The sequence below is a fragment of the Panthera tigris genome, chromosome B1, assembly GCF_018350195.1.
Source record: "Panthera tigris isolate Pti1 chromosome B1, P.tigris_Pti1_mat1.1, whole genome shotgun sequence".
NCBI classification, from domain to species: Eukaryota; Metazoa; Chordata; class Mammalia; order Carnivora; family Felidae; genus Panthera; species Panthera tigris.
The window spans coordinates 123479741-123551829 of NC_056663.1; the positions used below are offsets into that span (position 1 = coordinate 123479741).

The 72089-nt window shown below is 35.4% G+C and overlaps 1 pseudogene; it reads left to right on the forward strand.

Moving 5' to 3' along the window:
- Positions 1–9577: 9577 nt before the first annotated feature.
- LOC102956662 lies at positions 9578–12015 on the forward strand (annotated as a pseudogene).
- The last annotated feature ends 60074 nt before the right edge of the window (positions 12016–72089 follow it).

Here is a 72089-nt window from a genome sequence, read left to right on the forward strand (position 1 = left end):
GAAAGCCCACATTACCTGATTTCAAGATTTAGAACAAAGTTACAGCAATCAAAGCTGCAGTGATCAAGTTATTGGTTAAAGTATAGAATCATAATCAATGGAATAAAACAAATAGTCCAGAAGGAAACCCAAAAAATGACTGATTTCTGACAAAGGTGCAAAGGCAATTCAATGGAAAAATAATAGTCTTTTTGATAAATGGTAGTAAACAATTAGACAACTGTGTGCCAAAAAAAAAAAAAAAAAGAGGACATCAACATATACCTTACATCTTTTATGAAAGTTGAGTCAAAATGAATGTAGAACTAAATGTAAAGTGTAAAACTATTAAAGTTTAGAAGAAATCATAGGTGAAAATATTTATGATCTTGGGTTAGTCAAAGTTAGTCTCTCAGGAGATTAGTCTCAGAGTTAGTCTTGCAGGAAACTGAGAACATATCACAAAAGAAAAATTGACAAATTAGACTTCATCAAATTAAGACCTTTTGTTTCATGAAAGAATTGAGAGAAAAAAGAGATCAACCACAGAGCTGGAGAAAATATCTACAAAACACGTTTCTGACAAAGGACTTACATCTGGAACACATAAAGATTTCCAAAAATCAAACGATAAAACTTGATGGGGCAACTTGATGGCTCAGTTGGTTAAGCATCCAACTTTGGTTTTGGCTCAGGTCATGATCTCATGATTCATGATACTGAGCCCCACACTGGGCTCTGTGCAGTCAGCAGACTGGAATTCTTGGAATTCTCTCTCTTCCTTTCTCTCTCTGCTTCTCCCCTGCTCACTCTCTCTTTCTCTCTCTGAAAAGAAACACACACACACACACACACACACACACACACACACAAACAAACAAAAAAGGCAGAAAAAGAGTTGAAGACAAAAACAGAAACAAAGAACAAGGGCAAGAAATAGAATACAGTAACAAATAGAGCAGGTATTAACACAACTATATAAATAGTCGCTTTGAATATCAATAGTCTAAATGCACCAATTAAAAGACAGAGACTGAGAGACTGAGTAAATAAAAATAAACAAAACAAAACAAAAGAAAAACATGACCCAACTATTTGCTGTCATAAGAAAAAACACATTGTAAAACACACACACACACACACACACACACACACACACACACACACACATATATATATATATATAGTGCCTGGGTGGCTCAGTTTTAAGCATCCAACTCTTGATTTCAGCTCAGGTCATGATCTCTTGGTTTGTTAGATAGAACTCCATGTCAGGCTCTGTGCTGGCAGCATACAGCCTGCTTGGTATTTTCTCTGTCCCTCTCTCTCTGCCTCCCCCTTCCTTCTCTCTCTAAATAAATAAATAAATAAACTTAAAAAATACATACATATTAAAAGTATATTATATATATTGAATATATTGAGTATATATTATATATATACATACATACTGCATATATTAAAAGTAAATGCATGGAGAAAATTATACCATGCTAACACAAATCAAACAGAAAACAGGAGAAGCTATGTTCATTTTATACAGAGCAGACTACAAAGGAAGAGAAGTTATCAGGATAAGGAAAGATAATACATAAAGATAAAAAGGTCAATTCTCCAAAAAGACAATTCTTAAAGCATCAAACTACAAAAGGCAAAAACAGAACTGCAAGGAGAAATAGATGAATATAGTATTATAGTTGGAGACTTCAAAGCCCTTTTTTGGAAATGAATAGATCCAGCAGGAAGAAATTAGTAAGGACATAATTGAACTCAACTATATTATCAATAAACTGGGTATAATTAGCACCTGTATGCTACTTCATCCAAAAATAGCAGAATATACATTTTCTCAAGCTCACAGAGAACATTCATCAAGATTCCACATTCTGGGCTATAAAACACACCTTTACAAATTTAGAAGAATAGAAATCATACAATGTCTGCTCTCAGACAAATGGAATAAAGGTAGAAATTGATAATAGAAAGATGACTAGAAAATCCTAAAATACACAGAGATTAAACAACTCACTTCTGACTTACACATGGGTCAAGGAAGAAATCTCAAGAGAAAAATATTTTGAACTAAATAAAAATGAAAACGGTTATCGAAATTTGTGGGGTGCTGTGAAAGCTGTGCTTATAGAGTAATTTACAACATTGAATGCATATGTTAGAAAAGAAGATATAAAATCAATTAACTAAATTTTCACTAGGAAACTAGAAAAAGAAGAGCAAATTAAATCTAAAGTAAGCAGAACAAAAGAAATAATAAGCATACAGCAGCAATCAATAACATTGAAAACAGGAATGTTTTTTGTAAAAAGAGCAAATCACTAAAACCAAGAGCTGGTGCTTCAAAAAGCTCAATAAAATTGATAAGCTTCAGCTAGGTGAAGAAAAAGAGAGAAAAGTTACAAATTACTAATATTATAAATGAAAGAGGGGACATCTATCACTACAGATCTCATGGAAATTAAAAGGATAATAAAAGAATAATATGAACATCTCTATGCCTACAAATTTGAGAACCTAGATGAAATAGGTCAATTCCTTGAAAGATACAACTTGCCAAAACTCATACAAAAAGAAATAGATGATCTAAGCAGACCTATATCTATTAAAGAAATTGATCATTAATAACCTTCCAACCAGAAAGCATCAGACCCCGATAGACTCACTGATGAATTCTATCAAACTTTTAGGGAAGAGTTTATACCAATTCTCTATAATCTCTTTCAAAGTATAGAAGCAGAGGGGATACTTGTTATCTCACTATATGAGGCCAAAACCAGACAAAAACATTACAAGAAAAGAAAACCGTAGACCAGTATCTCTCATGAACATATAGGTGCAGAAATCCTCAACATTAACAAATATAATACAAAAAAGTATAATAAGAATTGTACACTATGACCAAATGGATTTTATACCAGATATGCTAGGGGGTTTCAACATTCAAAAATCACACACACAAAAAAATCAATTCATGTGATCTATCACATCAACAGATTTAAAATTTTCATATGATCATTTCAATAGATGCAGAAAGAGCATTTGACAAAATCCAACACCAATTAAGAGCTCAGTAAACTAGGAATAAAGGGGAAAATTCTCAATTTGATAAAGGAACATTCTTAATGTAATACAGCCTAGCTACAATCTACAGAAAACATCATTCTTAATGGTGAGAACTTCAAAATTTTCCCACTACAATCAGGTATAAGGCAAGGATGCCTTCCCGAATCACTCCTTTTGGATATTGTACAAGAAGTGCTTGCTAATTCAATATGGCAAGAAAAGGAAATAAAAGATAACACAGGTTGGGAAAGAAAATATAGACCTGACTTTATTCATGGGACTGGGTGCTAGATTCTAGGAAGATGTGGATTCAAAGCCCTATCTCGAAACAATCTCCATGTGACCTTGAGCAAGATTCTCAAGTCTGTTTTACCAGTTATAAAATGGAGTTATACAGTCCTCAGAAAGTTTTCTTGAGGACTACACCAAGTTCTTGCACTTGCAGACATTTAGCAGAGTGCAGGCATATGAAGCTTATCAATGTTAGGTGAAAGTGAATCTGAGAGTGTTTAAGAATGATATAGCTCCATTGAGGGTGATACAGTCAGTAAGGGAGAGGATATCCTTGTAAATTTAATCTACTTTTCCTCATGGCACAGACTTTCTTTTTTAAATTAAAACAATAAAACTTATCTTTCCTAACAAACCCATTTGCCTTTCCATTCTGTGATTTACTCTGGTCTTCGACCACAAACACCGTACAAGATTAAATGAGAAACAGTGGATAAAATAATGTGGTTCAAATACATTAAAGGAGAGTAATTCTACTAGTATAATAACTTTTTATTAATAGTATTTTCATGTTACTGAGCTTAATTATGCATCACTATATTTTTCTACACCCTACAAAATAACATTGGAAAAAATTTTAAATAATATTTTCAACTGTTTTTTCTGTAATATTGGAATATTCAAATAACTGTCTTTATCTTTCACCCAATGGTAAAAGGTGAGTTTGCAAGTAGATAATTGGAAAGTACAGTAGTTTATATGCATTAGGTAAGGGAATTAATCTTTTATTTGTGAACCAGCCATAAAATTGCAAGTTTGGAATGTGTGTGTGTGTGTGTGTGTGTGTGTGTGTGTGTGTGTGTGTTTGTTTTAAGTAGGCTTTATGTCCAGTGCAGAGTCAAAAATAGGGCATGAATGCACAGCCCTAAGATCAAGACCTGAGCTGAGATCAAAAGTCAGATGCTTAACTTATTGAGCCACCCAGGCAGCCCAGAATGTTGTAATCTTGGTAATAACAGTAGTACTCTTATTTGCATTCACATATTTTTGCAGCTAGGCACTTCTACATTGATTGAGCATTGTGGGTGACGACATTTTTGGAATACTTTGGTCGTAATGAATCTTCTATCAAAGTTTAATATTCAAATGATACTCTGGTGACTTTCTAGATACTAACCTAAACAAGTAACAAGATCTAAAAGAATAGCCAAGCTTTGTTAGTAAAAATGCTCTCCGGCATACATTTGTCTTTCTCTTCCTAAAATGAATATGCATTTTAAATCTATTTCCTGGGGAAAAAAAAAACTTTTGTATTAATTTCATGCATAATTCAGCAAGGTCAATTCTGACATTTTAAAAACCTTACAGTAGGTGCTAAAATAAGTTTTTAGGAAATGATATTACAAGATTTAGGAAAAATATAGTAATCATTTACTAGTAAGCATTCTGCATGTTCCACATTTTTACTTGAGCACAAGACATATACAAATGAACTGATAATTGTGTATTCTGCAATTTCTTTATTTGCTATTCCCATTCACATAGACTAATATGTATAGATGTTTTTCACTCTCTAGAAATACTGAAATAGTAAATATGAGAGGAAAAAAACCCTCTGTTTTTACTTATAGTCCTTCTGTACTACTCATCTGATTTAATAAAGAAGAGAGAGAGAGGGAAAGGGAGTGGAGAGGAAGAAACGTTGAGAGGAGCTGGGGAAGGAGAAAAAATAAAAGAAAGAACTACAATGTTAAAGTAAAACTTTAACATTCAACTCTGAGTTTTGATTTAACGTACTAGTCTTGATTGAAACTCAAATGCCCATCACAAATATGAATGTCTTTTGTTCCCAACAATTTACAGCATTTTATGGCCTATTTCATTGCATCATAAATGTCATAATGACCAAATGTTCCATGAAATGTCATAAAATGACATGAATTACAGCTATCATCCAGGTCTACGTCTGGAAAACTGAGTTTCTGGCTCATGCTCAGCTAACGGGCTTTTTGTGTTTGAAATCTCTGTGTACTGTGACACTGAGTTAATTAATTTTACTTTATCGTCCAAATGTACTATGGTTCTCTCTCAAAAAGTAATTCATTTGTCTGGAGAGTACATACGTAACTGAATTAAGTATCTCCCAATTATAATGCTGTTATTTCTTTAAATATCAGCTATTTAAAGATTCTTAAAATCTCATCTTAACAAAGCTCTCTGGCATGATAATGCTTTACAACTAACTTTTCATTTTCAGTATTAGGACATGTGCTGCTCTGGGATTTACTAAGGTGCGTGAGACTTTATCATACTGCTCAAATTCAGTAATGACTGCCATGTTCTTTGGCCACCCCATTCTCCCATTAATCCTGTGCATGCCAGAATCTAATCTCATAGTTTCCTAAAGTGAGTAAGAAAAAAGGGAAAAAGTCATAATACTGCTATTCACACCACTGGACTGCCTATACTTGGATTACTAACCCTGTTTTCACAAACTGATTTCACTACTCTGCTATGATTCAGCTGGAAGATTTAGCTTGGTAGCTAAAAACAGTTTTTAAATGTTAATTTCCAATTTACATCAGCATTTTCTAGCATTTTGCTTCTCATTTTTTTTTCTTAATTCAAAGAAATGCTACAACTCACAGACAGGATTTTAATGCATCTATTTATTCAAGCATTGATTGAGACCCTTCTGAATCTGGGCACTGTGACTTGGAAGAAGTAAACATGGCAATTGCTGTTTCAGTTTTTATGACATTTATCAAGATCTCAGAAAACAAATATGTAATCCTAAATCCAGTTCTAAGTGTCCAACTTTGGTAAGCGAGGGCATTTGCTACAGAATGCCATTACTACAGAGAAATAACAATTGAAATATTTAAACCAGCATTTTCAATTCTGCAAGCTATTCCTATTCCTTTTTATTTCCTAGTGAATTTTCCCTATACTTTGCCACTGAATAAATTTCAAGCAACCTAATTTAATCAGATCCTTCTCAGTAGGAGTGCATCTTTGTGCACTGTAACAGTGAACACTTTGTTACTCTCAATTTTCCATTCTCACTCAGTATATTCTTTCTGATAGAGGAGAGCAAGGAGTAACTGAATGTCCTGAGTAATGTACATCTTGGGTCTCTGCACTCAACCTAATTTTCTCTCTCACTCTTACCTTCCTCACCAAAACATTTGTCTCCTATCTTTCAACACCCAGTTAATTACTCACAACCTGGTTTACTGCCAATCCCTAGCCTGACATACAATAATCATCCAATAAATGAGATAACCCCCAAACTAAGCTACAAAAAGTTAAAAAATATTTATAGAAAGAAGGTTCATTCCATTTGGCATGACACTTTACCTATAGAAACTGTTGTGTTCTCCTAAAATATTTACTTCTATGTAGAAAAGGCTGAAATGAATTTCTTAATTTTTGTTAGAATTAGACAAAAGAGCCATAAAATAATGGGTTTTGTCACACTGGAGGCTTATGTAGTTGGACAATGAATTTTAAGACAAATATAGGTGCTTAACTTATTATAATGCCCCAAGAGAAAATCCTAAAGCCCAACTCAGCAACAATAGTCAGAGTTTATATAAGGCAATTTATATATTCCAAGGGGGTAATTACCACAATGCTTGGGGCACTTTATAATGTGGAAAAATACAGTGAGAAAGGTTGTCAGCTTAATGCTTCAATAGTACTAAGCATAGATGTGAATAATTTCCTTGACTTCAATCTTTATAAAATGGATCTTAATCACCAAAGAAAAGACTGGAAGAAAAATGTCTGTTTAAGGGTTTTGTAAAGTTCTGAAACTTCCCATCTGTGTCCATTTACCTAGAATCTGCTGGTCATGCCAATGCAATTTATAATTTTTTCCTCAAGGATTTTTTTAATGTTTAGCATTTCATGAAAAATTCTTCCATTTAAGTAAACCTAAACTTTGAACTCCTTGTGGTTTTATAATTAGTAATTCCAATTGTCAGAACTTCTGATTCAAGAAAAAAAATCTATAAAAGAAATATTTAAGTGCTTGAAGAAAAATATTTGACAATAATAAATGAGATATTTGGCCTCATACAAACAAGCCAATGAGGAACATTTACATTATAGAGAGAACAATATATTACTTAAAATGTGCACAATCATGTTTTCTATATAATCTGTTAGGTCCTAGTATATCTTTTACATACTGTTTAATGTGGTCTTTAATGTCATAGTTTTACATTCACATTTTTTATAATTTTTAAAAAGAAATTCATATACATTTACAGAATGTTTTAGTTCATGAATACCATTATGCTAGGGATATTTAAGGAAATAAAGATAAAGAAGACATAGTCTATTTCACAAAAGAGCTTAAGTGGTCTACAAGGAGGGAGAGCTCAGCACGTTTAATATAGAGATGAAAAATTCAGAGAGGAATATGGTAGGAGCTGTTCTGAATGTTAAGTACACTTTTATTTTCAAGTATGCTGAGGCTTTCAACTGTTAATAATAGAAGAAAAAAAAAAACATTAAGGGTTCATCTCCAAAACCTGGATAACAAATACCTGTGCATTCATTATAGTCCTACTCTTTCTCAGCCCCTTTATTTTGAAAGAGCAGAACACAGGTAGAGATTTTCAGACCTTTGAAAACACCTTTTTGTGTATGCAAAATTTGGTTGTCTTCTCTATTTTAATGTTCCTTTTAAAGTCTATCATTTCTTCAAAGGCAAAATTAACATTTTAATGTTTATTGTGTGGCTGTACCCTGTGATATTCAAGATTCATGAAAACTGAATGAAAGTAAAATTGGACTTCAATGAGTTCAAGGAATATCATCCAGATAATATTACTGTTAGATGAAAAAAATTTTCCTTATGCTCATTTATCTTAAAGTAGAGGGATTATTTATTGTTTGGGAGAAAGCTTACAGTTTGGAGAATTGTGTAAAGAAAGCTCTTCCTTTCATTATTTATGCCTGGCTAGATCCAAAGAATTCTCCAACTGCACCACTTTGTTAATGTCTGAACATTAATTCACAGAATATCTGTTATGTGGCAAAGCTGACACTAAGTATTGGATGTTCAGAGGTACAGGACCTGGTCTCTACACTGAAAGAACTTACAGATGAGGCTGGGGGGAAACACAAGGAAAAAGATAATTAAATGTAACATGGAAACTGTAAATTTTACCAACCTTTCAAGGAAGCTACAGTTCTCATTTTAAATTTTCTAGATCTTCCAACAAATTCTACCAGTTGAGCAAAACCCTGATAGCAAACAACAGAAAGAATGCAAAAAAAGAACATTTTCACATTTAAGCAAAGATGTGAGAGACTCAAAGTATTAGTAAGTACAACCTATCACTGTATTAAAGACTCATGAAGGAGTCTAATGACTTCAAAACTTAGTTGAGATAAGGAAATCTATTAATGTAATTTACTACAAAAACAAGTTAAAGAAGAAATAAAATAGTATCATGATATTGGTAGCTATACCAAATCATGTTATGAAGTTTAATACCTATTAACTAAAAAAAAATCTGTAAACAATACGATAATGAGCACCTCTCAGAAAACCATTACAAAACATATCTTCTGTACATACATTAAGAGTTTTTTATTACAGCCAGGAACAATACATGTGTGGTTACTCATATCTCCTCTTCAGTGTTGTACTATATCTGCCTAAACATAAATAAACATGGTTGATAAATTAACCCCTCCCCAAACTATTATTTAAATCTCTTTAATAATCCATTATGTGTTCTTAATACTTGGATTCATCTTCAGCTCCTTTATGGAGAAGACTAGATTGGATTTCCTATCACTTTCCCCCAAAAGAATCCTCAAATATGGGATTTGCAATACAAAAGAATTAATACGTTAATTGCTTATAATTTGAAATGCATTTTCCCACAGAAAACTATGTTTCTGTACTAGTATACAAAACCTATTCATGTTAGAGAATGAACTTAATGAGAAAACAAAATCAAACTGCATTCTGTATAAGTGAAATACAGAATACTGAAATACTGAAATAAAATGCTGTTGTGGTACAAGCCATAAATATAAAATATACAAATAACACATATAATGAAAACATTTCAATTTTCCTTAGAGCTTGTATTTGAAGCAAGTAAGGTGAGTTTCTAGGCCCTCACATGGACATTAAAAATCAACAGCACGTCTTTTGTTTTGTTTTGTTTTTCATGTATGATTTCACTTCAAAAGTGAATTTTTTTAATTATTGAAACATTATTTTAATTATTTGAAAAGAAGTTTACCGTTATCAATTATGATGCCGGTATTCCATGGGCTTACAACAGATTTATCCAAAACCAAGCAAATGATTGGATTTATGGAACTGAGAAAAAGAGGACAGACAACAGAGACTATTCTTGAATGAGATTGTTTCTTACAATACTGAAGGAAGGAGGACCCTGATGGAAAACATTTGTAGCACTGCCTTGAGGGAGAGGAAGGATGATGAGTCAGTTGGTTCTTTAGCCAGGCACGAGGTTGTGTCTGCATATGTCACCGGGGTTATTACCCAAAGCAGGTGTGAAAAGTCAGGATAAGCGTGCAGATATGCAGTCATTTGAAACTACAGAGCATTAACCAGAAGGACATTTGCAAAGTTTTGACAACTGCATAACTAAACGGACTAATATTTCTAACAATTTTGCTAAAATTAAAATGTATTTGGCATGCTGCTGCCAAAATTTAGTGGTCTGTTAAGCAGCCTTAGGCTAACGAGCCAGACAATGGTGATTTGCTATTTTGGAGTAAAAGCTAACTTAAATACAATGAATTTCATCTTTCCTTTTAATTGAGTTGTGCAGGACTACCCTTATTAAAAAAAAATTATAATCTGTTCAACGTGCCATTTTTAGAGGATCTATTATTGGTATTAGACAAAATACACATAGTTCTTTCTGTCTTGGAATGACATTACACAAACAAGCAAGAATAAATCCATAGTTGAAATCTGTGCAAAATGCAATGAAGGAAACAAATAGGATGCAGTAACACACACTAACAGGGAGAACAACTTTTAGGGGAGGTGGTTATAGAAGGTCTTGTTCAAATGGCATTTAAGCTGCTGTCTGAAAGGTGTCTAGGAGTTATCCATGTGCAGAACGAGGTGACGTACATTTCAGGCAAAATTAATAGTGCATTAATAACAACAATAGTAATAATAACAACAGCAACAATAACAATAATCCATTTAGATGAAGGAAGAGCTAATGAAAAAGTACCAGGTTGGCTGGAAAGTATTTAAGAAATCGGTGTAGTGACAGGCATTGAAGTTGAAGCCAAATCATGAAGCTTTTACATTATTATGTATATAATGAGGAGGGCAACGCTGTGATAATATTATAGCCATGGCCCAGCCACTCCCACCTAGGCCTTGTCTCCTGAGTCAGTGGCATTGCGCTTGGAAAGAAATGTCAGAAAAGGAGTGAAGTGACCAATTCTTTTGTGTCCCCCAGCTTTGAGGCCTAGTTGGCATTTGCAGAAAGGAAAATACAGCAAGAAAATTGTGATATTTTTGAAAGGCAGAGTGGGAGAAGGGAAACAAGGTCTTAGATTTTCTATGATTTTTTAATTTTTTAAGCATTTTAATTTTTTTCATGTTTATTTATTTTTGAGACAGAGGGAGGGAGAGTGAGAACATGAGGGGCAGAGAGACAGGGGGACGTGGAATCCGAAGCAGGGTCTGTGCTGACAGCAATGAGCCCAATGTGAGGTTCAAACTCACAACCCATGAGATCATGACTGGAGCCACCCAGGAGCCCACAGATTTTCTTTAATTTTTTTTTTTTTTTAAATCTGCAGTTTGACATTGGTGACAAAGCATACCAATCCAATAGTGATCTTTCTATTAAAAAGAGAAGTTGATTTTTTTGTGTGTCCTTTTGATTCCAGCCTTTTCTCCCCATGACAAGGCATAAATCATGGACGCCAGAAAATAAGGTAGTTCTCAGGAATCCTGAAAAGGCTGAGAAGCTTACATTCTTCCTCCGGAGGAAAGGGCAGGGGTTTTCAGCCCTCTCTGGAAACAAAAGTGAAAACATGAGTTACACGAGCCATGGAAAGGAGACAATCTGAATCTGAATCTTTGGAGCTGCCCCAAGCAGCATCCCCCCAAATCTACCGTGAAAACACAGCACAGGGACCTTCGTGCCTTGCATGCCTTCCGTAACATCTTCAAGGACAGCAATGCCTTTGCCCAGGAAATGCTGCAAGAGATTCTCCAGAGGTTGTCTCTGAACACCACAGTGATCCCCCCGCCGCGAGCAGAACATGCTGGGAAATGGGAACTAGGACGTGAACGTCATTATGGCGGCAGTTCAAGCCAAAGCCTATGATGCTGTCTGGTGGGACGAGCGCAGTGACGTCAGTGCCATTGCTCTCGCTAAAATCAGGGGATTCATTGTGCATCTGCCCTCCAGCAGGTGCTTCTCACTGAAGTTGCCTCTCAACAGGCAGCACTGGATCTGTGTTTGAGAGGTGTTTGAGAGGTGAGAGATGCCTATTATAACCTCAAGTCCAAACTGAAGATGCCCAAGTGGACTGGAGGCAAGGACTGGGACATTTCTAAAATATCACTTGTGAAGAAAGAACTGTGAACTCCTGCTGGTGGTGCCAGAGGAGGTGGGGGCCCATTAGAGTTGGAGGAGGGCTGATGTGGAACGCAGTTCTACCCAACCTGCCCTCACCTCAGCCCCCTAAATCCCCTGTAATGTGCCCTGTTCTATACAGTGGGTCTGCCCTTGCCATTTTCCCAAACACAGAAAATGTGGAAGGAAAAACACAAGAGCTTACAGGTGAGGCAGTCATATGCCAGGGAACTAGGATTACAGAATTTGTCATTATAAATAACGGAAACGAAACAAAGGGAATCTATGAACAAATGGAACAGAAAAAGTTAGTGTCTTGACTAGCTTCAGACACAAACAAATCCAGGTTTTAGTGTGTGTGATTTTACTTTTCATACAGAGTAATACGTATGGCCAACAGCACCTTCAAGGTTATATTCTTCCAGCCAAGTGACCACAACGACACTGATTCCTGCTCAGTAATTCCCATAATAAAAGTCTCCCCTTAAATGCACACCATCTAGCAATTGAACCAATTGCTATGGTCTGGGAAACAGAATACTTGTCCAGGTGTGGCTCACATGCCCAACCCTCAAATAGACATGGGGTCAAGCTTTTCTGAATCACACTGGCTCAACATGACTGAGGCTGCAGAAGTTATTCACTAAGAGAAAATCAGGATGATATGGGAAGAAGTAGAATGTATGCTAGGTGGGCTACAGATATGGAAGTGGGGATTCCAGAGACAATCGGGATACTGAGAATGGGAGAAGGACCAGAGGAATTTGAAGAATGAGAGATGGATCCTTCTGGGATTTCTGAATATAAGTCTGAAAGTAAGATAAAATTACATATTCCTGATCTCCACCCAAGGTCTACTGAATCTGAACCAGAAATGCTAGGGGTGTATCCTGTCAATGTGTGTTTAAAGATAAAGTGATTTTTTTTTCCAGCATCATAAAGTTTGAGAACCACTGGGTTAAAATTACAGCCATGAGAAGGCCTCAGTCTCTCAGTAATTCAGTGTGTAGAATTTCCCTGAGCTGTGAATTTGTATGATTTTTTTTATGTTGCTTATTATCTGGAAGAAAAAAAAAAGAGGACAAAGCAGACCTACTACATAATACTGAAAGGTTTTTAAATATTGGTACTTCTATTAGTGCTTTTGTATGTAGAGAAAAAGCAACCAAAATCTATTTAATATCAGAAATACATCTTGGATATTTTGTTTGCACCTCCAACCTCTCAGAAGATTTTCCCCACAGAGTAGCTTCCAGCAGATGAATTGAGTTTTTGAAATAGGGGTAAAAATTTAAAAATGAATACCCATGAGTGTCTTTGAACATGAATAAATTGCAAGATTTTGCTTTAACTCTGAATTTCTTACTCTGCTTACACTGGAGTTAAGTGTTTAGTGCTCCCTCAGTGTCAAGTGTGTTGCAAATCCTAGATGTTTTATTGCAAAAACAGCTCATCACTGGTTACTGCGAAATCTGTTGAGATTTAGCCACCAGGTGTCAGTAAGACTTGCAAAACAATAGGTTTTTGCAAAGTTCAGGGATTTTGTGCATTCAGTCTCTAGGAACAAATTAATACAGTCTTTGGTTATATCTTTTTTTTTTCTTTCCAGGGAAAGAGATGCAATCCATGACAGACCCACCGAACACAGCCAGAGTTTAAATCTTTTATTCCCCTCCGATATGTCAAGGTCTTGCTTCACACTTTCCGAATATGGGCTGGGCTTTAAATTTCCAAGAACTGAGTACTTCAAGACCCAAAGTGAGTGAGGTAGTTTAGCCCAACCAGAAGGAAAAGGATACATCTGAGGAAGGTGATAAGTAGACAAGGTACCTTGCCAGTTTGTTACTGTAAACTCCATGAAATATCAATTAACAAGGAAGCTGTGAAAAAGGTGAGTACTCTTAGACTATTTATAATATTGACAAAAGCAATATGCTAGGACAGTTGTGAAACTTAAATAAAATGAAGTCTTTTTAAAACTATTCATCCAAACTTTTGTATTAGCATTGTCACTTATTTTGTTATAGTTGCTATTATTATTGTCTTTGGCATTATTTTTCCTTTTCTGTTATTGCTTATAAAACTTAAATATAGGGGCTCCTGGATGGCTCAGTCAGTTAAGTGTCCGACTTAAGCTCAGATCATGATCTCTCAGTCCGTGGGTTCGAGCCCTGCATGGGGCTCTGTGCTGTCAGTTCAGATCCTAGAGCCTGCTTTGGATTCTGTGTCTCCCTCTCTCTCTTGCCCTCCTCCATTCATGCTCTATCTGTCTCTCTCTCTCTCTCTCTCTCTCTCAAAAAATGAATAAAAGTTAAAAAAACTTAAATGCAAATTCATTTGTCCCTTGTGCCAAGCAACCTGAACACCTGACTTTATTTTTCCTATTTCATATAGACCTTGAATTAAAATTGAAATGAAAATGTTCACAGTATATCATATCAGTGATACCATTCCCAAGATGTATTCTATTTCCTATTGTTCTGGGTAGAGATGAGATTTTTGTGAAATGTATTTGCTGTCAGCTTCTTGAGAATTACTCTAATAGTCACTGTGTTCTGGTAAATCCTTTGGTTTAATTCCAATTTCACTCTGTTTCCTCAGAGGCAGACATTTCAAGCACTTGGTGTAGCCAGCCTATCTAGTTAAAGTCTGAGCAAGGTCACATAGTCTGTTGACTCATATGGCAATTCCTGTGTAGAACACAAAATTCTACATCATCTTTGAATCAAATCCAATAGAGCAAGATCCCAGCTGTCCTAGTATCTGTTGAAAGCATGAGACTGACCTAGTTTAAATTATTTCACCGAGTTATTTTAGAGAGTCTTTTAAGACTGCAAGAATAATACAAATTTATTTTAGAAAATTTGACAGATGAAAATACTGAAATGAAAAAGAAAAGCAACTATTAATATTTTGATTTTCAAGTCTCAAGATTTTGTTTTGTTATCTTGTTTCACTGTCTATAGTATTTAAAAAAGCAGGAGAATAAACTGCTAATTTTGTACCAGAAATTACCTATTTCTGAATGAATGGAAAGACGTTATAGAGTGTCTTTTCTCCAGATAATAAATGGTAAGCTACAATGGCCAGATTGTATTGTTCCTATGCCTTGGCAGGGTGAAGCCCCTGACAGCTACTGGCAGACATAAAGCACTAACATACATCTTTCTTCCTCCTTCAAATACAACACATTTCTAGAAATTGAAGTAGGAAAGAATTATTGCATAAAAAGAGGTTATGTGGCTAGGAGAAGGATTTAAACAGCTTTGAATGCTCTATAAACTAGGTTTGGTATTATAAGGGTGTGACTTATTTCTCTCTGCTTACAAAAAGTCTGGGTCTGTAGGGAGTGAGTGATTACAATACTGCTGAGCATCATGCTTTTTCTTCGTGTGCACCTGCTGTTTTGCCTGAAGCCTTCATCAGAACTTTGGTTGGTGGACATTCTATTGATATTTGAAAAATTAAAAAAAATAGTTCCAGTATTTTTAAATCTCTCCACATAACCTTTTATTTTGTGTTGTGTTTCAGTGAGAATGTGAAGAGAGGTTAATCAGGCATCACTGACTTTCTGCCATTTAACTTGGAAGGCCCTCTTTACCGTCACTGTAGATGTTCCCATTCTGAGTCATTAGTGGGAACTTTTCCTTTTATTGTTTTTCAGTATGAGTCAGTGAGATGCATTTCTAGTGCCTATCACTGGGCCCAGGACAGAGCAGATACTGAAAAAATATTGAAAGAGGCAACAAAATATTTTTTAGGAGATAGCAATCTGTTGCCAGATATTAATAATACAAAAGAAGTCATATTTTTCATCTGTCATGTTTCATCAATTTAGTTGGGACATCTGGTAGATATAATCCAAGGCAGACACTGTTAATATATATAAGTGGCAAGACGCATGGACAAATCTGAATGATAAATATTGGACAGATTTGTAACAAGACAATATGGAACATTTAGATTATATACAACATAAATACAGTTCCATTTTGGGCAATGAATAATAATAGAACAAGAACTCAATGTTTGGTAGGAGTGGGTGAACAGAACCTCAGTTGACAAAAAGTGATATTGTCAAGAAGGAAACCAAACTTTGATAGTGTGTAGAGGAGAAATTGGATCACAAATTGAACTTTGGTTATACTCAAACTGTGAAGTTGGAACATGACCTGGGAATATCACTAGATTTATCACTTTTGATGGTTTTCAGATTGCTTAGGCAGCCAGGATGCCCTTTTAAACTCTCCATCTGACTGACTGTCTGCATCCTTTCCTACAGAGCACAGGACTCTGCTACAGTGATCCCTGCATTTATCATGTTCAGATGTGTCTATTTCAATGTGTTTTTCTGAAACTAGAGCAGAAAACCATGTGGAGATTGCAGCTGGTACCTGATGCAGTACCTCATCTCATGGTATAAGATAATCTTCAAGAGAACATTGCTCAGACTCCCATGTACACAAAGAGAAAACATTCCCCAGGGAGGATTATCTAGCTCATTGCATGACTATCTAGTTGAATATTCTTCCAAAGTGATATGTAACTTCTAAAAAGCCCCACAAATATCATTAAATATTACAAATAGCACAGAAGTCACTTTCAGGAGAACTTGTAACTTATTAGGACATTTTGTTATTAAAAATAGTTAGATTTGAAATATTTCAGAAGGAATTAGTTTGTGTATTAACATCTTCTGTAGCTATAGGCATGATAGAAACACATTTCTATCCTAATATGTTTGGGTTCTAAAATGTATTTGTGACTTTGGCTCTATAGAATATAATTGTGACTTACTGATTTTCTCATTCATTCGCTAAATGTTTGCTCAGCACTTCTACCTTTAAACAAGTCTACTATACTCCATAGAGGATACAAAAATGTTTAACCCACAAAAATAAATAGACCCTCTAGGTGCTTAGAAGACCAAGAGAGAAAACAAAAAAATCACAAAAATCTTCATTTTTTCTGTTGATTTATTTAGAGAGAGAGAGAGAGGGAGAGAGAGAGAGAGAGAGAAAGAGAGAGAGAGAGAGAGAGAGAGAGAGAGAGAGAGAGAGCATGAGCAAGGGAGAGCAGAGAGAGAGGGAGAGAAAGAATCCAAAGCAGGCTCTGCACTGTCAGCGCAAAGCCCGACATGGAGCTCAAACTCATGAACCGTGAAATCACGACCTGAGCCAAAATCAAGAGTCGGACACTTAACCAACCGAGCCATCCAGATGCCCCACAAATCTTTATAATATAAGATATAAAAAAGCAGTATGTTCCCTGAGAAAAGTGCAAATCAGTTATTCTCAGTTGGGACAGAAGAATTGGTGGAACTTTCTAAATACTTTTCTTGTAAAATCAGATTAAATTCCTTAAAATATGATGAATTTGAAATCAAGCCAAGAATTAATTGAAGTTGAATACCAGTAAACATAGAAGTTCTAAGTAGTGAAGCATATGCATGTATATTTAATTGGCAAAAGTTACCTGATTAAAAATCTGTCAATCATGGTAATATGAATGGCTGACTCAGTCACCTGAGTGATTGATATGGCATTCAATGAAAAGTATTGTTATTAAAATGACTGGTAAAAGAATCAACTATAAATAAATCAACTTGTTGGCTGGGGATAGACTGTCTCAAATTTATATAAGTAAGAATCTCTGTTTTATAAGTTTATTTTGTATAACAACTAAATTTCTGCCAATGTGGTGGAAACATAATTTTATTTAAGATATAACCTACCCTTTCTCTTTTTCCAAGTTACTGCTAAGTTCTGGGAAATCTCACATAGCACAAGGCATTGGAGAGATTCATTAGGTCCTCAGTATCCCCATTCTGTATGGGCTAGATCCATTGTTTTGTCCACACCCATTTACCAATCCATATATGTTTCCACAAAGGGACTTTTCATTCCTCTCTGCCTTACCCTGTGGCTCTGCCTCCTATAGCCCCATGCCATATTGCTAAGAACAAGTATCATGCTGCTATTTCCATTCAAAAATAAGGTACAGAAATCCCTGGAAGGCTATCTAAGGGCTTGCCTTTTCTCTCCACTTCCATGGTGTTATCTGGAAAACAAGGCTCAGGCTCTCTTTGTCTGTGAGGGAACCACCCATTTACTATCCTGACCTCATCATGTGCCATCACCAACTTGCCTCTTTTCCAAAAGAACATTTTCTATTTGGAGTGAGAGTGAAGATTCTCTTCTTCAATATTAATTGTAGGGGCGCCTGGGTGGCTCAGGTGGTTAAGCGTCAGACTCTTGATTTCAGCTCAGACCATGATCTCATGGTTTGTGGGATCAAGCCCTGTGTCAGGCTCTGGGCTGACAGCACAGAGCCTGCTTGAGATTCTCTCTCTTCCTCTCTGACTCTGTCCCTTCCCTGCTCTCTATCTCTCTCACTCAAAATAAATAAGGAAATATTTTGCATACTAATTGTATACATAGCATTTCTCCATTTACTGAGGGGCATTATGCTGTTAGAAAATAGGTAGAGCAAGTCTTCCTTCTGCCTTATTGAGGTGTTGAGTACAAAAGGTCTAACTGCTTGAAATGAAGGACAAAACAAAGTGAAAGGGAGAATATACAAAAAAAGTGGGTATTTCAAATATGTTTATTTCTACATTTATGTATATTATGACCACTTTATGATTTTTTGATCAAATACAAATCAAATATATAATAAGCAAAGCTATATAAATGGAATAACATATCAGAAAACCTATTCATTACTTTGATATCAGTCTTTAAATGGACTGTTTCTAGGGGCTCAGTATGCAAAAACAAATTTTCTCTCTTTTTTTAGATGTTTATGACATAGATGGGCATGATAATACATAAGTAAGTGCACAAAAATATTACAGATTATGAAAATATAGAAAATAAACCGTAGATAGAGGTCAATTCTATTTGGATGTGGAAGAACTAAGGAAGTTTTCATAAAAATGCCAAACCTTGGGTTGAGTGATGAAAGACGGCCAGATGTTCTCAGCTGGTCAGAACAGTGAAGGTCTCCCAGGAAGTGCAAGCAGGAGTAGAAGAGCTGCAGAGGAGTGGTGTAACCAGGTATGATATAGACTGGAATGAGGGGGTGTGACAAAGAAATCTGAGCAGCTTGACAAAGCAATGGCACACAGTGGGCTATGTTAGGAAAAACAAAACAAAACAAAACAAAAAGCAAAACAGCTGTAGACAGAATTCCGCAGTACTCTGTGTCATTCCGTGGGACTCTGCATGTCATTCTGAAAGGTTGGAACTTTGGTCAAAATGTATTAAAGAACATTGCGTGGTTTTAGAGGAGAGGGTTAATAATACTGAAGTCGATACTAGGTATATCATGTTGGCTTCAATTGTGGAGAACAAGTGTGAGGGGAGCACAGAGAGAAGCAGAGACAATTTTGGAGACTATTTCAGAAGCGTAGGCAAGCTATATTTAAAAGGAATCTGCACCAGTGGTGGGGAAGCAGTAGCGTCACAGTGTTATAAGGAGGCTGAATCAACAAGACCTTGAAATCCAATGCATATACTGGCTAAATATGAATGATTCTAAATTTTTAACTTGGGTCTCTGGTGCATGGTGATGTATTTCACAAAGACAAAAAAAATTAAAAAGAAGAAAGCGGGTGTATTTGGGGAAAAATTAACTCAATATGTAAGTGAATTCTACATTGATAACATGAATTTGATCTTTTTAATACTGAGAAGAATGTTGACTTTTTCATATCCTTCTATTAAGTGAAGGGTTTGAAATGCAAGGTTTAGTGCACATAATACCAGACTGACCATATATACGTATCTCAGTAATCCATTGTGGATAATTTCAGTGTTCTATATCAAAATTCTAGCTGCCACTTGGAAGTTATATGTCTGATCAGATATATCTAGAATCACTCAACATCTCAAATCACTGTTTTCCTCTTAAACTGTAACATGCTAATAAATATTTTGTGTAAGCTGGTGAACAAGATTGCAAAACTACCATACTTCTACTTCTTTTAAAGATTTATTATCTTTAATATAAGGATTTATTTCAGCTAGGGTATTGTCCTGTGTCATGTTCTGGACTGTTTTCTTCATGTAATGTCCCATTAATATTAAACCGAAGCCAATGATAACAAAATCTTAGAAGGTAGTGAAATCTTTGGGGGAGGCAACTATTTTACACATATAATAGTACACTGCCTTTTATGGTATTTTCAAATTGACAGGATTTCATCTTAACTCACCAACTAAATAGATGGTATTGACCAATGGAAATCTATTTAGTAAATGAAATCATTTTTTAAATGGTGTCTATAGAAAGGTGACTATGGCATTTATGAAAGCTGTTCTGACTCCAGATCTGTTAAAAGATGGAGGAGGGAACAGTAGCATGTGGAATTAGTGTCAAGTTTGCTTTAGCTCTCACTTTAATGTCAGAACCAAAAAATACTTTTTTTGGCCTCTCTTTCACCTTACCATTCTCTCTTACGTTTTTCCTTTCTGATGTTTGTCCCTTTCCAGACATCTCTGCCATAAATGAAACCAATCATTTGACCCCATCACTTATTTCACTCTTCAAAAAGCATTCATTGAGCCAGTTAGTAAAGATACAAAAGCAAATATAAATTGGTTTATAAACTACAAGGACTCTGATATGAGTAACAACTTCCTACTGGCCATTGTTACTTGACTGATCGATTGATTAATTTTCTTTGCTCTTTTTTAAAATTTTTTCTTCTTAACAGAACAATGTGATCAGACCGATTGTAATGTATTTCTACTTTTCTTGAGTGTGTGCTGTGGAGTGAGTGAGTCAGTGAGAAAGAAGTAATTGCTGCTGGTAGACAGTCCCAGGAGAAGTGACCCAGTGAAGAACAGGAGATGACAAAGCCATTCAAGGGGTTGTATGTAATCAAGGCATGGGATCATACAATTTTGGGTCCCGATGACTTCAGAAAGGCACACGAACCTTGCTGATTTCTCCTGTGAGGAGGAACAAGTCGCAGTTCTAGAAAGTGTATATTATATCCACTTCCAGAGAGAACACCCAGGTTTTGGGAGTATCACAACCTGAACCAGAGATAAGAGATAAGTAGGGAAAAGCTTACTGGGGCCAATAGGTCACTACTATAGTGGCACTGTAGCCAATATATATACATCCTATTACTATTTGTATTAGTTATCTATTGCTATATAGAAAATTATCATAAATTTAGTGGCTAAAAAGTCACATATTTATTTTATCATATTTTCTGTGTTTCAGGAATAGACATAGCTAGTGGGTAACTCTACTTCAAAAGGCTGATTTCAAAAGGCTGAAATCAAGGTGTTGACCAGGGCAAGGGACTCATCTGAAAGTCAAATCGAAAAGGATCCACTTTCAAGCTCAAGTAGCTATTGCCAGGATTCTATTGCTTTTTGACTATCAGGCAGTGGGGCTCAGCCCCCAGGTGATTGTTGGCCATAGGCCATTCTTACTTCCTTGCCATGTAGGCCTTTTGAATAGCTAGCTTACTTCACTAAAATCAGCAAGGGGAAGAGTCAATACACAGTGCCTCCTAACAAGATAGAAATTAGAATCTTAGAAGTTACCTCACAACCTTTGGCCTTATCCTCTTATTTACAATCAAATAATAGGTTCCTTCTATACTGAAGGTGAAGGGATTACACCATGGCGTGAATGCAGAGGTAGGATAATATGAAGTCATTTAAAAGTATGTCTCCCACACTACTTACATTCACATTTTTTTTATTACAAAGTATTCCAGATACAGAGCAGACTAGAAGAAGCATCAATGATGTAGCATAAACTTTAGAGCAGAAAACCTGGGTTCAAATCCCAGCTCTTCTACTCTCTAGTTGTGTACTTGGCATTCAGTTCATTACTTAACTTCTTTGTGTCTCAATTTCCCTATCTATAAAATAGGAAAAATAATCCTGCTCATCTCTTAGGATTTTTATGAGGATTAAATGAGTTCAGTTGTTTAAGTAGTAGGGCAGTTTTACTAAGCTTTTGTTATTATATTTTGTGGATAATATGGCAGAACCAGATGTATTCATCACCTAGCTACACCCCGGACCGTCCACTCGAGGGCATGTTTGGTTTGCAGAGAGACAAGAATATCCAGATTTACAAATCTGTCTCTAGAAAGCAGGCCTGGGCTTTGGCTTTCCTTATGGAGAACAAGGCATGGAAAGAATTTACCCATCCTGAGTGCCCTTAAGCCAAAATGAGGATGCAGAAGGAACTGAGTCACACATACTCTACTTCCCTGAAGTAAAGGGGCAAGGGTCTTCATACTTTGTTTCCCTACTTGGAAATGGAAATTCTCACCTCTCTGTGGAGCCACAAGAAATATGAATCAGGTGGTATTCTCAACCCCCAACTCAATACTTACCATGACCTAGAAGGCACTGCATAAATCTGGTTCTATCCACTCTCCATCATCATGACGATACCCCAGTAACTTCACTTACTGTCCCCAGTAACTGACTTCCTTTCTGTTCTCCACAGGAACCAGGAGCTTTCTTACCTCACAGACCTTGCATATGCTCTTTCTTCTGACTGAATGCTTTCCCCAAATCTCTCCACACTGTCATTTCGGTCTCAACTTCAGCAGGAAGGACTCAACCCTCCCACAGAGGTCTAGCATGTAAATTCTCCTTCTCCAATTTTTTTATTTTACTTTCTCCCCTTATTAGAATGTAAACTCTATGAGTCCCAAAGTCTTTTCTGTCTAGTTTTCTGCCGTATTGGCAACACCTAGCAGACTCTCTGATAGTAAACATTTGTTGAATGAATTAGTTAATGAGACAGATGCAAAGATATGACTGTTGAATTCAACTACGTCTTTACAAAGGAGAAAAACTAGCCATTTTAAACTCTCAAGATTTTCAAATAAGTGGTCACGTGAAGGTAGAGCTAATTGTTTTTCCCTAACCATGATCTAAAACTGTATCTTATTCTTCATGTGGAAAGCATTTTAATAAGTGATAAGTTAATTAAATTAATAATTTTAATCAGGAGCTTAGAAGAGACAATTTATCAATTTGTGTTCATAAATTAACTAGGAGGCAGAACTTAACAATTAGCTGTTAATCATGTGCTGATTGGTTTTGAAATAACTAGTTGCTTGATCTGATTATTTTCATGTGGAATATCTATTGGAGTTCTGTATTCTGCATGCCCAGCATTGGACTGCCAATAAAAAATGTGTTTCCAATATCATGGGGAAGTCCTCACAATGCATTGTTAAGTACAAAGAGTTCACTCTGTGAATTCAATTTTTTTTTATAAGGAAAGATTCTTTGGAAATATAACCAACTATTAAAAGTGGCTATTTCTAGAAGGTGGTTGGTTTGCAGGTGATTTTAATTTTATTCAGTCAGCTTTTATGCTTTTTCATAATCTTTGTACTTCAGATTATTTTAATAAGGGGTTTCTAATGCAACTGCAAGAACTTTCTCTGTGTGTGGATATCTTAATAGTTGAAAATCAATGAATAGTTGAGGTCAATACGGATTTAAGTATTAAAGTCTTTTTAAAATGAAAAAAGGATATGAACCAGCTGCATTCAGTAAAGTCCTGGACAGAGACAAATGGACTAACAATGGTTAAACAAAGTTTAGGCAATAATCTCAAGGAAGTGTTTTCAACCAGTGGGCGGTGCTTGAGAAAAAAACACCCTGCCAGGAGGAGCAGTAGAGCAGTCCCCTGGTGCCACTTCAGGAGAACAGAAAGAGCACTTAACAGGAGAGACCCCTGAGGACTATTACTATATTAATGGCTAAACCCACTACTGAAGTCAGGTGGGAAGTTGGCCAGGCCTCTGCTAAGTCTCAGGTGCTTGATGTAGCTGCCTTTAGACAATGATACGTTTGCATTTTCTGGAGACTGTGCAGGCCAAGTTCACAGAATTTGGTGGATAACTTTTTTTTTTTTTTTAGATTTGTCCATTCCAGAGACTTAGTCCCACACATTAATTCAGAATTATTTCTGAGCCTTCATAGTTGCTAATTAATTTTCTAACATGTAGCACAAAGAAAGACAAAAGCCCTTCTTTTTTTTTTTATAGCTCATTCATTTTTACATTTCTTTCTCTGCCCTACCCCTTCTCTATTAGCACAAAGACTCCTTCTATTTTATATAGCTGTAAAAACCAGCAGGCTTCTCTCTTAATCAGTGTTGTCTGGGTTCGTTGCCTGAGGGTCTAGGTCGTTAGTAATAAAGGTCATTAGTTGATGTTTCCAACATACAGAGACTGTCAAATGATCCCCTCATTTAATCTCCCCGTGATTAGAAACAGGCCCAAGCTTGTAGTATTTAGTCATTTTATTTTCTTGTGGGAGAGGTAAAAGGCTACCTCTTGGAAACAAAAGCTTTTAAAAACTAATAGCTTCTTCATAGTAGACCTGAAGGAATAACAGACTATATAAAGGCACTCAGAGCCGAAACAAGGAAGAAAATGCAAAGAATTGGTATCTGCTGCACCCCAGGCTTCTTCAAGGAGCTGAATTAAACGTGAAAGGAATAGTCCCATCGAGCGGTAGGCAGCCCTAACTTGCCCGCCCTTGTTACCTTACATCTTAGCACTGTCTGATTTCCACCATTCTAATTGAAAAGACACTTTGTAGTAAAAAGCTCTGCTTGAGTCACTTTGAAATCATGGTCCTCAGGTTTTCTTTCTGGCAAATGTTTCTTAGAGATCACTGAGCTTATTAAACAGTTCTGTGTTCGGAAGCTTCTAATGTTGGAACAGGCATAATCCAGACACCTTGGTCTAGGACAAATAGCAGCCAATTCCCCATGGACTCTTTGGAGAGAGGCTGTGTGCTGGTTTCCCTCCCTTGACCTGTATCTTTAGAAGCTCAATGCCATGTACACAGGAAGCACCTGGTAAATATCTGCGATGGCAGATCATAATTATATAATTATCATTAATCATAAAACAGATTAATTTCTGTTCATCTAACTTCCTCTGTGCACCCAAAGGAAGAATGAGGATTTATACAATATTAAAGATTTTGTAAAGAAGGAAAAATAGTTGTATTTGAGTGGAATTTAATAATATTTAGGGAGATAAAAGCATTTATGAAGTTTGGACACCTAACAATTTTTCACAATTCATTTTGAAACGTTGAAAATAAGATTAATGAATGCAATTATAGATGTGTTTCTCTTTTCTTCCAAACTTTCCTCAGCATTATGTTACACAATGAGTACTGTGATATAATGATTGTCCTAAGAAAGTGATTTTTTAAGGAAAAGTCTTTGTTTTCATAGTTATTTTGCAGTACAGAAAAACTGCCTTTTTTAATTTTTAAAGTTCCTTGAGACAAGAAGTACATAATCTGGTTAAAAAAGAAAATGGCAAAATTAGAGTATTTAAAGCTCAATCTAATAAAATGCATAATCATTTTCATCATAGGTGACCACCTTTGATCAAATACTGATAATTTATCACAGTTGAACTAGCCTTTCCTGGAAATCTGCTTCCACTCTGTATAGTTGGCATATCTGTGAGCATTCAAGGCCTCACTGACTCCAAACTGAGGCAGAGAATTCCAGTCACCTGTTCATTGATTCACACTATTTTTTAACAAAGAGGATTTGTGAAAAAGGAAATGAAGGGAAAATACCATTTTGAGCTTCTGCATACCAGGCAGTTTTCCAGATTTATCTCTTTTAATCTTAACAAGAATTTTACCCTACAGGGTGCACATAATTATTTCCATTTTACAAATAAAGACATTCAGACTGAAGAGAAGCTATGACTTTCCCAAGATTATAAATTTGGATAGGATGGGAAACAAATTTCAAGCCCACAATGACTGCCTCTAAAGCTTACACCCTTTCTTATATTCCATACTGGTGAAATTACTTTTAAAAAGATACATCTACTGCATTTATTCTCCCTACCCCATTCAGAAATTTATATTGCCTATTTACTTTTCTAACTATTTATATACATTATTAATTTTAGTAATTAAGTATATATTGATTTTTTGATGCAAGTTTTCCCTTTGTCCTACTTTATTTTTGCTATTTATTTCCTTTTTCTTTTTCCTTTGCACTATTTCTTTTCTTTTTTCTTTGCACTATTTCTTCCCTTCTCTTTCTTATCCTTTTCCTTTACAAAAGCAGTTGACAAGAAGGAGGAAATAAAGCAAAAAAAAAAAAAAAGTCCCAGTAGCCCAAGTGAAGAAAGAAAGAAATATGAGGCTTGGTATGTACTTCTGGGAGATTAACCAATAAGATGATACATGTGCCCAGGCCAATGACCATTCATTAAACTTGTGTATTGAGTTCCTAGTATGTGCCTTCCATTGTGTTGGTCATAGACTTTAACATCAGGAAATATAGAATTTAATTGACAATATTTAAACATGATGAAGGCAATGAGAACGAGGATGATATGGCCAAGGTGTTGAGGAGAGACATTGACTGGGCCCTTAACCAAATTGGTGGCAGAAAACCAAGAGCTCCATAAAGAGTTGAAGCTTCAGATACGTCCCAGAGTTTCAAAAGAAGTATTTGAATCCATGGTCCACTATCTAAGGAAGATTTATCTGTGGTTCTAGACTAAAATGATAACAGCATCTAAAGACTGTGATTCATGGAAATCAGGGTCTAGAGAAGAAAATATGCTTCAAGCATAAAGGTTGTGGTTTTGGGTTTTGTGTTCTTTACCAGACGGCAGGCTTGGAGTAATAAGGCTGAAACACATTTCACTTTGCTAACTGCACCTAATCAGCACAAAGTCACACTCTCAAGTTCTGAATTATGCTTTAGTAGTCATAGACAGAAAAACAAAAACAAAAACAAAAACAAAAACAGCTCTGGTCTTTTGCATTTACCTAGTTATTTATATTGACTCTTTACATTTTTTTTTTTTTTTTTTGGATATCATGCTAGGTGACTAAACAATGTAATGGTTAATCATGGGACATTCAAATAGAACTCCACTGTCTGAATGAAAGCTGTGAAATTAGTAGTTTTATCCCAAAGGTATTCTAGGAAGAAAAATTTCAATATAGTTTTAAAATTAGAAATTTTTATCTAAGTAGAATTTATAACTGTAGTTTCCATTATTTATGACATTATGTTGGAAAGTTGATAACAACAAAATAAAAATTGAAAGGAAGTAAATCAAATGTAGTTTCATTATATGTCTGAGAATCACTGAAGTTTGAAAAGCACTCAACAATTAAAATAAATGTGTCACTGTTACTTTTCTTGAATTACTGTTTATGGGTCTACTAAAAAAAACCCTATAGACTTTGTTCTTGAAGGTGATTTGGGAAATAAAGCTTGAAAATACAGTTTAACTTAGTACTTTAGCCAATAAAAATGGAGTACGTGTTTAAAAAAATATTCAGTATTGGTACACAACTTCCATCTCTAAAGCTGGTAGAAACAGAAAATGTACATTCTATAAGCAGAACAGAATATAATTTCCAGCATTTCTTTTTCTTTCTTCTCCTTTTCCCTCCCCTTGTTTCCTCTTCCCATTCCTTCTCCTTTTTCAATTTCAAGCTGGGTATCTGTCTACTAGATATGTGCTGATAGGGCTTTAAGAAAGTTTTGGTTTAATCTATTCAGCCTCTCATCCTTCCAACACAATTGAAATTTCTAATAGCCCATAAATCCCACATATATAATTTCTTATTCAAAATAAATTTACAATGATAAAATTGGCATTTTCACCTCGCAAATCAGAAATAAGTTCAAATGTGCCCTTCAATAGCATTGTATAGATGAGCCAAACTGAGCCAGCTATCAATTCTGTTTTAGTTCCATCTTAGAACCAAAGATGCCTCACCCTAAAGTCTTCCTCAGCTGAGTTAAGTACTGGTATGAGAGGAGAAAGCCTCAGCAAGAGGAGGCCAATAGTAAGGGAGGTCTTTGATAGTGTTTGAAGTAGCAGCAGAAACCAGGAGTACTAAGGGAAGAAAGAATGAAGAAGTGAAGAAAACCAGCTGAACAGAGGCAAAAGAAAGTTTGGGCAGGCATATACTAATCAATAGGTTACTTTATAATTAATGAAGTTGTTGTTTATCCGTATTTACATCTGATCTGCTTTTGAACACTCATGAACACATGCATTAAAAAATACATACTCCTCTTCTACTCTAGGAGGCACCATTTATAGGGAACAGAATGGGAATGATGCTTCTGGAATTGTACATCATGGTAACCTTCTTGAAAATTTACAGATTTGCAGATTTTCTGCATTATTTACAGAAGTTTTTTGACACATAGATATTATCAGTACAAAAACTCTAGAAAAGAGCTAACTTAAAAAAAATCCTATGTAATTATTAGACAATCAGGATGCTGATTACACAGAACTGATAACCAGATTTCTAGTTATATGGAATTGTTTAATATAACCAAAAATTTGTATGAACCTTTCCATAGATTTAGAACTAATGTTTTATATAACTTGATGAAAGCTATATTGTTATGGATGAAAAACCCCATATCTGAAAGTCAACATGTTAAAACCTAAGCTCTTGATCATCTCCCAGAAATCTTGGTCTATTTTAAAATCTCCTGGGGGTGCCTGGGTGGCTCAGTCGGTTAAGCATCCGACTTCAGCTCAGGTCATGATCTCGTGGTTTGTGGGTTGGAGCCCTGCATAGGCTCTGTGCTGACAGCTCAGAGCCTGGAGCCTGCTTCAGATTCTGTGTCTCTCCATCTCTCGGCCCCTCCCCTGCTCATGCTCTGTGTCTCTATGTCTCTCAATAATAAATAAATGTCAAAAAAATAAAATAAAATAAAATAAAATAAAATAAAATAAAATAAAATAAAATAAAATCTTCTCCATATATATTAAGGAAACTGCATCCTTTCAGTTTTTCAGACCAAAAAACTTGGGAGTCATCCTTAGCACCTAGAAAATCCTGTTAGTTCTTTCAAATTGGTTTAAGATCTGACCACTTCTTGCCACCTCTATGGTTATAAGTTTGGTGCTAGTCAACAACAACAAAAAAAATGAGGCAGCCCTGTTAATAATATTATGGAAATATCAACTTGATATTTTAAGTGAAATAATGAAGTTCCAAATTAATTTTCTTTTATACTGCCATTTGTGTTTTGTGATTTCTCACTACATACAGTCATGCAATATATTTATATGTGTATTTATTTTACTTGTGTAGAGAATAGGTAAGAAAGAACACCTTTGTAAGAATGCTGGAGAGGGGTACCTGAGTGGCTCAGTCAGTTAAGCATCTGACTCTTGATTTTGGCTCATGTCATGATCTCATGGTTTGTGAGACTGAGCCTCATGTTGGGCTCTGTGTTGACAGCATGAAGCCTTGGGATTCTCTCTCTCCCTCTCTCTCTGCCCCTACCTGCCTCCCTCAAAATAAATAAATAAACATTAAAGAAAAAAAAAAGACTGCTGGAAAAACTGACTGCAATAAAGAATGCTTAAGAGGAAAAGTATGGGAGAGTTTTTCTTTTGATCATATAATTTCTGCTACCTTCCGAATTTTATAGCAAGTGAATATATTGCCAACTTTTTTAAGTTTAGAAGACCATAATTACCCAAGAAAACATTTCATTTATTTTACTTTCAAGGGTTACTTAACTAATGGTTACTTTAAAAAGATAAATATCTTAAGATATAGTTCCATTTTTCACAATAGGTGAAAAATCAATTTAATATTATGTGGTTAGTATAAAATTACACTATGATCATTTTATATCACTATCTTATGGAGAGAATATAGTTGGAAAGTGGAGATAAATTACTTACGCCATTATGAGGTCTCTTACCTAGTGAAAATTAGGTGAAATTAAGAAAATGGAATGTATGTTTTGTGTATAAAAGAAAAATCATCATAAAATCCATTAAATTAATAAGGGGTCAAATGATCTTTCAGGAAAAATGATAGAAATCATGTCTCTGGAGACAACTGTAACCAAATTGGACAAAATACTAGAAGTATCCTCATGGGAATAATCCTGTTATCTGCCAGGGAAGTACATGACATCAGAGAGTGGCTTCTTTCTTCTTCTTCAATGATCCAGTACTATGATTATGAACAGTAATTAACTCTAACACAACAGGGAAGTTGGATGGGAAGAACCATACCTAAAATGTTGGATAATTAAAGTGAATGAAACAGGAAGCATGCACTGGGGACATAAAACGTGCTACTCCAGAAAAGCTATTAGCTATTGCATTAGAGCCTCTAAATCATATGCACTTTTTACCTTCATTGACTTAGGTCAGACTGGATCTTTCCACTAAAGGAGCCAAATGAGCTTAATGTTTTAGCTGGCTGATGCCAATGGCAAAGAGACCTTAAGATACACTTCAAGAAAGATGTATGATCAAGGAGGCATATGCTTTTCTCCATTAGTGTAACAAGTCAAGATATCATTTATTTCTGAAAGTGTTTTTTATTGTAACGGATATGGCTCATCATTTAACTCAGTTCACTAAACATCATACACTAGTATTTTATTATAGTTTTAGGAAGAGAAAGGGGAGATCTTTCAGGGGTAATTCGCTGACATTTCTGAAAAGTAGTATCATTGCTACAGAATTCTTAAAATGCTAAGTATAGGTTTGAATGCACAACATGTGGGCACTGAAATTAAGGGTTTCTGTTGCTGTTTTAACTACATATCATACACTAAATTCTTATAGAATCCATATAAAACATTGTGGGATTTCAAAGAAGAGACAGAAAGTATCATCGATCCTACCATTAACACCAAAGGGAAGAATGAAATTGGAGTAAAATACCACTAAATACTAATATAACACTACTAAGTACACTATGACTGTCAGAGCTATATTTTATTTAGGGCCATTATCTCATGCCACAGATTTTCCACATGAGAAAAAGTATTCACCTGCTATAATTCCTAATCTCTGGATTTTTGGTTTCATACAGAAGAAAGAAAAACTTTTTGAGAGTTCAAGTTTTCAATTGTCTCTTTTATATTTTAATGACATGTAGATAATATAGATACTATGATAATATCGATATACAAGAAGTTTTGGGACATAGATAACTGACACAATTTAGTGTGACTACAGATATGAGCAGTTATATTATGAATCTAGAAAGTAGAATGGGCATTTATATACATATTATAATAATGCATAAACATGGAAATTATCAGCTATCAATGAAGTATTTTGGGGATGCAATTTACTGTAGAAATAAGAACTGCAGGAAAGAATACTTAAATCATTTTTTTTTTTACTTTGGAAATTGAACAAGTCATTAAACATCTCTGAACCTCTATTTACTTAGTAAGAAGTTAGAAATAATACTAGGAATAATAATTCCTACATTGTAGGGATATTATGGATAAATTAAAAGTTAACAGGCAGGACTTGGCATAAAATAAATGCTCAATAAATTATAGCCATTATTCTGTGCAAATTTTGCTATGTTAAGCATTTTTTTTGTAAATGTAATTGTTAATGCATTTTGTTTCTTTTGACAGTTAGTGACCTAACTATCACTATTAATCAAGTGTTAGCCTGGTAATGTATAAGTATGGGGTAGGCTTGTCTTCAAGAGAGTGAATGGTCATTAAGTTGCATAAAGAAGTGGTTCTGGCTCTGGCCTGACTGTGAGATTGACCTGCTTTTTTCTATCATGCTTTTTGCAAGATTTTACAGTTCTACCTTGTAGATGCACCCTACCAGCCACCTGGTAGGTGTTCCCTCAGGGCAATGTCAAACAATGGTTAGAGGAGGGACTCAGGTCAGAGTTCTGGCTGTGAATCTCATCATTTTTTATCTACATACCTTTGTTTATATGATAATTGTATAATTTTTTTCTTCACTTTGCTTGTACCTAAATAGTCCTCAAATTCTAGAGAAATAAAACAAGATTTCTCTTCCATCTTGCATAAATATGTTAAGTATACATATTTAAAATCAAAGTAAAGTAAAATAGAATTTGTTTAAGAAAGGCAAAATGTTTACACACAAAAATAATGTTATATGAAAAAATACATATAGTTTAAAAAAGAGCTTTGAAACCCAAATAAAACAAACTGTTTCAGTGTATTTAGTTCAAAGTTGGATATAAATACTTGTTTGTGCTTTTTAAATTTATGTATTTATTTTGAGAGAGACAGAGCATGCGCAAGCATGAGCCATCAGGGAAGGAGCATGGAAAGGGAGAGAGAATACCAAGCAGGCTCTGGACTATCAGCGCAGAGCCCAGTGGGGGGCTAGATTTCATGAACCGAACTGTGAGATCATGACCTGGGCCGAAATCAAGAATTGGATGCTTAAACAACTGGGCCCCAGGCATCTCTAGATATAAATCCTTGTCAATGCATTACAGAAAATTATGTGACAAAACTTACTAGACATTATGGCTACACAGTTAGAATGCTAGCTTCCTTTTTCTTGTGTCAGGCCTAATTGACCATATAGGCTGAAAATAATGATGATGGGCCCAATTAATTATGCTTTCAGAATGTTAAACTTGTATTTAAATATTATTTTCAGGGTGCCTGGGTGGCTCAGTTTGTTAAGTGCTGGACTTCAGCTCAGGTCATGAACTCACAATTGTGAGTTCGAGCCCCACATGGGGCTCTGTGCCGACAGTTCAGAGCCTGGAGCCTGCTTGGGATTCTGTGTCTCCCTTGCTCTCTGCCCTTCCCCCTCTCGCACTCTGTCTCTCTTTCAAAAATAAATAAACATTAAAAAATTTTTAAATATTATTTTCATTATCCTTCTGACTCTTTGCCTCACATTAAAACAAACACTCTTTTCAGATATAGAAATCTACTTTAATAGAACAAATGAAACTAAGTTTTTAGATCTAGGCTTATGTTAACAGAACATATGAACAATTGGATATATGTTTTGAACCAGATTTAATATCAACCTCTGGTTATTTCTGGATTGTAGAAAATGTATACTTCTATAGTACAGTAATTTTTCAAACCCCATGATATAAATATATGTTTGTGTTATACCTACCAATGTATTTTAGGTTGTATGATGTATTCTAATTATGGGTTAAACTGAGATTCCATATATGAGGGATATATTCATTAATTCTATGTTCTATATAGTAATGTCTTCAATTCTCACTAGCAGGTGATAACTTTTTTTTTAACAACTATCATTTAGAAGGGACACTGGTGGGGCGCCTGGGCGGCTCAGTCAGTTGAGTGTCTGACTTTGGCTCGTCATGATATCGTGGTTAGTGGTTTCAAGTCATGGTCTCATGGTTTGTGGGTTCGAGTTCTGCATCAGGCTCTGTGCTGACAGGTTGGAGCCAGGAGCCTGCTTCAGATTCTGTGTCCCCCTCTCTATCTGCTCCTCCCAGGCTTGTGTGTGCACATTCTCTCTCTCTTTCTCTTAAAAATAAATAAATATACATTTAAAAAAATGGACATTGGCAAACAATAACTGAATTAAAATAAAAAGTTTGGTTTTACAAAGGAAATGCTTTTGTTGTGATTTTTTTAAATAAAAAAGTCACTGATACTGAAAATCAAGTCAAATCATTACTTTTAATTATGGTTTGATAAAGTTGTCTACTATAGTCATAATCCTAAACATGATTATCACACACTAGCTGCCCCCTCCATTTGAATATAAATCCAAGATTCACTCAGTGATCACCCACATTGTGAATTACTCTATACTCTTTAGATGTGTCATTTGGGAACATTTAAGTATTTGAAAAATATAGCTTCCCAGGACGGAGCTTCAAACCTTGAGTGACTGGCTATGAGAAGTACCTCCAAGATTCATCTTACTATAGCTCCTCTTGTTGAAGAATTAGGTGATCCATCCATATGTGCAATGTTTTGAGCCAATGACCTTGCTTGACTGGTTCCCTGTCTCTGGGTATGTATCCATAGCCCTTGAAAAGCCTCCTCCTCCCTTTAAGTTCTAGGCACCAGACTTAAATCCTAGCTCCTATTACAGCCATGGTTAAAACTGTAATAAATGCAGATATGTTCATATACATAGTTCATATACATATGTTCATATACATAGTAACAGTAACTATACATAGTTACTATATATATATATATATTTATATGTATTTGTGTATATATATATGTGTGTGTGTGTGTGTGTATTTTAAAGCGAACAAAAGAAATCCCAGTTTTGAAAAAATGTTTATTAGAATAGTTACCAGTTATATATGGTTACTGTATTCTCCCATCCTATCATATTAAACTGTTACTTTATTTTCTCAAATGTTTGTGTACTACATTGTAAACATGGGTTTAATGAACCTTCATTAAATAAACAAAACACTTCCTTCAGGCCAGTAGAACCCTGTCTAGCGTGCATATAATTATCCATGTGTATTTTCTGAATCTTAATACATTCTAAGTGAGAATTCATTTCTCTCTCTTTCTCTTAAAACAGGCAACAGTGATATTTCAGGAACCTATGCTTACCTTAAAGATTCTCAAGTTGCCCTTTGCTATTTTTATACAGGTCAAGACATAGCTTCCATTCTAGCTTAATAAAAGAGGAAATGATTTTCTTTCTTTTCCATTCTCATATATTTTATCGAGTGAGAGAGTTGTCTTCAGCACATCTGGTTGCAAGACAGAACAATGAGATGTTTATAACAAAATAATGTTGCATAATAAAGTATTTGAGGTATATGAAGAGTGAATCTCTAAAGAGATTAGAGCTGTAATTTGTATTTTGTTATGAAGATGAACACCTGTAATAGTCATTTTTCCCTATGGTAGAGATCTTTATAAAATTAACAGTGATTTATATTTATACTGGAGGATTAATCCATATTAAATTCAGATGCTAAGGCAATTTCAAATGAGTAAAAATGCTTTTTCTCTGGGTCAAAAGCAGGTATCGTGAGGTATTGTAAAACTGCCTTTACAAATGAAAGGCAAGTGTTAGAAAAGTGACATCCATTTCTTTGTCTAACAAGTTTCTCTTTGAATATGCAAACAGATATAAAGAAAGGAGACAAGTGGTGAGTGGTTATTTGTCATTAACATCTTATTGTGTCTGTTCAATCAAATCCTTTCTTGTGAACATCTAACTTAAATGTCATGGAAGAATACTCATAATATATCCTTGCTTTTTTTTTTTAAATTATTTCTCTTGAAGTTGGCACTCAATGTATAGATAAATAGCAATCCCTCCCTAAATTAACACATACTTGAAATTTGATTACTGTAAATGATGACTATTCAGACCATTCCTAAATAGTTGTTAGGTAAACAAAACTTGGAGTGGTCTTGATGAGGGACCATAAGGCAAGCAGAGGGTCAAACACAAGCTAGCATTACCTGCCCCCCACAGGTAGGATATGTGTGATATTCCTCAGGCACTCCTGGCTGCCCAAGAACAAAAGAAAGGACAGAAAACAAATGGTTAAACTTATAGGGTCTCCATCAGTTTACAATATCTTAGTAAATTATAAGAAAAAGGCACTATTATCATTAGCTTAATCTCTAGAAACCCATAGACTCTTCCCTGGAGCCCCAACATCACCCTCCCCTCGACAGTGATTTGAGGAACAAAGGCAGAAGGAAATGGCAGATAAAATTGGATTTCCTTACAACCTGCAGCCCATTGACAAATACTTGAGGCAGGCAGAGCAAAATGGTTCTCCAGGAACTCCCTACTGTCTTAATGTTAATGCTTTACTAGAGGGAAAAGCAACCTTAGTTTGACAATAGCTAGGCCTCGAGTAATCTGTGAGTCTTTAGCATATGGAAAATCCCTTTAAGAAACTTCCTTTTGACTTTACCTCCTGCAACCTCATAGTATATAAGGAACCACTCCTCACAACCCCGGTGCGGCTTGGCTCTTTCTGACCACGGGTCATGTCCCCATGGTTCAATAAAATCACCTTTTTGCACCAAAGATGTCTTCAAGAATTCTTTCTTGGCCATCACTCTGAACCCCACCATCACCACAAAAACCCAACAGTATCTGCTAAATTTGTGAATTAAAATAATTCAATAGAAACAATTCATTTCAGGGCCTGCATTTGCACAACCCCATATATGATCACTGTGAAGCAAAATAGCTTGGTAGTTAGAAGCCCTGGCTCTACAGCCCATTTGTGTGTATTTCTGTATCTCTTCCCATTGCTGGTTGTGTGACCCAGGGCAATAGCTTGCGTTCTATGAGTCTCACCTTTCTCATTTCTGGAAGAGGGATGAACGTAGCTAGCTTCCGCTTAAGAGGGCTGTGATTGGAATTCAATGCATCAATACATGCAAAGTTCTCAAGAATAATGCCCAGTTCATAATATAGTAGTTATTATGATTGCAAGCTCAGACACAGTATATAAGAACAATTTAGTGAGAAGTCATATTTTTTATCTGAACTAAATGATTTTGAAAGTGAGTACAATCGGGACTTAACTTTTAAGGTACTACAACGTATTTAAAATATCCAGGTACTATGGGCTGAATGTTTGCCTCCCCCCACCCCCATTGATATACTAAAATCCTAACCTTCAAAGTGAAGGTATTGGAAAGTGGGGTCTTTGAGAGGTGATTAGGTCATGAAGGTGGAGCTGTTATGAATGTGAATAGTGACCTTATAAAACACCCCAGAGAGCTCTCTAGCCTCTTCTACCATATAAGGATCCAGCAAGAAGACAACTATCTAAGAACCCGAAAGTGGGCTCTCACCAGACACCGAATCTATAGAGGCCTTGATCTTGGACTTCCTAACCTCCAGAACTACAAGAAATAAGTTTCTATTTTTAATAAGCTGCCAAGTTTATGGTAGTCTGTTATAGCATCCTGAAGATATGAAGACACCAGGTTTAGACCCTGACCTAATATTAAATGCAAATCTCTCCTTCCCCCTCCCTCCTTTCCTTCCTTCTTTCTTATGGAAGCTTAACCTCTAAAAACATAGACAAGTAATCTTGGCAACAACCTCAACAAAATTAAACAAAATCATGGAAGGTATTGGTAGTTATGACTCTGTCTCTGTTTATTGAGTAAAAAAGAAGTGTTCTTTTATTTTTCCTGATTTTCTCCTGTTTTGATAGGATTATTTAACTGGAATAAGATAGGGCCCCAGACATCTAGATTTCAACAAGGCTGCTGAAAATGTCTCTCATTATGTTTTTGTGAGAACTGACTTAATTAAATTTTAAACAAGAGTGACCTAGTGATTTTAATTGACTATAAGCTCATACTGAGACAACACCAAGCTGCAGCTGCAAACAGAGATAAATGACTTTAGGCTGTGTTGGAAATGCAGTATCTGAAGCAAGGGAGGTGAAAGTTTTCAGCCATATCTTGATTTCTGTGTTTGTTATAGAAGCACACTTTAATATGAACGTGGCAAAAGAAAAATTTATTATAAGGCCAGAAAACTGGAAAGAGCTGGTTAACAGCCTGAAAGCTCTGTTACATGAAAGAAAACAGATAGGAATTGTCAGCTTGAGAGAAATAGGAAAGGTATGTTTATTGGTTCCCAATGTGTAAAGGCCAGTCATATGGAGGGATGCTTAGACTGATTCAGTGTCATCCTACATCATGAAGTTAAGGCAGTATCTGGGAGCACATAGGGTGTATTCAGCCTGAAGGAGAGCAAAGTATGCCACTCCAAATCATGCCATTTTAGCATACTGATTATTTTGAATTAAAGTTACCTAAGTAACAGCAAGTACAAGAAAGACACTCTGACCCTCATTTATCCTGATGAAAGCAGGAAGCAGATGTCCCATGTGAAGGTACTCTCCCTATACCAGGAGAATAGAAGCATCCTTATTGCCAGAGATAGGGAATTCAGGGCTGCGAAAGCTGTACAAACATCACTACTTCCTCACTAATTTGCTACCCCAAGCTCAGACTTATCTGTCTTGTCAATTCTTCACAAATTTATTATTTTTTTCTATAAAAGGTATACAAAATCAGCCTGCTTTGGTCATTGCTTTGAGCCTCATATCTTTGGGGCTTCTGTACATACAAAATTAAATTTGTTTTTCTCCTGTTAATCTGTCAGTTATTAGAGCAGACAAAGAATCTAGAAGGGGAGAAGGGAAAAGTTTTACTCCCCTACAATCTCACACTAAGGAAAAAAAATTGCTTTTTCAAGAAATGCCAACTTTTTAAAAAATATAAAGAAAGAAATGTTCTTAGAAATATTTACACAAAACTGGATGATGATCTGTCAAAAGTGATAGGAGTAATTTCTTCATTAGGTGGTAAATTGAGCTAACTAAACTTCTCATTCTCAGTTTTCATGATGGTCTCCTAATTTATCCTGAAAATAAGTGGGATTTGAATTCCAAGTGCTAGTATCCTATATGCAATCCTCATGTGTTATGGAAATTACATTGAGAGATTTTAGACAAGTTTTTGAGATATACCAGCTTTTTTAGATATAAAATGCTTTAAGACCATGCTCTGTATGAAAATGTTTACAAATAAAGAAAAAAAACACACAAAAAAAATTGCTATAATGCAATCAACTGAGTAGACTAGTGCTTATCCTATTAAACAAGTCTTTCGGTTATACTCTATAGCTGAAAGGAAAAATTGCTAAATATAGCAATAACAACAAAACTTCCTAGTAGTTTAGCAATGTAGTGAACTAACCACCAACATCATATTCTAATCACTACATAGAATTTACCAAATATATAATAATTGGTATTGTACATTATTTTAGATTAATCTACAGATACCATTTAGTTTCTTAATGACCTTGGATTTCATTTAAAAAGTATTATTTTGTGCTTTTCATTTGAGAAGTCAACCTTTATACCATGCTTTACATTTACTGAATTGAAATAAAGTCAAATATGAAGTCACACTTTCTTTTGTTCTTTTAGTTTGTTTGTTTGTTTGTTTATTTATTTATTTATTTATTTATTTATTTATTTATTTATTTTTGAGAGAGAGTGCATGAGCAGGGATGGGGCAGAGAGGGAGAGAGAGAAAATCCCAAGAAGATTCTTGGGATTCGTGTGGAGCTGGATGTGGGGCTCAAACTCTCTAACTGCGAGATCATGATGCAAGCCAAAACCAAGAGTTGGAGTCTTAACCGACTGAGCTACCCAGGAACCCCTACACTTTCTTATATAATGAAGAATCCTATAAGGATAAAATATCATAACAGATATTTCATTTATTTATAAAATCACTGAACTGGAGGGGCACCTGGGTGGCTCAGTCAGTTAAGCGTCTGACTTCGGCTTGGGTCATGATCTGTGGTTCATGAGCTTGAGCCCCGCATTGGACTCTGTGATGACAGCTCAGAGCCTGGAGCCTGCTTTGGATTCTGTGTGTGTGTCTCTCTCTCACAAAAATAAATAAACATTAATTTTTTTTAATTACTTAACTGGAGCCTATTCTTTCTATAATTCATAATATTATTGTCAGAGTTTTAATGTTATACTATCAGTCTGTTCAAGATATGAATTAGGATTTCCTCAAGAAGATTTTAGCTTTATGCCTATATCAAATTGGCTAAACAACATGTTCAAAGTTTACAGAATTCTTCTTTTAAATTACTTTAACATAATGTCAAATAAATTAAACTTGCCTCAGCTCATCTTAAAATATACACACACACATACACATTTAGTAATACTTTTCTACCCATCATTGAACCTATATATGGCATTCTATGAACCAAGCTGTCTGTCCAAAAGCATGCATAGTTAGGAAGCAGTAAAATTCAGGGATTACACACAATCAAAATAGGAAGCCATTAACAAAATAATTAAACACTTGATCACATTCAGTCCACTGTGCCATAAATTGCTAGTTACTAGTTGATATCCTTTCTCTCCTTCTTGTCTTTTCTTAAGAAAAGATACTCCCCCACCTCCATCCTCCATTTTATTCAAGTGGCCCTGTGGTACAGCTAAAAGATTACATTTACAACTTCTTTCTTTACTAGTTGTAAAGGTGTGTAAATTTACTAGGTGTCAGGTGTGTAAATTTTCATTGATAAGGTATAGATACAAACTATTCATGGTGTTTCTGGAAAGGCTCCTTAATTAGAGCTAAATTAGTTGTAGTCCTTTGCCCTTTCCTTCCCCTTTCCCTTCTTCCTGCTACAACATGTACATGGAATTTGGAGTTCTGGTACCATCTTCTCACTTTGTGGACAGACATAGAAAGAAAAGCATGCAGCAGATAAATAGAAGGAGTCTGAGTTGCTTAATGACATTAAGAAGTCCTTTCACCCACCAATCTAGTAATGCCTACTGATGTTCTTTTGTGAGAAGATAAACACTAGTTAATTTTAGCTGCTGGAGTCTGGTCTTGTTATAAGTAAAAAAAACAACAACAGCAACAAAAAAACCCCCACAACTCCTAACTAATAAAGAAACTCAGTGACATAAAATGTGATTGGATGCAACTTTCATGTCCAGAAGAGTGGCAAAATGATTTATTTAATTTTGCATGAGGTCATAATGTAGAAAATACTGGGGGAGGGCATATGTGTATTATTATCTTAGTATGATTTAATAGATCAATCATCATAGAAATATACATAGAAATTTGTGATTTAATAACTATTTTTCCTTAAGTAAAATATCCACCATACCTTGGATTAAAAACAACTGGGTCAAGGATGGGATTCTAGAATATTTGTGAACAAGTTCTTAAATATTTGTGCCAAGAAAATTATGGCAAGAATGGACTACCTCCATAACACAGATGATCCTGGATTATCACACAGAAAAATTAATTTAGCATTGGGAAACCACCCACCATGCTTGTCAGAACAGTGTCCAATAGACACGAATGTCTCTAATGGATTCTCTGTTGCTTCTTGGCATGAGAATTGATTATACTTGGATAGTAATAGAAAATATTCTAACAAAAAAGTGAGGTCATTGGAAAACAACTGTATCTAATTCAATATTTGACACAGCAAGAATGCCTTGCTGATGCTCAAAGATAAAATGCTAATAAATATACTAATTTCCACTACCAAACTCAGCTTCACTTCTCCCCACCTCACTTCCAAAGAAAACTAATCATAAATAAAACAGATTTTTAAAAAATCTGCCAAATCACATGTGTCCTCTTTAAGCAAGAATTCTCAAATTTATCATTTTGACCTCTGATATACATTAGGTCTTTCCCTTTTATTCTTTATCCAGCTTCTAGGTGTTTATCCTATAAAATAAATGAATACAGAGCAGGTCCTATGTGATACCAGTTGCATTTGATGGCAGAGATACCAAAAGTTGTGACTGGTGAGCCAGCAGCTTCCCCTTTCATCTTCAAGTGTGAGCATTACGCCTTTGCTATGTTACCTGCAAGGGCTTTAAGACGGGGCTTTCTCCTGGCTGCTATGTGGGGGGTAGGATTTTGTACAAAATTTGGAGAATGTGAGAGTTGGAGAGGCAGACCATTCTTTTAACCCATGAGAGACCATAAATAACTGTCTCTCATTCATATCATATAACTTAAGAATTGAAATATAATTTAGTTCTGTAGTTTAAAAAAATAGCATAACTTTCCAAAAGAAAGCAGATTATAGAATTCTAGTATCTGAGAGTGATAACCCCAATAAAAATGGAGCTCCTCTGGTTAAGGCTTAAAGGGAATAACAAAGCCCCACCCTACTTGATCTTCCACACTCTCCTGTAAACAGCTCTTATGATTGTCCAAGAAAGTTCTGAGTTCCAAAGGACCCTCAGAATGGACAGAACATAGTTAGAAAACTTCTTGTCTAACTTCCTTCTTTCCATCTCCTACCTTTGTACAACTTGGGTGCTGGATGAGCAAATTGAGATCAGAGAGTTTCAGGAATTTCTCCATGCTTGTACTATCAGAGGGAGAAGTGAATCTAGACTACTGGTCTATGGGGTGCTTATTTTTCATTATACAACATTGTCTGGGTATAAAGGGAATAATTCTTAATATCATTTCAAACTGTTTTTTGAATAATTTCCCATATGAATATATTAAACTGCAGAGAGGATAGAATTTGTCACATGTTTTGGATTCCTTCAGAAACTGAAGACAGTTAACAATGGCTAAGAGGGAATAATTCATGGACATGGTCTTCGATTGTATCAAAATTTAAGGCAACCATAGACAGTTCAACCAATCAGAATATGATTTATTCATTATTAACCATGTGCCCAGGATTCCGGAACATATAAAAGAAGCCTAAAAAATTGTACCTGACCTTAAGAAATGGACTATTTTATTAGGTAGACAGTGTGTGTGTGTGTGTGTGTGTGTGTATTTAGAAGATAGTTATCAATTGACCTGTGCAGAATTTAATAAAAACTTTATTGTAGTTAATGAAAGGGAGGAATACAATCAGATTCTCTTACTTATCAAATAACAAATGAGTGAAAGAGAGAGAGAGAGAGAAGTTCAGAAATTTGGTTTTTGGTCTTTGAAGTGATCAGAGGTTAATGCGTCTATGGTTGTTCAAAGTCTCCTGGCCTGTCAAACTCCTGGAAGGCAGAAGCTAAGAATTTTGAAAAGAATGATGGTTAGCATTGTGTAAAATAGATTACATATGGAAAGAGAAACAAAAATAGAGAATTTAGAAATGGAACTGGTAGCTTAGAACATTCTAACAAGTATATTTCCTGAAGTTAGACCGTGAAATTTCCTTCAAAACTTTAGACTCATGAATCATTCTCTAAGCTTGTGTGAAGGGTTTGAGTTGTATTCAATCAAACTTTTCTTGACTAATTCAGAATAAATGGATATAAACTACCTAGTAGAGTGTGTAGTACATGGTAGGCAAAACATGATCTATATCATTATTAGGTTGAAATACTGTAATTCCCGGTACCCAGGATTCCACATGGTTGATGTTATAAAAACAAACATGCAAAGCTGCTGCACTTCTCAATGTGTTGTGTAAAGGAAAACACTGAGTGGAATTTAAGAGCTGGGAGTTTTAGTTCTGTTTCTTCTACCAAATGTCCAGTTGTCCTTGGTTAAGAAGGATGTAAAGAAGCCTCAATTTTCTTTTCGCTTTTTTAAAGTTTTTTTTTTATGTTTATTTATTTTTGAGACAGAGAGACAGAGTGTGAGTGGGGAGGAGGAGAGAGAGGGAGAGACACAGAATCCAAAGCAGGCTCCAGACTCCGAGATGTCAGCACACAGCCTGATGCAGGGCTCCAACTCACAAACTGCAAGATCATGACCTGAGCGGAAGTTGGTCACTGAATGGACTGAGCCACCCAGGTGCCCCAAGATGCCTCAATTTTCTAATGACAAAGGAGAAGATGAGTGATTTCAAAGATACCTTCCATATTTAAATTTATGTAAAACTGGGGTTGAATCAAAGGCCTGGTGTAATCTACAAGTATTTCTTAAATTTTTCCTGTGAAATCTTCCATGCATAAACTTATATGACTTCCAAAAAAGGGAAGATATGTTTTTTTTGTTTTGTTTTCTAATTTTTTTCAAGTATTTTATTTAAGTGTTCTCTATGCCAATATGGGACTCAAACTCAAAACCCCAAGATCAAGAGTTTCATGCTCCTCCAACTGAGCCAGACAGGCATCCCTCAGAAGAACTGTGTTTTTTTTTTCACATGAACTTTTTAATATTAGCTTTCCAGATTTGCACTGTATGCATAAACTCATTTCAGATAATTATTTAATTATCACTCATTAAGAGGGGAATTTTAGTTTCTAAATCCTAACATGTGGGAAGTATACGCTTGTTTTCCTTGACATTAATAAGATCTTAATTCCTTTCGAAAAACTGACTTAACACAGGTTTAATCTTGTATATGTGTTATTATTGAGAATGGATCTGCTTTTACATTTGATAGAAACCATGACTGTGTTCTTATGAGAGTGACATTTAAAATTAGTTTCCCAAACCTGGTGTGCCCATTGAAACCTTGCCAATGGAAGATGAGGAAAATGTCAGAGAAGCTCATACACTTGGATTTCTTTTTGCTGTCTACACTTTTCTCCTGATATCTGCTCCTTGGCATTGCCTCTAGTGCCTCAAAGAGAAAACATGCTGCAAAATGATATATTAGAGTGTTGTACACTATTTTAATACATTTTTAAAGGGAACAACTTTCTCTGCTCTCCTATTGCTGACCTCTCCACTCCTGTATTCATCTTCGTCCCTTCCCTTGATTCCTCGGGACACTGGAGTGTTTTTCTGGGGGATGAAACCAAAAAGAATCTCTTGGTGCTTTAACAGGCTTAGAGACTGCAGGGAATTCTCATTTCTCACAGTGCCCTGTCTGATAGCAATTCAAGGATTCACTGTTGCAAAGACTGATGTATGTATTTTGAGCAGAAACAACAAGGAAAAGCAAGATGCTTTTCTATATGTTACAGTGTTTTTAAAATTGCCCATCACTTGGTAACCATGTCTTCCTCTCTAAGGCAAAATATTAGAAGTTCATCTTCTAGTATAAGCCCATAACAAGTGAGCATGGAATTAGTGGTTGGAATTGTTATAGCTTGTAAATCACATAGCATAAGGGGAAAATCTGACCCTGAAATTAAAACAAACACACACACACACACACACACACACACACACACACACACACATTTTATTTGCTAGACAACTTTTGTTTAGAAGAAAATTTTTTAATGAAACAAGCTAATTTAATCTGGCAAAATTATGGTTCCTCATGGATTCATGTATTTGTAAGTAATGATTTCATGCCTCCTTTCTTGTTCTCCATTGTGATGGTTAATTTTTAAGTGAAAACTTGACAGAGCTAAGGTATGTCTGTATAGCTGGTGCAAGCTATTTCTTGGTATGTCTGTGAGGATGTTTCCAGAAGAAATTAGTATTTGAATCAGTAGACTTAGTCAAGAAGATCTACCCTCACCAGTGTGGGAGAGTACTATCTAATCCTTAAAAGGCTCGAAAAGAAGAGAAAGGCAAAGCAAGATGAATCCCCTCTCTCTCTTCTTGAGCTGGGACTGCCATTTTCCCTTGCCCTGTTTCTCAGGTCTTTGAACTCTGGAACTTGCATCAGTGACCCCCTCTTTCTTGCATTTCTTACGTCTTCAGACTTAGGCTGATTTATACCACTGGATTTCCTGGTTCTCCAGCTCACCGAGAGTAGATTGTGTGACTTTGGCGTCCACAACTGCATGAGCCATTGCTATAACAAGTATCCTCTTATAAATATCCATATATATCCTATTGGTTCTGTTTCTCTGGAGAACCCTGATCATAAACTATCATTCTCCCTTTTCTGTGTCTTAGATATAAAAATCCATGTATATTTATCTGTTTTCAATGACACTGCTCTCAAACAATTTTATGTTTGTCTTCTGTGGGATATTAATCTCATCCAAACTTCAGTACAAAATACAAGGGTCAACATTAAAATTGCTAGGACATCTTATCTTTCTCTGTAATAGAAAATTATTATTAATGTTCTAGGTCCACTTTAGTAAAAATGCAAATGTGTTCATTTCTCTCAATTTTCTAGCATCCTTAAAGTTGTGACTTGGCCTAGTAGCCTGAAACTGTGTTGGTTTTAACAGTAGTTCTGAACTAAATGCCTTAGGTAGCAGAAATCAGAGGAATAATATTGTAGTGACAAAGTCCCTTAACAAAGCAGTAGCACTCAACATGAGGTGATTCCAATCTGGCCACTGAAACTGAAGAAAAATTGCCACTGTTACAATTGTGAAAAAGGAGAAGACAAGGGGTTAAAAGTTAAATTACGAAAATCATTCCAACACTGAAAAGAAGTCTATCCAAATGACAAACTGAATGGAGTTTTTTACAAAACTGTGGCCTCCCCATAACTGGAAGTGTTTAGACAACAGATGGATGCTAATCTAGGGGAATCCTGCAATGGATGGGGGTTGCACCAAGTGAGCTACAAGCCTCTTTTAATGCTGAGATTCCGTGGTTCTAGGAACCATATGGTGAGGGCATTTGAAACAGGACCGAGAGAAAAAAGACAGTTAATCCCTCAGTGTTCTTCCATGTTCTCTCCACTTGCTGCACCCTTGGAAATGCAGCCTCTCCTTTACAGCAGACATACTAAATATATAACTATATAAGCCTAACCTCATGTTTAATCTCCTAGCCTATTTTCCAAGTTTGTTTCTATACAATTATAGACATAATTTAAAAATGATTAATAATTGTGTCCATTAACTATGTTTTCACATGTTCTGAGACTCAGGTTCAGAGATGAGGCATGAGAGGTGGCTGGAGTCTAGAATAGAGAAGAATATGAATTGCATTCAGTCTGTGGCAGAAGGGAAGAACATAGGAGACTATTCCCCAGTTCACTTGATTTTTACCTGATGATTTACAAGGTATGTAAATTAGGAGACAACCACAGAAGGTACATTTAATGACATCTTAATGCATCACAGAATTTACGACAAGGCATGAATAGCTTGTGCACTCAACCATTGGAAGCAGATGCTGCAATAATTCTACTTAATACTTAGAAGCAAAGTAAAGCATATTGTTTTTTGTACAAATGTTTATGAAACATTAATAAGAATAATATGCACCATTCAATGGTGAACATATAATCTGAAATCCTTTCCTATAAATATTTATAAAGGAGACATTTTGGTTCTCAACATAAATTGATTTTAAGCCCAGATTCTGAAATGCTGCATGGTTTTCTTTCTCTGGGTATATATTTAACTAGAGTGAGACTAACTGACTCACAAGACAGCACTACTTTTTACTGTACCTCCTTACTGAGAGCCTACAGAGATTGCTTTGAATCAATTCGTAAAATATACTCTCCTCTACAATAGCTCAGCTAGTGGCTTGGAAATGGAACTTTCACTATTGTGTTAGCTAGTAAATACTTACTGTGTTGGGAAGAATTAATGAGCTTCATTAAGTTCAAGAAAGTACACAGTTTCTAAATGATGTGGTAATACTTGATATGTATAATATAAATAATTTAAAAAATGCCTTTTCCATCAATGCCTCAAATGTTGGCTTGGTTATTCACAATGACCAATTATGGGTATTAAAGGAGCTAGAATATATTTGAGAAAAAATATTTTACATTTCCTTATTACAGTAAATGTGATTTACCATTCAAAATGCTGTAGTTCTTCACTGCTAACTACAGTTGCAGGGCTCTTAGTCACACCATTTTCTTTCTGGCAGTATCTTTTCCATTTTCAGTTGTATTATGTTTCTTTTAATGACTTTTACTAGCCAATGCCAGCTTTTGTTTTGCTTTTCCCCTCCCCTTAATGGGGAACCATTTTAGAGAAATAGGATACTCTGTGATTTTCTTCCAGTTAAAGTGATCCTAATTGCTAATTGCCATTCAACATTGCAGTGCTATCTATCCTTAGCTTCCTGAGTTTGGTCAAAAATGTCAAGATTATGAAATGAATCATTTTTGTAACTTTATTTGTCTACGTATTTAAATATGGACTAAGTTTAACAGCAAATTTAGATTTCTCAAGAAATACAGTGAATTTATTGAAAAGCATCAGATGAAATGTGAGTCTTGGGAAAAGTAAAAGAACTTTATGGTCTAAATATCCCATAGAAACACAGCATAGGAAGGACAGATTGAGAAGGAGCTTTGTATAGGAGTGATTTTAAAATTAATTCTGAATTTGCTGCATTAATACCACTTAAATCTGTTTAACCCATTTGCACATAATATGACTGGTCATTTGAATCAGCTTTGAGATATTTGATCATAGCATAATGACATCTGACTCTCCAATCCATTGGCTCATGTCTTATCATTTAAAGATTCTAGGATTTGTGGCATCTTCTCTGACCTTTGTATTCATCTTGGATTTCCAAATACAGATATGCACACTAGATGTCCAAATTCAGAGATCTATATCAAGCATCATAAAACTATGCCACATTTTAAAATATTCAAAAAGGTATTTTGGCACAGTCTTGTTCTACTACCAGAAATTGAGATAGTATAAAACAGAATTGGTGAAAAATTTCTTCTTTTCTATTGCCATGTACCCCACTGTATGTTATGAAATTGTTCAACATTGAAAGCTTTTAACAAATTTTATCTCAATTTTATCTAGAATACCCCCATGAAATAAATTTTAACACTAAAGTAAGTGTTTATAAAAATATATCACTAATATTTTTCGAAGTCATTGGTACTTAGGTAGAAATTTGTTTTAATTGGAATAAATTAGGGGAAATTGAATTTGTATTAGAAAATATCAATGGTTATTTTAAAGTACTAATTGATGTTGTAAAATAAAGGCTTCGCAAATATTTAAGCTTTATCCATATCACTAAACTTGCCATGCAGTGGGAAAGAATGAAGAGAAAGAATGGAAAATAAGGAATATAGTCCACAGCCCATTTTAAAATAGCTAGAGGCAGAGATTATAACTTAAATAAACTTTAGAGTAAGCCTAGGATAATAGTATTCCTGAGCCCAATTGTGGTCTAGGCTTACCTAATAAAATTGTAAATGTCCTTCTTTTAAGGCCATGCTCTTAACTCCTTCATTAGACTCTACATTCACAACATTACAGGAGGCTAGGCCTGGTTTATTGCCTGGGTTCAAACCCCATGCCGGGCCCTGCTTATTCACACATACTGGATCATGTTGCTCCAATAGTCACTACAAAACTAGCTTCCTCTTCTCTACTACCTTCATCATCACCTTGATCTAAGATGAGAGAACCTCCTGTTCTCTAGTTATTATTCCCATCCCTTTCTGAGACTGTCCCCTCTCATATTCTCACTTGGAGTCTGGTTGAGATCAGTGTGGCAATGGTAGCAGTGGCAAGGAAACACACAATTTTATGTATTCTATTGCATTTAATATTAATCATAACTCCATTTGGAGAGATCAGAGAAAAAACTTAGAGAGGTTATGTACCTTGCCCAAAGTCAAATACCAGTGATATGGCTGGAATTTCTGATTTCAAAACCTCCTTTCCTCCTACTGGATCATCCTGCTGCCAGCATGAATGCCTGGTGAGTATGTGCTTTTATATCCAAACTAATATTTTCCCAAGGCCAGTACCATGTTTACCATGATTTCTGGTTCCATCTAGGGTGGGTCAAAAACTATCAGGACAATACGCCATTTAGTTTGGTCATAGACTATGAACTATGCCCAACATCTTCAATTAGTTTACAAAGTAGATTATTTGAAGGGAAATGTAACTCTTTTTCAAAGCTAGTTTTAAATGCATATTTTAAGTAGAAAAAATACATGATCAGAGTTCTGTGGCAAAAATTCTTAATTGCTTTTCTAAGAGTTTTTTTTTTCTCTGAAAACTTACCTTCATACTTGACATTTGGCATGTGAATAGGAATTTGAAAGAGAGAATAAGCCAGGGGTAATAAAGAAATAAATGATTCTAGGTAAAGGCTTGAGGACATGTCAAACTGAGATTATGGATGACTAGGACTGCTATTCTTGTAACTTCCTGGATATACCCTTTGACATATTTTCATAAATATTTTCTTTGTCTCCACGAATGAAATTCAAACTTCTGAAGCTTGTAGGGCAGATAAAGTGCTTTATTAACATTAATTCCTCCATGTCTCACATTTAGTTGCTGCTTAATAAATATTTATAGAATAAATGAATACAAATGAAAGGGTAAACTTTACCTCTTGTACGTTGTATGTTATACCATATTTGATTGATTCTAAACTGTCAATTGTTTCGAATCATAAGGTACAATAATAAAACTTATGGAACAAAGATATGAATCAGAACAAAGTCTTTTAAAAATGTTTGTAAGTTTGCATGCATGTGTGCAAGAGTATGTGATTTACAAGTATGTGTGTATGTTTAGTGTTTGTAGTCACCTCTCTTACATAGTGTGCACATGTGTTGGAAGTCATTTGATTGATCAACATTCATACTGTCCTTTTACTATAGGTAATCTAGAACTAACTCTGTACCTTAGCAACTTGGGGAGCTAGCTCTTGGATGCTATTTCATCATACCAATAGCTGATAAAAGAGACAAAGTTGATAAGAAGGTGCCAGAAACTCTGGGCTCTGACATTGTTGATGGTGATAGAAACAAGGCCATTGCTCCTGAGTAGGGATTAGATGCCTTAAGTACTAGATTTGCCCAGAGATGCTTACATTTTATTTTTTGCTTGTATCATAATTAAACAACTTTTATTGTTGAAATTCTAACCACTAATTACTGTTTTATATTAAAACAACACCTTTTAAATTATGATAAACACAGTATTAATTAGAAATGCATTATACTTTTAAAATCAATCAGGCTCAGGATATATATATATATATATATATATATATATATGAAAATTCTGATAGGTATGGAGAAGAGGACAGACCAACTAGGAACTTTGGGGCCCAAGGGATGATTTGGTGAAATTTCTCAGGTTCATATATTTGGGACTCAGAAATGAAAATGCAACCAACTTGAAAACAACAAAAGATGCATAGCCAGCAAAGAAGTTAAAAAAATAATTATACAATAAATACCACTTTGTTCTAGCCAAAGGACCATAAAAGGGTTAGCAGGAAGAAATCTGTTAGACAACATCTTCCCTATCCCAGCCAAATACCATAGATAATAAACCATGCTCCAACTCACCCCTGTTAGCAAACACTGGGTAAGGAATACAGACACACATTATTACTGTCTATAATGAGCAGCACCTCTCTTCCTCCTCCTCACCCTCCCCACTAAAGTGAGATCCAAGAAGAATGAGTGGGAAGCTGGAACTTTCATGCCTAATATTAATTACACCACCTCCTTCATGGTATCAGTGTAGGCTTCATGAGGAACATAGACTTCCACACTCATTCTAGGCTGTGGTCCCCTTCCCCTGCTGGGACAGGATCAGAAGAAGCCTGCTAAATCAGAAGATTTAAATGAATTCCGAACACTATCAATATAATACCCCAAATGTCCAGGATACAACAGAAACTCACTTTTCATAACAAGAACCAGGAAAATATCAGCTTGAATGAAAAAGCCATTAACAGATGCCATTGTGGAAATGACACATGCTGGCATTATCTAACAAAGATCTTAAAGTAGCTGTCATTAAAAAAAAAGGCTTCAAAGAGAAATAATAAACTTGTTTTAAATGCATTAAAAAATAGAAAGTAGAAACAAAAAAAACCAGAAAATACAAATAATAAGCAAATGGGAAGTTCAGAACAAAAAATATGTATAACAAAAACCCTCAGTGAATAAGCTCAACAACATAATGTAAAGAACAGAAGAAAGAATTAGTAAACATGAAGATAGAACAATAGAAATTACTTAGTATGAACAAGAGAGAAAGAATAAACTAAAAAATATAAACAGAGCCTCTGAGATGTGTGGGGTTATAAGAAAATAACTGACATTCATGTTATTGGATTCCCAGAAAAAGAGTAGAGAAAAGAGTGTGGCTAAAGAATCATTCAAAGATACAATGGCTAAAAATTTTCTAAAACTATTAAAAGTATAAACCTACAGCTTCAAGAAGCTGAGTGAGGGGCGCCTGGGTGGCTCAGTCGGTTGAGCATCCGACTTCAGCTCAGGTCACGATCTCGCGGTCCGCGGGTTCGAGCCCCACGTCAGGCTCTGGGCTGATGGCTCAGAGCCTGGAGCCTGCTTCCGATTCTGTGTCTCCCTCTCTCTCTGTCCCTCCCCCGTTCATGCTGTGTCTCTCTCTGTCTCAAAAATAAATAAACGTTAAAAAAAATAAAAAAAAAAAAAGATTAAAATTTATAAAAAAAAAAAAAAAAAAAGAAGCTGAGTGAACCACAAACAATATAGACCCAAAGAAAGTCATGTTAAAATATATCATAAGTAACTTTCTGAAAACCGAAGACAAAGAACAAATCTTGAAAGAAGCACTAGAGAAACACCTTACATATAGTGGAAAAACAATTAGAATTCTGTACACTTCTATATCTAGTGAAATATCCTGTAGGAATCATAGGGAAATCAAAATTTCTCAAGTGAAGCAAAAGTATGAGAATTTGTCATCAGTACATCTGCCCTAAAAGAATGACTAAAAAAGCTCTTGAAACAAAATGGGCATGATTAAAAACAACAACAAATCTCAGAGCATGAGGAAAGAAAGAACTGAAAAAGTAAAAATACGAGCAAATACAGTAAATGTTCCTTCTCATGAGTTTCTAAATTGTGTTTGATAATGAAGCAAAAATTATTACATTTGTGTGATGTGGTTTTCTATACAGAGGAAACATTTAAGACTATTATAAAATATTATAAAACATAAAAGAGCAAAGGATTTAAAGAAGGGAAGATTTCTTTGTGGTGATGAAGCTTTTGTATCTTGAGTTTGGTGGTTATGTCATGAATCTACACAAGTGATAAAACGACATGAACTTGACATGAATACCAATCTTAATTTCTTGGCTTTGATATTATGCTATAGTTATATAAAATGTAACCATTTGGGAAAGTTGGGTGCAGGGTACATGGAAACTTTCTGTACAATTTTTGCAACTTACTACAAATCTATAGGTAAAAAGTTAAAAAAAGGCTCAAAGGCTCTACATGAATTTAGGTATATATATTTGCTATGTATTCTTTTCTTTGAAGAATAAATATATTCCATACATTATATACAAATATCTGTTCAGGACTGCTCATTCCAGCTCACATTCAAACTTGTTCCCAATCTAGCACTGAATCTTTGGAAATCACAGCATGTAGACATGTTACAGGATATTTTTATCATCATTCAACCTGATCTTTATCTATATGAGATGTCAGGATGAAATTCAATAATTAAGTAAAATTTCTAAATGAGATTGATAATTTCCACACCAGTATTTAATCAACTGAACTTTCTTTTTGTCACTTCACTTCATGCAAAGTATTAACTTTGTTAACTTTACTATTTTATATGCATTATCAATCTATTAGCTATAAAGAAAAGTGCTTTCTCTACAGCCATAGAAATAGCTATTATAAATATACTTTCTACTAATAATAGTTTTTGAATATCTATTATGTGCCATGCCATGTTCATTAAGTATACCATCTTATTAAAGCTCACAACAGTCCTGAAATGCAGATACTAATTTTTCCATCTTTTTATCAGAGATAAAGATCAGCCTCAGAATATTTAAATAACAAACCCAAGCCAAATAACAAACCTAGTGACCAAAGGCAGTATTCAAACCTACATTTGTATCAGACAGCCTACAATCAGGAAAACAGAAACCACAATAGGGATCTCAAACAGAAAAGATTTAACACAGGGAATTGCTTATGCAGGTTTTTGAAATGGAAAGCGCAAAAATTGGAATGTGTGTTAACCCAGAAATGAGAAACTGTGAGAAGCAGCTGCTACCTGAAGGGCTGGGGGAACACAAAGAAAGAACTGTTAGGACCAGAATATGGAAGCACAGAGGTAAGGCCTCCACCACAGTGGCCAACACTCCAGGAGTAATGTCAGAATAAGAAGAAAGGGAGCTTGGGTGAGAGTGTGGAAGGGTGAGAAAGATGACCATGTTCCTCTCTTCCTGATTTGTCTCTGAGTCCCCAGTACTTCCTCCTACTGATCATGCTCAAAGAGTAGCTAACTGGAAAAATACTCTGGGAAACAGTTTGCAGATTCCCAGTGTAAACAAGGGTAAGCGAATGGGAATTAAAAAATTGATTTACACTGATTTCTTTTGGTCATGCTATTTACATTGGAACACGGTGTCTTCAAACCTGGGACTATACACTAGTACTTAAAAGTTGAATTCTAAAGGCTAAATTTCTTCATTATATTTTCTAGTTTCTAAGGATTCTAAAACTATGTAATATACACTTTAGTTTTTATTTTTTCTTATTTCCCCTCAGCCTTCCAGAAATGCACAGATAGGCAATTTTATTTTCATATTTAAGCAGTTGTGTAAAAATCTTTAACATTAAGAAATAATTCTAACCTTTGACATGATCCAAAGACAAAAAATGCTGACCTGTTTCATGTCTTTTCATAGATGCCTGGTTAGCATTCAAGGTGTTAATAAGGCCAAGGTCTCAGGTATATTTCCATAATGGGCCTGTTAGCATCACTGCCCTCATGTCTGCAGATGATTTTTTTTAAAGTTAGTTAGACGTGTTAACAGATGCTGTTGTTCACTTAAAATACCTTGGTGGCTGATGCATCACTGCAAAACTCACTGATAGCATTGGTACAGGCAGAAGAAAAAGCTTCTCTCTGACTTTTGTTTTTAAAACTATGTTACTTAGATGATTCTAATTATGTCTATCTTGTATGTATTATTACATACAAGAACCTGAACAACCTCTGACCAGCACTTTTGAGTAGGTCAGTCATTTCCAAACATTATAAATTAGTGAGTGATAAAATAAATGTAATGATTTTAAATCATTATTGAAATTAAATCAAAATGAAATTAAACAGAATAAGACAATAGAATAGAATAGAATAGAATAGAGACAATAGAATAGGAGAGAAGAGTATTAAATCAGAATAGATTAAGAGGTGGGTAATACTTGATGTTTACTCTGGTTGCATATCTGCTTGTCTCTGTGTGTATGGGTTCTGTGTCTTAATATAAAAATGTGCTTCTCACTATAAATTGTCAAAAAATGTTTGAATTTGAAAAAATAAAGTGAAAGAGACCTAACTGAAAGAAATGCACTTCTTGTTGCCTATGTAACTAAAACTACTGTGGCTAATTTTCTCCCTCTCCTGGTTGAAAGGAAAAGGGTAGAAGACTTGATGCCTTAAAATACTAATTCTTCATAAAAACATCCATTTGACTTAGTCAATTCCTTCCATCCTCACTGTGCTATAGATAAAAGTAATATTTTTGAACCTGTTTTAAAGTCAATAGTTTTCATCACCCAGTAGGACTACTGCCACTCCAATCATATAGATTTATCTTGTATGTCTGAAACTTATTTTATGTGGTGGTTAGTTTTTAGACTATCTTTATATCTTACTTGTATAGTGTATACCTTCCTGGTCACTTAGGATGGATGGAGGGCATTTGTGATTGTTCTAGAAAGCAGAATACTGAATAATATCGGCAGAGTTTATGAGCTGTCAGGTTTTTCCCACCTGATTGTGGTAAGCAGATTCTCAGATGGCCCCGAAATATTTTCCACGTTCTAGTATTCATGGCCTTATGTTATTCAATCCCCTTTTATAATTTGATTCTTACTAATAAAATATAACAACATTGAGGGATGTCACTTCTATGATTAAATTAAAAAAGATTTGACTTCTGTCTTGCTTGCAGATTTTTAGTATTGCCTTCTCAACTTGCACAGTTTGATGAGCAAAGCTTCCTTGTGGAAGAGATCCACATGGGATGGCCTCCAGCCAATAGCCATCTGGGAACTGAGGCCTTCCATCTCTCCAGGAAACAGTGTACAGGAACTGAATGCTGCCAATAACCAAATCAGCTAAGATCTTTCTCCAGTTGAACCTTCAGATGAGACCCCCACCTCTTGCTGACAACTTGATTCCAGTCTTTCAAGAGATTCTTAAGGAGAGAACCGATTTATGCCATCTCCAAATTCTTGATCCACAGAAATAGTGAGATAATGAATGTCTGTTGTTTTAAGCAGATAATTTTGGGTGTAATTTGTCACACAGAGCCATGAATAACCAATGCATTGGTATATACTCAGTTATCAAACAGGGACATTTGCCACTGTCTGGCAGTATTTTCGGTTTTTGTAACTTCAGAGTTGCTACTGGAATCTAGCAGGTAGAGGTCAAAAATACTATTAAACATTCTACAATACACAAGGCAGTCTTCCAACAACAAAGAGTTGAGAAACCCTGGTCTAAAGCAAATTACAGTACCGTTAGATCTCATTCCACACAGATTTTAGATCTCGTTCCACACACTACTTCTAATATCCACTGCCAAAAGGAAAATTATTTTTAAATCTATTCTTGGGAATGTTATTTTAAAATAAATGATAATTCATTTATTTTTTAAGGATAGCAACATCTTTGTTCTTAGAAATATTTTGGCAAGAAAATATGAAACATATCTCCATTAAAAAACTTTAAGTTTATTAATTCTAGACATATGTCCACTCTGAAATATATAGGTAAACTAGAAGCTGATAACAAAACATCCAAATGAGATAGAGAAAATTTTAACCTCACAATGGTAATACCTCAACAGCCAAATTTATTTTTCTCTATATTTGGTAGACTATGCTCCCCCTCAGGCTAAGGCTCATTATGCCAACTTATATCTTACACTGAGATGGTTGACATATAATGCAAGAAGATCCTAAAATCCTGGTGGGTGTGTCTGTAACTTTTCACATTCAAACAAATTCTGTGGCATTGCCACACAAAGAAGGTATACATTTTCCCACAAATGGAACTATAAGCAACCAGTGCACATTGTGAATAGCCAGTATGTTTCATTCATGACCTGTCCTGTCAGAGAAACAGAATAATTTGTATGGTTCACAAATTGATATATTTCTGGTACATAAAAACAGCCTGAATGATAAGAAAAAACTACTGATATGATTGTGTGTCTGCCTTATTCAGAACAATAATATTATTACTGATTTTTTTAAGGAAATGAGTGACAGTTGATATTCCATTAAAGAAATAGCTTGTCACACTAAAACCAAGCATAATCATACTCAGAGTTACCATAAACACACAGTCTCACATAGCTATTTCCTTCATCAAATAAACTATATAGTCCCTTAGTCTTGACTGCACAACTTTGCACTTCACTTTGGCCCACACAGACAAGGGAATATAGGTTAAGGACACAGCTGTCAGTGTTTGTTGCCCTTCAAGCATATTCCTGTCCTACATTTATTATCTAGACTAAAGACTACTGAAAGGCTGATTTAAATTCAGATTGTTATTTTTCTCTGACCATGATCATGAGAAAGGATCACCATAAACTTAAAAAGAAGTTAAAGTGTACAACATGTAAAGTAAATGTATTGGCTTATTGGCTCACTATGGTCCCTTCTGCTCAGTATTCAAATCTTCAATGCCTTCTTTTTCTCTACAAAAATTTTAGTCCCTCCATCTCCCATTTAATGATTTCCCTCCAATTGCTTTTTCTAAAAAATTATTTCTCAGTACTTCCTATCATGAATTCTTATTTCAGTCAAATTCAATCAGATTCTTTTCTCCTTCTTATATCTCTGTCACAGCTCATGAGGTTCCCTCCATCTGAACTAACCTTTTCTCTTCCTGCACAAATTGCAACCATTCTCAAAAGTCCAGGTAATATTTTAGTCTTCATGATGCTTTCTTTAACCCTCAGCAAGAAGACAGTTCTTTCCCTCCTCTAAAAATGCAAAATGTGGTTTATTGTATGTTTCAGTTCCCATTTTATATTTAATTGCATGTCTGAATTATCTTTGCATTTCTCGAATGCACAAAGTCTACTATATTAAACACACATGTAATCACCTGACCTAGACCCTAATTAAAAGCAAAGAACTGGCCTAAATTCACAATTTCGAATCTTTGTTGTCCAATCATTGAATCTATATTTCTTGTTTGGTTTGACTTGACTATTACTAGTGTATTATTCACTTTATAGAAAAATAATACAAAACTGACAGATAGCAGCACTTACATGGTGATTAAATACTTAATAGTGCTCTATACAAAGCTCTATAATATCATGTTTCAACCCTTAGTCTGGCACTATCAAATAAACATATTGATCTTCCTTATTTCTTTCCTTGGTAATGAAAGATGATATAATTAATCACAAAGATACTCTTGAAAGTCTAAACTGTTGACTTGCTCTGGAATAAAGCTTTCTTTTCTAGGACAGGAAAGACGATATGGTTAGTGTGCAACTTCTATAATGTAGGGGAAATACAATTAAATTTAATTAAGCAGTTTTAATGACCAAAGTGTTAATACAGTTCTAGTACATAATATCTGGCCTTAATGTGTGTTTAGTCTGATAAATTCATAGTGCCTCCCAACATTCATTTGGCTTGATTCTGTAGCCTGAATGGTTCAGAGAGAAGAATAAACAATTCTCCTTCTTGTATAACATGTTTATTTATGGCATATTTAGGTTATAATAAAATAGAACATTTAGACGGACTAGCATCTATCCTGAAGAATAATACATGAAGAAGTTAAAAATGAAAGGAAAAGAAGGGAATATAAACACAGATCAGATAATTATGCTTTCTCATTAACTCTGATTGCAATCTTGTAAATGAAACTAAATATCCTGGCATATTTAGCAGACTGAATATATTCCATTACAAGGATTTACCTGCTAATAAAATAAAGATATTCTTCCTTTTAGATTGAAATTTGGGTTAATTCCATTCTCTTGCCATCATATCTTAATGGTACCAGGCAATTAATACCTACTAATGGCATCAGAATTTTCTTCTAAGAGTAAGTACAAAGTCATGAATCCTTATAATTTGCAGTGCCAGGGATTTTGTGTGTACTTATTTTGTGAATTTGCTTTTTATAATGAGCAGTTTAAATATGTGATTCTTTAAAGATATATTCACAAGTTTCCTTTTGTCTTCAGGAGAAATATCTAATAATAAAGATGATAAAATATTTTCTTCTATTGTTTTTCTTTTCAGAGAACAACAGTCTCTGATATATATAACCCTTCACTTATTTGAGTAACTTCAATTTAAATAAAATATATTCCAGGGGTGCCTGGGTGGCTCAGTAGGTTAAGCCTCCAACTTCGGCTCAGGTCATGATCTCGCAGTTTGTGAGTTTGAACCCCGCATTGGGCTCTATGCTGACAGCTCAGAGCCTGGAGCCTGCTTCAGATTCCGTGTCTCCCTCTCTCTCTGCCCCTCCCCTGCTCATGCTCTCTAAAAAATAAATAAATGTCTCTGTCTCTAAAAAGTAAATGTTAAAAAATTTTAAATAAAATGTATTCCAGTACTATTTTGCCTTTTGGGAATTTAGGTATATGGTTGATAGGTGACTAGATAGAGGAGAAATAAAGAAATAATTTTGTACTTGCTTCACATAATATTTTATGTGGTATATGTACATAGCACTTAATAAGGAGATTTGTTTCTTGCAAGGCAGGTAGACGATGATGATGTTGGGAAAGAAGCCTGGAAAAAAAGGAGTCCAGAGGAAGTACTAAAGAGGGAACACGACACAATGCAGCACTTTCCAAACAGCGGTTCTCATACACTTGCAGGATTAACTGGAATACTTGATAAATATGTAAATTCCCAGGCCTACTCAAAATATATTGAGTCAAAATCTTTCAGGGTTGGACAAAAGCATCTGAATTTTTAACAGACATTTTTAGTGATTCTGAGGCACATTAAAAATTGAGAACCACTGCTAAAAAGAAAAGCACATTTAAAAATTTTTATAAGTATAATGAAAACTTTTAAAAAGCATCAGGGCACTCATGTTTCATATTTTCTCCATATATTTCTACCTTTTTAATTCAGTATCTCTACTTCATGGTTCTCTGTAGACTTTGTCTGTATATAGTATACCAGGTAGAAGATGATCACATCACAAAGCCCATATCCTTACAGTGCTGTTCAAGAAACCAGCCAAATCTGAGACTATATTCATCTGGCCTCAATTCCAAATCTCTAGGGAAGGGATTCTCACTGGCTCAGACTGGACTAAATGCCTATCATCTGCCCAGTAATCTATGGCCAGCAAGACCAGGCCATGAAATAAAACATAGTTACATGGCGCTAGCCCAACTACCTATGAATTCATTTATAAAACATTTTGAGCATATCTTATTTTACAGAGACAGGACACCACATCTAAGATACAATAGTACACAGTTAGGAGGGAGAAATGTCCCTAACGATGAACAAATTATTATATTCTGGGCAGAGAACTTAAAACATGTCAGCCAAGAGTAGTAAAATAGTAGTTAAAAGATAAGACACATCCATGAAGTAGAAGAGTAAAATCCACTCTTTTTTTTTTAATCATTAGAGTTTTTTTCTTTTTAATATTTATTTATTTTTGAGAGAGAGAGACAGACAAAGCAAAAGTGAGGGAGTGGCAGAGAGAGAGGGAGACACAGAATCTGAAGCAGGCTTCAGGCTCTGAGCTGCCAGCACAGAGCCTGACGCAGGGCTCAAACTTATGAACCTCCAGATCATGACCTGAGCCTAAGTCAGATGCCTAACTGACAAAACCACCCAGATGCCCTGAGTAAAATGCATTCTTAGAAGAATATATAGAATGAAAGAAAACTGTTTGAGATATATTGATATGCCAAAACACATACAAATTTTAAGGTAATAAATCTGTGTTGCTTTAATCCACTGTATTTATGATAATTTATTATGGCAGGAATAGAAAACTAATGCAATATGCAAAAGGAAACAGGTATACACATATAATGCTGCAGTCATCATACACATGTGTGATAATAATAGCATTATTTTAAATGCCCATCATAGGGAAATGGATAAATAAATTATAGTATGTTTATATTTCAAATGCCATAAATTAGTTAAAACAGAATAAGCCAAATACGCATGTATCAATGTATTAAATCCTCAAAATAAGTCAAATGATCAAAACAACTTATACAATAAGAAATTTTTCATATGATTTATGATTTTTTATTAAACTGGAAACACTGTATTTTATGTGGATCCTTAGACTTAGTAAAAGTTGGAAGGTTATACATCAATTCAGTATAGTGGTTTCCATTGTAAAAGTAGGAAATGGGACTGAAGAAAATTCCAAAAATAATTCCAAATATATATGAAATGTTTCAGGCTTTTATTTTTAAAATGCTAAGATGAATACACATGAAAAATAAAGATAGAAAGGAAATAGAAAGAAGAGAAGGAAGAAGAGAGGAAGGACAGGAATCATAATATGTGGAGATCAGATGCTCTGAAATTAAGCTGAAACAGTACTGTGTGCTGTGTAAATGAAGGCAAATTACTTGAGTTCTCTAAGCCTTAGTTTTGATCACTTGAGGAAAAAAAAGAAAAAGATATAATATTTTTTTCAGTCTGTTGGACGAGTTAGAAAAGATAATTTATGTAAAGTGGATAATAAAAATAAAAGCCTTGCACATGGTAAGGACTGAATAGAAACTAGTTATTTCTTCTTTCCCAACATTATCTCTGAGGTGGTTAGATCCCTCAGAAATGTCTGTCAGATGGAGAGGGAAGGATGGAGTCTAAAACTAGGCAAGAACTTGTTACCGTTACTCACAGAGGCATCTGGGTAACTGAACTTCATTTTAGTTCTATAACAATACATTCAGGAAGGTACTGGCCCAAGTTGTATAAGCTTAGGGATATTGAGAGTGAAAGATGAAAATTTTGTTCAGCTCTATCTGTTCTGTGTACCATTCCTTAACAATCATATTGTGCATTGCATTATAGATAAGATGCACCTGGTCCAGGTATTGGGCTTTACAGCATGATCTAGGCAAGACTGCATCATGAAATCTTTTAGCTATGTTTGGCTTGAAGAGGTTCCAAATTCTAATCTTTATTTTTTTCACCCTTACTATCCACGTATGTTAGTGTACTGATCAGCCCCTTTTTGGTGGATTAAAATGCTTAAATCTTCATATGTCATTATAGAATGTTGATGAACTTTACTATATATCCTATCCAGTGCTGGAGGAAAAATTGTTTTCATTACTATTTTGTCTTCTTGCTCTTCCTAGTGATGTCCAAAGATATAGGATGCTATTGTGATGCTCACTAAATGGGGTTAATAGCTTTAATCTTTTACCTATCATATGCCTCAGCATCTCTAAGCATACCATTTTCCCCCTGGCTACACTGATTAATTCAGAGATGAGGATGTTGAGATGTTAGTTAGACTTTTGAAAAAGAAGACCTTACTCTTTCATACTGGACCCAACCCTGAAAGAATAAAGCCATGATACTTATGGAAGCCATCTGGCTAGTAAGAAGAGTTTATAATTAAGCCAAAATGGCAGACAGAAGAGTCAACAAGTGGCAATAGACCTGGTCTAAATACCCTTTAGTCCTTTGTACCAAGCTATGTTGACTAGAGTTTTTCCTGGACTTTTTAGTTATGTAACACAAAAAAATTACCCTTTGTATTTAAGACAGTTTTAATAGAATTTTCTGTAACTTGGAAAGGAAAAGGAGATGCATTTCCTTCCCTATGGAATATGGCACCCAGAGGAATTAGCCTGGTAGCTCCAGGTTGAAACAGTTCCTATTGGTGTTTATGGATCCTTCCCAGTAGTACTGAATAATGTTCTAATTAACATTCACATTCTCATTTAGGATCTAAATATGCATCCTCTCTTAGCTCATTCCAACTCCTGATCCTTTTCTGGGGCTACATCTTGCGTTTTACAATCTCCAATCCCCAGAGAGTTGGAAATAGAGGTTTGTTGAATACAGACACACTTTGTTTCCAAATCAATAATCTATGTAAGATTCCTTAGTGCTGTGCTTTGTTTGGCATAGGGAGCTTTGTGGTATCTCTAATTGCCTGAAGATTTCCTAACTTCCATCATTCTGAGACTTGTTCTTTGGAGCATATGCTGATTTTTTCCCAACTAACAGACTGGCTTGAGGACATTTCTGGGCATAGCTGGGTTTGAAGACTGAAGTGTATGAATATAGGAAAAACCAGATGCATAACTGAAAAATACACAGACTAAGAGCAAGTTATTGGAGGAGGCACCCTAGTACCCTGAAATTTGACTGAAAAGAAAAACAAAGGTTGAAATAATCATGAAAATAAATGAATCTAGAAGGAACAGCCACAAAACAAACTGGCCAAAGTTAATGGAACATCTGTAGGCATACAGAAATCCAAGAAAATTTAGAAATTAATATTAGACAAAATATAACAAGCAGAACAGAAATAAAACAAGCAAACTCATACATTGCTTCTTCTATGTATGGAAATTTGCTCTCCTTCACACAGACTTTTTAGCCTCTGAAGGACCTTTTTCTATATTCCAATCATCATGCGATTTTTCTACCAGACACATGATGACTTCCCTCACAGTTACTTTGCCTCCACTTGGAGCTCCTAATCCAGATAATGCCTAGTGTACTTTGGCTTCAGGGAAAATTGAGACTAAACTTTTCTTGCTGTTTTCTGGATCTAGAGCTGTCTTTTTCCCACAGTTCAATAACAATTGATTGTCTAATAATTCTTTTCAATACTGATGCTAACTACCCTGAGTTAGCACAGATCCCAGTGGTTAAGGATTCAGCCCCACAAGATCACTTCCAGTCAGATTTCAGGAACCAGAAAAATTGGGATCCTCAGGTTATCTGCACTTCTGCCAGCCAACCTGGTTACAAATTCATGTGTTCCCTCAACTTCCCACTTAATGTTGATAATTCACTAGAACAACTCACAGAACTCAGGAGTGCACTATACTAATGATTAGTTTTATTACAAAAGATAAAACTCAGGAAAAAACAAATAGAAAAGATGCATAGGGCAAGTTATGCAGGGGTGGGGAGTACGGGGTGGGGTGACACGTGCTTCCATGCCCTATATAAGAACATCACCCTCTCAGGACCTCAATGTGTTCACCATTCCAGAAGCCCCCAGAAACCTTGTTATTGAGTTTTTAATTGAGGTTTCATTACATAGGCACAATTGATTAAGTCATAAGCCATTGAAAATTGAGCTCAATGTCCAGACACTCTCTCAGGAGATTCAGGGACTGGGCTAAAAGTTCCAACCCTATGATCATGTGGTTGGTGCCTCTGCTGACCAGCCATCATCCTGAAGCTATATAGGGGCCTGTGAGTAGCCAACTCATAACTCCGGCAGGGTCCAAAGGGGCTCCTTATGAATAACAAACAACTCTTATTACAGAGGAAATTCCAAGGGTTTTAGGACCTCCATGCCAGGAATCTGGAATAAATATAATACATTTGACCCTTGAACAACCAGGGGGTTGAGGGCCCTGACCCCATGCAGTCAAAAACCAAATATAACTTTTGATTCCCCCCCACCCCAAACTTAATTACTAATAGCCTGTGTTGACCAGAAGCCTTACCAAAAACATAGAGTCAATTAACACATTTGTATGTTACATATATTATAAACTGTATTCTTACAATAAAGTAAGCTGGAGAAAAGAAAATGTCATTATGAAAATCCCTCCTGTACTCTATTGATTGAAAAAAATTCACTCAAACCCATGTTGTTCAAGGATCAACTGTATATAATTTGTACTATACCATAGAGTTTTCCCCTGAAATTCCAGAGGTGACATGTAGACTAAACAGAATTTTCCTATCAGCCTTATAAACCCCTGTCCTCTATTCTTGGATCTTTATAATTTTCTGGACAGATCAAAATGGTGTCTGAAAATTATTTAAAATTGCGAATGGATGATTTTGTACTTTTTGATTTAAAAACCCTAAACTTATTCATACATATTTTACAAAGTTGAAATGTAAAATTCTTCACAATCTTTAAAGTAATTCTCTCTCTCTCTCTCTTTTTCCCTAACTAACCATATGCTCCAAAGGGCTTGAATGAGCATAAAGGTTTGTACCAGTCATTTCATCTTGACTGTAGTTCATGGTTTTTCTTATTGTATATTACTTGCCTGTTATGGTGTCACTTGTTCAGATTACATTTCCATAGTTACGACTGTATTGCATAATGTCTTCAATTCTAGAAGTTGATTACTGGCTTGTAATATTCAAGATATGTTAGATAATGATAAATGACCACACAACTCAGTGGCTTAATAGAACCAAATGCGGTCTCTTACTCTTGCTTCATGTTTAAAATACCAGTAGGGGGCTCTCTTCTCTTACCAGGGTCAAAGGCCTTCAGAGGCTTCATCTTGACACCTGTCTCTTAGATTGCCACAGCAGAGAAGAGAACCTGACAACTCATGCACTGGCCCTAAGACCTATGCTCAGAATGAATGGGTGTCATCTGCTCACAGTTTATTGACTAAAGCCCCATCAGTCTCTCTCTTAGCATAATTGCAGGTGCCACAATCTGATCAGGTTTGGGTAGGAAATCTAAACATTTAATCTATTTTCCCAGAGAGATTTTGATTAAATGAACGTATTTTTCTTCATGTGTTGCTGTAAGCCATTCAGAAGTTTTAACAATGAGTTTAATGGCCATGCCATTAAATGGCCATGCTTGCCAAGAGTCTGAGTTTTAATTGGCCTTTTTAATGCAAAGAATTTCTCCACTTTATTTATTTATTTTTTTACTATTTGGAACTGAGAAGCAATTCTGTTTTCAAAGCAACATGTCCTTGAATTTGCAGACTCCTCCTATTTTCTTTAAAGTCTGTTTTCTTCAGTGCATCTTGCTCTACTGATACCTTGCCAAATACAGCCAATAATAACCACTATACACCATTAATGTTGTATTTTCCCGTCACTTCTAGGACCACAAATTTACCTTCAGAGCTGCCTTCTGAGAAAAGGTGGAAATGTTACCAAATGTTTGGACCCTGCATAACTTGGATCATCCTTTCAGACTCCTATGTCATGCTTCCCTACTTGTTACCTAGCCCTTATATCAATCCCACATATTTTAGCCTTATTGTCACAGTAGTATCCAGTAACAGTTTCTATGTCAATTAGGATAGGTTACATTGGTGGACATTTCCATTTGGCCTTCTAGATCTCTCTTTACACTTCGTTACTTTGTGCTCCTTTCTGGGGCATCTGATGTTATTATTGGCATTGATATACTTCCTTTTCTTCCAGCTTCTAAGAGTGTCCATCAGTAGAAGTTACTGGAAAAAGATGGAGGGGGGTGCCTGGGTGGCTCAGTCAGTTAAGCATTCGACGCTTGATTTCGGCTCGGGACATGATTTGATAGTTTATGCGTTTGAGCCCTGCATCAAACTGACAGCACAGAGCTTACTTGGGATTCTCTCTCTTCCTCTCTCTCTGCAACCCCTTCCCCTCCCCCTGCAAATACTCTTTCTTTCTCTTTTTCAAAATAAATAAACTTAAAAAGAGAAAGAGAAAGAGAAAAATTGGGTAGTAAAAGGAGAACAGAGTCAGGGTACTTATTCTCCTTCAGGTCACTCTGGGTTGGCTACATTCCTCTACTGAAGGCTATAGCTATTGTCAGGCCCTATCCACACAACTAGACTATCCAGATTCCTGGATATTAACTAATTCTCCCTCTTCTTGCCCTTTCTGGTCTAGCCATTATAGCATCTCTCCAATGTTACCAGCCTCACATACTACATCATTCCTGGTCAGTTTCCCTGACCTCTGATGACTATAGCTTCATAAAATACACCTTTCATTTAAATCTCCTCAATCATTTGGTTTAAGGAGTTCCTTTTAGGATTCTGATTGGTTAGGTTGTGGTTCAGTAGCAAACAATCCCTGAATCTTTGTGGCTTAACATAATAAAAGTTTCTTTCTGAGACTACCTATCCCACTTGCATGGGTAGGGAGCCCTGATTACTTTACTCAGCCTCACAAGCTCCAGCTTAGCTCCTGCTTCTGTGATCAATGGGACCATAGGAAGATTATACAGCTACTCATGTAAGGGCCCTTCTACTTCTGCCTGAATGTGACACCTGCCACCCTCGCTTACATTTCTAACTTCAAAGGAGTAAAAGTACCACCCTGACATGCAACCCAAAAGGGGAAAACTGGAAGAATTTAATGATTCCTTTATAAATGGTTCAAAAGTGTTTTTTAAGCATAAAGTTATGATGAAATTAAAGCAAATATTGAAGCTCATGTTAACTTCATACATGTACATAGCAAGAATGATGACAGTGCATGTTTAGAATATAATTCTGTTTGTGCTCAAACAAATAAATATATTAGAGTATTGATGCCGTACTATTAGTCAAACAGAAAGTGTGAAGCTCACAGACAACTGAAAATTGAATTGTATTCAGGCCCGTTTATGAGCCTTCCAGATCTGCTTAGCTCCACTCTAGCCCTAGGGTGTTTCCCACAGGGAGTGACGGCTTTCACTGTTCCCATGGCCTCCAAGCCAAACTTTATTACCACTGCATTTGCTTCATCTTTTAACATTTTAAATGATCTTACCACCCCAAGAGTGAGAGCGGGGCCTCAGCAAGAATTCTATTGCACCCTCACAGTATGAGATGAAGCAATCCCAGTTCTTCAGTATGACCTAACTGGACTCCTGGAAGTGCTGGATTCCCCAGGAGCTACCCAAAGGGGACAATTAGCAAGATCCAGAATGAGAGAGGAAATTAAAAAATGAAGTAATTTTTTTTTAATTTAAAAAAATGTTTATTGATTTTTGAGAGAGAGAGAGCGTGAGAGGGGGAGGGGAAGAGAGAGAGACACACACACAGAATCCGAAGTAGGCTCCAGGCTCTGAGCTGTCTGCACAGAGACTGATGCAGGGCTTGAACTCATGAACCATGAGATCATGACCTGAGTCACCCAGGTGCCCCCAAAATGAAATAATCTTTGACCAAAGAAAGATAAAAGACTGGGAAAAGTATACTAAAAGATTGCTTTTGCTTCCTCTCCTGGCAGTTTTGAGAGGGTGGTATCTTACAGGCTCTGAGGATATTCCACAAGACTAAGCAGCTATTTCCTGTGAAGTTGGCACAGTTCAATAGTATACAACTTTAAACTTGCTTGCCCTTCTTCACTGCCTCACTTCCCTTCACCATCACTCTTGTTTCTCTGTGATTGTACTGCCTCTCTCAATGCAGTGTTTACACATAAGATTTGTCTTAGAAAATATTTGCTAAGGAATCTAGGCTTAGAAAAATAGTCTAGGATGGTCATAGAGAATAGACCTTCAGGGGGAAATTTGGAGTTACTCTCCTGTCTGAATGCATTAAAGACCTAATTGTTTGGAATAATAAATAGAATGATTAAAAAACCCTAGAATGTAATAGCAGTACCATCATTAAAAATTTTAGCCATAATTAACAGAATTTAAGAATATTTGTTTTTGTTTTCTGGCTCATCATTCTAATTTTAAATTCCTTTTGACCTTTATTACACTCATGACCTGTTAAAATTTTGTTTTTCCCTCTGCCACTTACATTTTTGTGTACCTCTATTAAAATCCTTGCTCGGATTGTTTTTTTTTTCTTTTTTTCTCTTCTAATAACCAGCATATAATCTTTATTAAAAGCTCTAAAAATATTGAAATGTTGGGATATTTTACAGATAAGGCCCCATTTAATCACATTCTCAAAGAGAATGTCAGTTGTTAGCAGACTCATTTAAAAAAAAATCTACTGAATTTAATTTAAATTAGTTATTATCCTTATACTGATTTTGCAGCTGTCATTTGACTTTTCTGACCCCAGTCTGGCTAGTTTACTATTTCTGGACAGTTAGGTAAACAAACTGATACAAGTTTTAGGAATAGGATACTTCTCATGCCAAACCTAAGAGAGTATAAAAAAAGGAAGAATGCTAGAGGTAGCAACTGAAGTTAAATTCTGACTTACAATGGCTCAAACAAGTAGAAGTTATTTATCTCACATAAGTCTAAAGTTAGGTAGTTATTGGATTTTGGTTTCCCTATCCAAGCCCTGTTGTATCACCTTCACATGTTGGCTTGGGTCCATGAATTCATTTGTTTGCTGGAGTTGCCATAACAAAGAATCACAAACTAGGTGGCTTAAATAACAAAAATTTATTTTCTCATAATTCTGGAGGCTAAAAATCTGAGGTCAAGGTGTTGACACAGAGTTGGGTTTATTGTGAAGTCTCTCTCCTTGGCTTGTAGATGGTCCTCTTTTTCCTGTGTCTTCATATGGTCTTCCCTATATGCCTGTGTTTGTCACTATCCCCTCTTCTTATAAGACACCAGTCATATTAGATTGGGGACCACACCAATGGTTTGATTTTACCTTAATTACCTCTGTAAGGATTCTGTCTCCATTAAAGTCACATTCTGAGGTACTTAAGTTTAGGGAATCAACATATAGCTTTGGGTGAGAGGACACAATACCCATAACCACTGTGGTTACCAGATTGTGGTCTTAAGATTGTACTGCTCTACAATACATATAGGCTATAAGGAGAGAAAGAAATGGGATCTGTTATATTTATCCTTTTTTTTTTAAAGAAAAACAAAAGCTTCACATACCATCATACTTCTTTCACGTAGTTCATTCATTTATAGCTTAGTGGCTAGAACTGTGTCACATGGCAAGAGAGGCTGGGCAAGTGACAGGATTTTTCAGGATTTATAGCAAAGGGGACAAAGAAAAAAATAATTAAAAATAAGTTTTGGGCCACTCAATCTACAGTCTGTCACAGAGAATCTCATAGAATATTTAACAAGCATGTATTTATTGACCCACTACTAATGACAAAGACCATGACAGGCCCCTGAGATTTATGAGTGAACAAAACACAGACACTGCATTCACAGAACTTATATTATGATGTGGAAGGCAGACAATTAAAAAGGCAATTAATATGCTGCATGGCAACTGAGAAGATGGGGATCAACAGAGTATACTATAGAAACTCAAAGGAGAGGCAACAAGCCTCGTTATAGAAAATCATCAAAAGTTCCACAAAAATGTGACATCTATGCTTTTTCCGTCTTTAATAAGCAAATAATTTAATATGAGTTTGTGGAGGTATTTTGAACAGTAAGTAAAGAACAAGTACAAGGCTTGGTACAAAGTAATTAAAATGTATGTGCCCATTTATTTATAATTTTTTGTGAGTTTATGTACTGTTATCATAGCAAACGCTTTGTACTTCAAATTCATTCAACATAATCTGAAGGGTTCCCTTTTACTCAGTTATTCCTCACAGTGATTAAAGGATGCAGCTACTATTATTGTCCTCATTCTACAGATGAATCGAGACATTGAAAAATTAAATGATTTGCTCAAGATCATGTAATTATCAAAAGGCAAGACTGGGATCTGAATGTAGTCAGTCCAGCTCCAAAGATCATGCTCTTAACTATCCTGTCATCAAGACTCTCCTCATTATTTTCTGCCTCTGATACTTATCAAGTTGTGTGAAGAACGTACTCATACTAAAACCATAATCTTTTCTAACGTCTGACTTTCTATCTCTGGCAATGACCTGCTCCTGTCCTACTTTAAAAAAAAAAAAGTCGGTACTTCCAAGTAAGACAGTGGTGTAATTATTTGCTACTGAAATTGCAAAACTGGGGGGAAGCTCTATAAATTCCGTCAGTACACAAAATGTCTTAGTTTTCCTAAGGCTGTTCATTTCTTCCACTAATGTTTTCTTTTCCCCTGGGATATGCTATAAACTGAGTATTGTTAATTTTGCATTTGCAACATGGATACCAGATTTCAGAAATTGTTTTTGGTTCTTTCTGGGCAATGAAATATAGAGGTTTTGTTTTCATGTAGCAAATATCTCTTTTCTTGATTCATCTTTCTGTTTATTTTTATTGTTTTGTTTTCACATTTTATTTTGATCCAAACAATATGGTTTCTATTTAGTCTTTTGTTTCAAGACATAATTAAAAGCAATTTATTCACTAACTTTAATATAGTTTTTACTTTTGTTTTTCAGTGGTACACATTTCAGAGTTAGCAATTTTGCTTTACTTTCTTCTGGTTGGGAAAGACCCCGCTAAAGTATCATGTGCAACAATAAGAATTAAAGAGTTTACTGGGGAAAAAATACAAGAGAATTTGTCGTTACTTTTCATTTCTAGCATCAGCCACTAAATGTCTACATATAACTGGCAATTATTCATACTGAAATTACATGCTTTCAGAGTCAGAAAACCCACAATCTTAAAAAGCTGATTATTTTTATGCAAATATGTGCTGTGTGTAAACAATTGTGACTCAAGAAACTACATTTTTCTTTATAGTCAAAGAGTGGTAGCAAGTTTTTAACCCCAGATTTTAGAACCTACTACCCATTTTTCCACAGTGATCTCTTTCATGTAGGTATTTTGAAAAACTGTATTTTTAAATTTCCAATTGATAGAGAAAACTTTCATGTCTCACCATTTATCCTATTTGGAGTTACATGGAACTAATAAAATTTTAAAAATGTGTCAAGAATTATCAAAGTCTCAACATTCCCAGGGATGTGCTATTTTATGTGTTACGATGCTACTATTTCCATTTTACCTTGATGCAGCAGCATGTAATTCTTATGTTGCTTGTGATAAAGTATTATTTCTATTAAAATTGCAATTGATTCTGTATAATAACTACATTTTGAAATAGGCCTTCTCAGCTTTCTCTTGGCAATGCCTATTTATATTTTAGTCTATATGGATTTAATACTTGAAGCCAACTGAATTTCATTACATTTTATTTTCCCAATACTGTGATGTATAAATCACCTAACATTTGCCATATTACAGCTTTGCCATTGAGATCTGACAAACAAAAACTTTACTGTATTTATGATGGTCCCATAGGTCCAGGTCTGTTCATCTCCAGGAACAAACTTAGGGATCTCCTGGTCTTGCTACGTCCCGGGTCTCTCTTCTCTATCATGGTAGTGGCCCTCCCTGGCATGGCTCTTTGGGTGATAGCTGAGAGGGTCAGATGGCTTGTAAAATTGGGGACAGGGATTCCCAGGATTACTCCCAGGAAGTAATCAGGAGGTACAAGATTCTTAGAATAAAGATGGTACATCATCCAATAGAAAGAATTTCACTAGAAAATTTTAGGGAGAGAAGTGAAATGATTTTATATTAAAACCACCACAAATATATTATGACATAGAATTCAAAACCTACATGAATGTTTAGTATAACTATTCAAAAGTAATAGTAAGGAGTGCCTCTGCTGGCACTGAAATTCCCTTCTGTCACTCTTCTCTTTTTGTCTCAATCACTTATCAAACTTTAATGTATTATTCTTTACTGTTAAGGGGACTTGACTTGAAAAATAAGCAATATAAATGTGTTTAAATATGCATAAAATGACATTAAAATATGACATATTAATATTACCTTTCATCTTTCTGAAATTATGTGAAGTATTTTGAAAATTCTTCTACATTTCTACAGCTTACCATTTAATTCAATTGCCATCTTTACTTTTGTGGATCATTGCAACTGCCTTGCAACTGACCTACTATGTCCATTCTGGTCTTTCTCAAAGTTATTCTACAATCTTCAAGTAAAATGGTGCTGCTGAAACTAATCCAATCATGGCACCTTCTCCCTTAAAACCCAGCTGTGACTTCCCATTGTTCTTAAGAAAAATACCAAAGACTTTAACATGTCTTCTTGAGCCCTTCACAGCTGATCTCCCACATTCCTCCTAGCTGTCCCCATTCCTAGTGTTCTCATTCTTCTTTCAACCCCTAGTTGAGTTCAAGGTCTGTCTTGTCACAGGATATTTGCACATACTATCCTCTTACTGAAATGGTCTTCCTTCCTCTCTTCGTTTAGTGACTCCCCG